A 63521-nucleotide genomic window follows, 5' to 3' on the forward strand; every position below is an offset into this window, starting at 1 on the left:
AAGCTGCGCTGCTCCCATCATGTGACATGCATCATTTGCTCATCACTCCCATCATATCTATGTAATCATATCGGGGGGAGTGATTAAGTAGGAGCCTAGACGCCAAACACTAGCCTGTTCTACTGTTGCAATAAACGTTTGAACGTGAGTTGTCTGACTGAAATCCAATTGTCGACCACAACCTGTGTGTGTGTGTATCTTTCCTCTTTTATGCTATGTCTCTGTCTCTGTTGCAACTATCATGTCGGAGCTGCTCAGGCTTGTTCTGTACAGTAACTCATGAAAGGGTTTTGCTCACATTCCTGGCAGAGGTTATCTCAGGACTGTAAATTTATGCTGCAAGATAACATGGTTTCCATAAGAAATGCACCCAAATGGCCCTCCACTCTGGATGATTTGTGGAGGTGGGTGAAGTGGTTTGTCTATTAGTTTGTCCTTTCTGGGACATGCAAGCCAAAAGCATTCCTCCTCAAAATTTGAGTATGTTCTGAGATTCTGAGAAAAATTGTCCTTGGCAGGTTTGGCATACAAATAGTTGAACTGAAATTTCTCCATGTATGTTTGAGAGTTGCTTTTTCTTTATGGGTGAGAAATTACAAGAACAAAAATATATTTCTGAGTGAACTTGAGCCTCCAGAAGACCTTTATTGCTCCTTGGAATTGATTCTCTAACTCTCTGGAGCTCAACTGGAGGACATAGATACTTTTCTACTAAAATATTTCCGTTGATGTCAAGTTTTAAAGACGTTGATGACAAGTAAAAATCTCCCAGATGGTCACCCACCTTGAAACCTGGCAACTGTTTGACATAGCATATGATTCACATTGTCCACCGACTCACCAAACCATTCATTGACCCCTCTTGCCCGGGATCAAACCATATTTATGTTTTCCCACTCATTTATTTAGGTTTCTCTATTCAAAGATTAAATTAAACAAATACAAAATTAAAAGAAGAGAAAGGTGTGAAGATAAAAGATGAAAGACCTAGCAAACATAGAGAGAGTGAACAAGTTAGAGTTCTAAAATGATTGGCCCTTCAGAGAGACCTGGTGGCTCAGGACATTATTCTGCACAGTCGCTGGAGAAACCAAACCTGACCTCAGCTTCACATCTTTAGCTTCGTAAGAGGCTGTGGAAAAGACAAGTGTGTGTGTATGTGGAGAAGATGACGGGGTGCAGATATTTGAAAGTCAAATTAGAAGTATGAAGTATGCATGGCTGCATCACAGACACACGCAAAAGTGTACCAATCTGTGTGAGCAACCGAGTCGCTCAATTGTCAACTGCATAACCAGGCGCAGGTACAGAGGAGCAAAGAAAAGATGTTTGACTCGAGTTCTGGGTTTACTCCAACAGGAAGTGTGCAGCATGTAAACAGGAAACTGGTAATATGTACACCATTGTGGTTGGCAGAGCAGGAGGCGTTGGTTTACTTTGAACCGTGTTTTGTTCCCTCACATCAACAAGGTGTTCTCTTATAGGTTGGTGGTGTGCAGGGACTGTGGATGACGTGGTCATTCTTTCATCACTTACTGTTAGCTTGTGCTTTATGACATTTGTTCAAATGGAAGCAGTTAAAATAAGTGTGTGTGTGTGTGTGTGTGTGTGTGTGTGTGTGTGTGTGTGTGTGTGTGTGTGTGTGTGTGAGTGTCAACCAGCCCAGGGTTTCATACATTATTCAGTCTCAGACATAAAAGATGTAGATGTGGTCAGAGACATATGCAGGAGAGACACAGTGTACTCACACACACACAAACACACACACACACACACACACACACACACACACACACACACACACACACACACACACACACACACACACACACACACACACACACACACACACACACAGACATTTGTTGTTGCTTAATGAAACTCTGCATAGATTTTTCATTCCACACTAGTTCAATCTTGTTTTTTTTCCTCCTCTAAGTGAATTCATGAACATCACGATGTTAACTCAAAGGCTACACAGGCCGAGAGAAAAGGTTTACAATGGAGGGATAGGAAAGAAAGGGGTGGAAGAAAATAGGACAAAAACAACATAATGTGTGGGTGCGCCTGTATATAAATGTATGTGTGTATTTCCGACGAAAGAGGCATGAAACGTGTCTCAAGGACTGGAGATTTCACAGTCCACTGACTCTGTCACTGTGCACCTGCTCACTGAGACAGTGGGAGGGAGGGAAATGGAGGACAGAAGGAGGTGAGGTGAGGGTGTTTGGGGTAAAAGCAAGTAGAAAATCCACCAAGAGAGAATTTAGGAAGGTGAGTCTAATCTACCGAAGGAATTTATTCAGTGGAATTACTACAAAATGTCTAAGAGGGTCCTTACAGTATGTGGCCCTAGGATTTTTAAGAATGCCACTGTTTACTGTGGCCAAATGTATGTTGACATCCAAACATGACATCCTCATGTGTGATAGCTGAACATCCCACTCCAAACAAGAACAAGAAGGGTGCATGCTCAGAGCACATATCTCCACCAAGGACTAATGCCATATATCGCTATGTGAAAGAAAGTGAGAAAAAAAGACTAGACTTTAATGGGTTCTTCCATTAAAGGTCATGCCCCACCCCTCTACAAAATGTAATGGAAACTCGGTTCAGTAGTTTTTGAGTATCCTGCAGACAGATAGACAGCAATGAAAACATAACCTCCTGGGTGGGGGTAGGAATGTGCTTCTATAACAGCCTCCATTTTTCAGAGATGGTTTTTCACAAGATTCTAGAACATGATGGCAGAGATTTCCTCTGATTCAGCGAGAGACCATTAGCGAGGAAATGCATTGATGTTGCCCTTACAGCTGGTGCCCCAGGTCATTCCACAAGTGAGTGGAGTTAAGCTCAGTTAACTTCCTTACACCACACTGAGAAAACCTTATTGCATCACACATTTTGAACGTGTAGTTCTCTGGAAGCAATAGAAATAAGTGTTTAGCAAAATAAATAACTTTCACCAAGGTCCATGAAACAGATAGTCGAAAACTTCAAGAGCTGTCAGACTTACTGAAAGAAATGGATGTTGCCTATAAAGATAGGTACTTGCAAGGGCTAGCTCACCTTGACTCTGCAAGGGGAGTGCAGGCCACTGTTGAGAAGTTGCCGCTCTATCTCCAAGACGAGTGGTTTTCACAAGCAGGAACACAGTGACGTCTTTCCACTTTAAAAGATCATCTACAGGAAAGCTGAAGAGAGAAAAGACCCCAGCTTTAACCTGCCCACTTTCAACGTCTTAAAGGAGAAGTTGGATCAAATTCATTTCTTTATGTAAAAGAAGCATATTACAATCAGTGTCCGAAAGACTGTAGCGTCACAAACCCAACTCACCGAAGAAATGTAGGGTTCAGGTAAATGAGATCTGATTGTTTAAATTCTTAAAAGACATTTGTTGCTGAACTTCCACTATGGAACAAAATCCTGTGAAACTCAAATGTGCTTCTCTGCACCTTAGTGCACCTTAGGTTTTTCCCTCCATCAGAGAACGGCAGGGGGAGAAAGGAGACAGAGCAGTGGGACGTCACATTCAGGTGTACCAAGATATGTAGGGAAGACTTCATGGGAAAATCACGTTCAAAGATCTGCCTTTTGAATGGGTACTCAAATAAGCTACAGAGAAAAATGTATGCTATTTTAGATGGTCAGAGCAATGTCTAAAAAAGCAGTGGCTAAATTTGAGTTTAAAGATATGTTCAGCATCAAGGGAGCAGCAGAAACTCACAGTCAAAACCTGAGCAGGGATTGTGGATACAGTTGACAGAAGATCCCAATGATTCACATTAGAATCTATAGATGGAAAATTGAAGATCCCACTACCTACACCCATACAACAGCTCTGAGATCCTGACACAGGAAGCTGCATACCACCACTATCCCCTAAGGTTCAATAGAATATAAAACACCACGTCCAGATCCAGCTGCTAACGTCCTGGCACTATTAGGGAGGAGATGTTGTTTGGGCCCATAAGGTTTGTAAACAACACAATGGCTGTCGCAACGCACCACATGTGCAAAGGTTAGTCATTGGGTGGGTCATCATGTTGCATAGGGTTTGGTCACAAGGCAAACATTGTGAGTGTCTTGAAGACTTACATTCTTGACAATGGAAGACCTACTGCTCAATAGCAAGATCAGGTAAATCTACAGTAATCAGTAGTGTCAAACGAAGATAATCTGCACAACCTACAGCAGAATGACAACCTGCTTGCTCACTCCAGTGAGGATCTAAATTTCCTTGAGATCATTGCACAGGAGTTCCTCAAGGATGACACAAACAGCTGGGTTGCTTCTCTCCTTTTCCGCCACCCACTGAGACATCTCCCCAACGACGGAGACGTTGCTCAAGGCCGTCTGGTGTCTAAAGAAGAAGCCTGGAATGGGAGTGCTGTTCATGGAGTTAATGCAAAAAATGCTGGACAGTGGACATGCAGAGCTCACGCCAGCACTCCCTAAGTTTATCACTGCCAAAACTAGACCAGATTTTTGTGGTGTTTGATTCCAGTGCTCAGTACGATGGAAACTCACTGAATGAGCTTTCTGCAACAAATACTAACAACAGCCTCATGGGAGTAGTCCCCAGATTCAGAAGAGTGCCTGTTGAGTGGCTGTACATTAGACATTTTACTGCTTTGTGGTGATACAGTTTTTGTGATACTGAGATAATGCCCACAGAAAAGATGTGGTGGATTACCGCAAGCAAATTCATGTTTTTGGGCACAGCAGTAGCAATCATTGGCCTGAGGAGGGCAGCGAAACAGCAAGAGGATGAATATAGAGACGTGAGGCACTTTGATGCAAGGGAGTTTTACGTTGATGATGATATTTGATTATTCGCTAAACGAAACTGAGGCCAATGATGTTATGTGTTCTGTGCTGCACTAGAAATCAAACAGAAGTGAGGAATTCATTTCCTACAGGGGAAAGTGCAAATATTGGGATCAGCTGGAACATTGTTTCTGACACGTTCACTTTCCATGTCAAGTAGAATCAAAAACCATTCACATGCCATGTCCGGTCAACAGTGAATCGTCTGTTTGATCCTCAGCAAAAAGAGAAAAGCACTCACTCACCGAAGCAAATGTCATCATAAAGTGTGAACAATATGAAAGCAATTCAGAGAATGGGAAATTCCCAGAATCAGCCCTCCTCATTAACTTGGACCAGTCATTAAAGAGTGAAGGACTGCGGAGGATAGGTGGATGATCAACCAGGCGTGTAAAGGTGTGAAGCCAATTCTACCATTATCCCAAGCTGTCACCATATAGCTGATCTGCTCATTCACCAGTTTATTCACCATCAGGAAAGACACTTCTTCGAAGGGGAAATCCTGAGGGCGGTGGATAGTTCGAGTAAAACGTCTAAGGTGTGCAAAAAGCTGCGAGGAAGACTGGAGCAAATGTCTGATCTGCCTCCTGAATGCCTGCAAGTAGACCCCTCCATTTTCTTATATGGGAGTCAACGTTTTTTAGACCACACTGTACCCGGGGTCAGAGGTCAGGGGACAGGAGTGATTCAGTTTTATTGATATCTATGTATGGCATATGTGACCTCCTCAAGCATGTGACCATTGTTCGCCATCAGAGGCTTCGTCAAACAGCCTCAGTCAAACTGTGGGACCCATTCAATTTGACCATTTAAGGAGCTGATAAATTGATTCACAAAGTCCCTCCACACCCCTTTCACTGGGTGGGGCATGATTAAATGTGCATGATAAATTCTAGATTCTATACTTCCCAGGCTGGACCTTTGAAATTCACACATAAGGTCTTAATCACATTTATGGCAGAGGTTAGTACTATTGTGAATACCAGGCCGTTAATCCCTGTATCCAGCGACCCAGATGCTCCCCTCATACTAACCCTTTCCATGTTCTGTTCTCCAAAGTGGATTTGCTTAATAACCAGTGGAAGCGAGTACAAGCCTTTGTATTGTTGGCTAGGTGGCGGCAAAGATATTTGAGCATGCTACAGACTTGGCAGAAATGGCAGACACAGAAACCCAATCTTCAAAAAGGAAACATGTTGAGGTTCAGATAAAGGACTGTCGGTCAAAAATAAATCAGTGGCCAGTTTGAGTTATTGTGACAGCCATTCCTGGTTAAGATGGACTGGTGAGAAAGGTGGAGTTCATGGTGACACGAAATCAGATAATCTAGATATTCTCCAGACCCATATCTGAGTCGGTCCTGCTTTTCTCCCAAGAGGACAAGAAAACCAGACCAAGTTCTTCTCTAACTCCAAGCCAGACATGGGAAGGTCAACTCACTGCACTCCAGCGAAGAAGCAGCTATTCTCCTCTAAAATGATCTGAAGAAGCTGTACTGTAGAGGAAGTGAGCCAATAAAGGAGACATAAAGTTCATTTTCAGGGAACTTCCTTTTTCCCATAGGCTCATAGAGCGAGCGTCACAGTGAAACCATCCTCTTAATCCTTCGCCTCAAAATCCGCAACACAACACCACCCGTAAGTCATCTACTTTTCAGATAATATGAATGATGAAGTAACTAGTTGCTGGGTTTGAGAACATGATCCTTGAAGATAATTTAGTACCAACTGTAAATCCATGTATTAGTGTTTGATGGTTAAAGCATTGGTGCTTGTGTAAATAATACTTTAACATAGTATTTTCACCATTCATCATACACATTGGCATACTTTGGAGTACTTGTTCACAATGGTTAATGTTAGCAAGCTTTTCTCTATGGATGCAAGTATTTACAAAGGCACTCACTGATATTTAGAAACAAGTATTCCCATCTGTTAAATCCTGTCATATACAACAACCTGTGTGTTTGTTGGAGGATGTAGTACTTGGACATACAATTCATATTAGTCTTGACACTGGTGCCTTCGGCTTTGTGACAGGTCAATATGTAATCTTTAAAAAAGGCTTGAAATATTTTGCAGCATTTTGATTTTTCTTGATCGGTCCGAGTCCATGAAAAACACTTTTATAAATTCCCTCTGTCTCTTTTCGTCTTTCTCTCATTCAATGAAGCTCCCACTATAAATACAGTGTGCTCTAAAAAGAGGAAACAATCTTGTCATTGTCGGAAATAGCGGAACATTATGATGATTGTATTCACTCTCTTATTTCCTCTCTTGTCTCCTCTCTAACTTTAATTCTTAAATTGGATGTCATGTAATCATTCGGGTGCTTTGTTTTGCAACATCTCTAAACCTTTTAGGCAATTTGTGCAAAATGAAGCAGGAATGTTGTGCGTGTTTTTATTAAATTAGGCTTGTATTAGCATTTGTATGTGTTTTTTTTATGTTTGTATATGTCCAGGAGGTAGGTGTGTGAACATGTAGGATTTATCTGAGTACATTTTTTTGAACATGGCTTTGCGTGTGTGTGTGTGTGAGGGAGCGAGATGGAGAGCGAGACAGGGAGTGGGGTGGTGGTGAATGTGTTATCTCGCAAAGCAGACATTTCGAGCATAGCTGTGGCTATAAGGTCAGTGTGAGTCTTGTGTTTTAGCCCCAGGATGAAAAGCTAATAGCACAATAATGACAGAGAAGGAAACTGCAAACAGAAGATAAGGCCGACAGAAACAAAATGGCCAACACTGAGGGGGCGATAACAGAGCCAGTGAGGGAGCGTGAGGGAGGAGAAGGGAGAGGGAGAGAGAGAGAGAGAGAGAGAGGGGAGGAAAACTCCATCGACAATGAATGGATGGATGTTTTGACTTCTCGACTCATGTGAGTTAAAGTCAAATAATTAGCCTCAACTTTTTAGAAAGTGACCCCATCATAACTATGACCCCGTGAAGAAATTATACTATACAAATAAATTGTAATGCTATTTATGACATTAAAGTGTTTTCCAAAAGCAGAACAAACTATAGACGGCTTTCCGGATTGGTCTATGATGACCAAATATAATTGTCCCGGTCTATGTGGAGTCTTTTGTTTCTCATGCCATGTCCACTTTCTCATGATCAGAAATGTATTTGTGGTCGAGTCAGGGGACGTGACAGGAACTCTTTGATCAGTAGCAGAAAGAGCCAGGGTCACATGAAACATGTTAAAGTTGGCTCAAAGACAGAGCTTCTTTGTATGTGGTTCTGTAAATAAACATACGAATGAGAAACTGGAAAATAATAGATGGAGACGTGAACCATGCAGTATTCAGATTTTTCATGTTGTCACCAGAATATAAAAATAACTGAACTGATGGGACTATCCTGCAGCTTTTTTGGTTGGTGTTTGGCCTCCCCCTTGTGGTGATTATTGCACATTACAATGAGCACAAAACGTTTGACAACCGCAACATGATTTCCAAGTGCAGACACATCTCAGCCATAAAATTCTTTACAAAGACAATCACAGTTTGGATTGCCATATGATTCATTTTACTATAATGTAATAAATGTAGAATTTGCAGATGTGTTTTACCACGGGGTGTAAAGTAGGGCTTCGAATCAACAGATTTCTCCACATTCTCGGACACTCAAGTGATTACTATATTTGATTATAATTGAAAAGATTATTTTTTCCTTGATGTAACCTTGCACACACTTTTTTATTTTTATTTATTTAGCTTAAAAACATTTATCTATGATTGTTTCCCAGTTAAGAGGTGTTCTTATTGAGCTATGTCAACCTATGTTTTAATCATCTTTTAACATCTTGGAACAATATTTGAAAAACCTATTTCAATCCTGGGATTTAATGTATTTTATGCATTTATATGTATCACACATAAAGGAACAAAAAGGAACACAGCTCTGTCATTACCTGGGTATTTATGAGCCTCCAATAGTACAACATTAATGACGATTAAAATTGATCCAGTGAAGATTCTCGATGCGAGTCAAGACATCTGTTTGTGTGACAAGACCCACAATGCAACACCAACTTGATCCTGCATGTTGACACTTTTTATCCAAGGGATCAGACGCATCTTTATGAGGGATTTTTTACAAACTGCTGCCATTTTCTGTCTGGGTTACTGTAACACCCCCATTACCGGGCTCCTGAAGCAAGTCATCCAGTTGCTCCATTGTGAATGGTGCAAACTCCACTTGTGAAACCTGCCCAATTCTCCCGTGTCAACTCCTTTTACTAAAGAACCGTCAGCCGTGCATGCTACCCTGAAATGTACATGGCTGTGAGAGAATCTGGCCCCAGAAACCTCCTGGCTTTGCTCCAGCAGCTGCACATCAGTCCATTTATTCATATTGGGCTGCTACCAGATGCTCGGCTGTCCTTTGCGTGTTCCGACCCAGGTCATCACTTCACACAGTCGTGACTACAGCCTCCTGGATTCCCAACTGAGAAATAACCTTCCCAGCCCGGGCAGAGCGGAAAATTCACCCCTCACACAGAGAGAAAACTCGTCTGCCGTGACTTATCACAAGAAGCTCTTCTGCTCAACTTTTTCTCGTCACTACATCCCTCCATAAAAATCCCCTCCCTCACCTTGCCTCTTTTAGAGAGGTGTTGATTTGATTGAATGGTTATTGTGGATGTTTGCGTTGCTGTTGAAGTATGTGGCATCCCACTGAGAAGTGGTTCTAATATCATGTCCAGCCCGTTAATCATTGGGGACAGAGTGAATAATAGAAACACCTCTGCACCAGTCAACATTAAAACCAGTGACCAGTGTAGGATTTATTGCAGGACTGTTGCATTCTGCTTTACTGGGGCAGCTGCGGCTCATGGAAGTAGAGCGGGTCGTCCACTAACCAGAAAGTCATTGGTTTGATCCCCTGCTCCTCCGTACAGTGTGTGAATGGTGTGTGAGAGAAAGAGCTCTGCACAAAGAAGGACTGTACGGATGAATGTGCCTTGTACTGTAAAGCGCTTTGAATGGTTTTAGAAAACTGAACTCTAGAAAAGTGCTGTATACAGTTCATTCACAATTACATTGGCATCAGTAGACTATAAGCCAGAGACATGCTTATGATACTGGACATAATATGAACATTTAAAACCAATTACTTTCTTCAAGACTTATATATTTCACACATTACCACATATAAATGTATAAACATGCACACACATAATCATATATATGTATATATAGCACAATAGCACTTTCTTTTGACTCAACTCATCAATGTGATCAGCACATCAATGTTTCTTTTTTGAATACAACAAGCCAGTGGTGCTCTGTAAACAATGACACATTTAGCAGGTGGAGTATTTAAGTCAAGTCAGCTTTATTTATATAGCTTGATATCACAAGTCACAAGTTTGCATCAATAGACTTTACAATCTGTAACATATGACACCTCCTATCCTCTTCTATCCCCCCCCTAGTCTCTTCACACATCCACAGTCCTGCAGTGAAGATGTAAATGTGGGATTCATTCTCTATAAAGTTGGGTATGATAATGACGGATTACCTGTTTATCGACGGCTGCAGGTCATCACCACAAAAAATTATATTAAAACATATTCATATTTTGTGTGGAACAGATGTTTTTTCTTGTATCTTAGCTGTGATACACTGGCTTGTGATGCAATACTACAACTTGGCCACTAGGAAGCAGGAGAGAGCATTTGTGGAAGCAGAGTCTTACCACATTTTCTTCAGGTCACAGAAAAAGAAAAAAGAAAAATAATGAGTCGCTCTGTTCTCCGAGTGCAGTCCATCTATTTGTCTGTGGAGCCATGCAGCTTCAAGCACTTCACATTCCCTGTTCAATTCAGTTGTATTCTTTAGCTACAACTGTGAGTATTTATTCATTTTTGATCCATTATGATTAATTATCAGTCCCCATCGAAGGCATCCATCAAATCATTGTGCTGTGTCACTTTTATTGCATTTCTCTGCAAAATCTAAACTTCCACTGCTTCCTCATCGTTGTCCACTTTTTTCCTGGTCTCTCTTTGTTTGCAGTCTTCCTGCCAGTTCTCCCTCCCGGCTCTCTCAGCAGTTTTTAAACTTCTCTCAGAATATTCAAGTCTTAGCACCCCCACACACACACTCACACACTCTGTGGCCGCCGCAATTCTCCATGGGAGAGTTCTGTCACGCTCTGTAGATTGGGTGTCCCAGGGTGATTAACTATTGATATGGAGCTCAGGTAACACACCTGATATCTGGGGGTTGGGACAAGGAGAAAGGAAGGGAGGGGGGAGGGAGGAGGAGAACAGTAAAGGAAGAGCCAGGTGGTGGGTGGGGGCATGGAACAGAGAGAAATAGAGGCTGGGGGCAAATTAGGAAAGAGACACGATGAGCGAGAGTGAAGGCAGGAGCCAAAATGGCTGCATGTACTGCTTGGTCTGTCCACACCCTTCTTGGATTGGACAGCTCCGTGGATGCTGAGGCCCAGTGGCCAGTAGCCGTGTGGCATATAACTGTTAATGTGATGACTCAGAGCATAGCTGAGAAAATGGGATTGTGAGGACAGTGAATGTATCGAGAGAGCTAACCAGTGTGTGAGTGTGTGTGTGTGTGGGGATGCATAAACAAATGGATCGCTGTTAGAGAAGAAGCATCCATTTGTCTTAAACCACACACAGTATGGGGCTCGGCTCTCCAACCCCCACCTACCCCCAAATTGGTGTGCATTCCCTTAACTCTGTGTGTTTGTGTGTGTGTGTGTGTGTGTGTGTGTGTGTGTGTGTGTGTGTGTGTGTGTGTGTGGTGCGTGTTTGTGTGTGTGTTTTACCATGTAAACACACCCACTTCTTGGTTTGAGAGTCAAATCCCAGTATCAGCATAATCACAATTAACCCCCTCTTTACATTCTTTATGTCCATCACTGGCAGTGTTTTGATGCCTGATAAGCATCAGTGCTCTCTCAACTTTTACGTCAGTTGGGAGTTGACCCATCCCCCATTCCCAGGCTGCCTCCCGGAGGTGATTTCAAACTGATAACACAACAGCTTTCTTTGCTTCACAGTGTGTGTGTGTGTGTGTGTGTGTGTGTGTGTGTGTGTGTTAATGGAAGTGTGATGCATTTCGGTTAATAAATGAGTTGTTGGATGAATAAAGACTAAACTATCAATTAAACCATCTTCACATTCATTATCGGGTACTGAAAACGGGCATTTCTGTTGATCTGGAAAATGCAGTACATACACACTTGCACGCACACACAAGGCCTGAAGTGCAGATGGTGGAATAATGTGGCTCAGCACAACACTTTGCTGAGGATAGCTAATTATCTCGCTGATTATTAAGATATATTACAAAGCAGTTTTTGCCAAAGTGGTTTAGTAGAAAAGAGAGGTGGATTCCAGAAGGAACGTTTTTCCAACACTATAGAAATTAGACGGACAGACAGAGAGACGGCGGAAAGACAGACAGACAGACAGACAGATAGATAGATAGATAGATAGATAGATAGATAGATAGATAGATAGATAGATAGATAGATGGATAGATGGATAGATAGTTGGATGGATAGATGGATAGATGGATAGATAGATAGATAGATAGATAGATAGATAGATAGATAGATAGATAGATAGATAGATGGACAGAAAGGGTGGTAGGTAGGAAGGCAGGCAGGAAGGCAGGTAGGTGGGTGGGTAGGTAGGAAGGTATTTGTTAATCAACCTTTATGACTGGCACCACGGCAACTCAAAAGTTTGTCCTATCATACACATGCTCTACCACAACATGCTGCTTCTATCATACACATAGGGTGGGTGTGGCTGAGGGGGTAGAGCGGTCGTTCCCTAACCAGAAAATTTGATCCCAGTCTTCCCACTCTGCTTGCCGAGGTGTCCTTGGGCAAGATACTGAACCCAAAATTGCCCGTCATAGAAAAAATGTGCTGGCCATCCTTCTTGTATTAGATAGCAGATTGATTTTTTTTTTTTTACAGGAAAATGTATATGATGATGACGTCTGGCTTTTAAATCATTTAAAACTGATTATCTTTGAGTTCCGGTCTCTTCCTTTGGAACTAATCGATGAATCACTTCATAGGTAATCAGAACATTTTAAGAATACAGATTATCAGACAAGCATTTAATCTTTCAAAATCTATACATTTAACCACAAAAAAATCATGAAGATCCGATTTTTATATATTTACTTTACAGACAGACAGACAGACAGACAGAGACAGACAGACAGACAGACAGAGACAGACAGACAGACAGACAGACAGATAGATAGATAGATAGATAGATAGATAAACATTTGTGACTGCCTTACTATGAAGTACAGAGGGATCATATACATCCTAAATCAGATATAACTAAAACATTAGTAAATGCCAATAATACACAATCGATTACACGAGGCATCACCATTGGAAATGGGAGACATGCATTTTGGACATGAGACCTTTTAATAACTAAAAGACTCATCACACTTTGGAGAATTTGAATGATCAGATAATTCAAATCGCTCAATTTAATGCCTGAGAATCTGAATTTGGATCCAGTAGGTAAAGTTCCTCCCTCGTCCACCCGGCTGCTGACAGTGTCAATGGATGAAGAACACAGGTGGAGCAGAGGTGAAGTGAGGGCCCGTATGAGCCGATACTCCCTCACCCTTTATTGTGGCTTCACTCCTCTCTCTCTCTCTCTCCCCGCCACTCCCCTTCTTTCCATCTCGTAACTGCAGCATGTCCCGCCTCCTCTCCCCAGCAGTGACGCGCACACATACACAAACACACACACACAAACACACACACCACACGCGCAAACTCTGCCCTGTCCTCTACACTCGGCCCCCGAGGATAACTTCTTTCTTTTCCCCCTGCACGGCCCTCGTCACTTCACCTGGAAGGAAAAGGAGCAGGCCCACTACTTCACTTCAACCTCCATCTTCAACTTCTCCGCAGAGGTAAGAAGACGAGCCTCCACCTGCTCCGGATCCGGGACACACACCACACCGCGCGGCAGGTGTGACAACAGGTGCAGCGCGAACACCGCCGGGTTCCTACTCGAGTCAAACGCACCTTTCTGCAGCCTCCACCCTCGCTGCTGTAGTTTCATACGAACGCGGGGGGAATCGCAGAAGTTGACGCAAGAAGTGTTGAGTTAATACTTCTGCGTTCTTTTTCAGTGAGAGCTCAGGTGCGACCGTCGAAAACCCTCCCGAGACAAGTGAAAGCTAAGGTGGCTGATGTGGCATTCACGTCCTCTGCGAAAGTGTCACCATTGATTCTGGCATTGGAAGACTTCAGTTTATTGTTGTCACCCTAAACATTTTATTTTAAATACCTACTAAGTCCTCTAGATACTCAGAATGACCTTATTATATATATATATATATATAACAGAGGTTTTTTTACCATGTGACATGCCCTAGCCTAGATAATTTATGTGCTGCTCTAAAAACACTGTTGTAAAACCACCTCTTCTGAGTTATGCTTGCACCACATTTTATTATTCTTATGATCAGGCAAATTTGAGATGTGAACATTAAAACACACACTTTATGGTTCTGGTAAACTCCCTGACAGGTTACTAATGTCAAAGTCCACGCGTGCAATGGGATTTTATTGTATGACCTGAGAGCTGATGTGAACTACACACCCAAAGCCTATTTGACTTGAATGCAGTAGTCGTGCCAATGCAAAAAAAACAATCACCTGATGTTTCAAAATGTTTTGTATCTGCAGGTGACAGGTGTAATGAGGTATTCCTCCTCTCGGGTTTTTACTAAATATGCCAGCGTCACTCTGACTTGCATTTGAATTGAGACATACATTCATTCATTCCCTCAGAAATTCTTTGTGTTATCGCTCAACCACTCGAAAAGTGTCTTATTTGTCATGAGGTGTGCCTTTGCCCAACCTAATGATAAGGACTGAAAGGATAAATCCACCTGCCTAGAGGCGACCTGTCCTACTTGAAAGAAACGTGTACTCAGGTATTACAGTTGTTTGCTAATGTTAATATCCTAACAGTTCTTTTCATCAGGTGAATAAATTGTGCATTAATCGCTTTTTTAGATTTCCACCACATTGTGTTCATGAGAACCGTTGAGTGGTTACAGTCCCCAATGTGTTTTCATTTTAATAACATTACATTTTTTAACAATGTCTTTATTGGTTTGTCATTATGAACAAGACACACGTAAAGTTTTACAAAAACTAAAATATACTTTGTAACATAGTTGCCACAAACCTTTCTCCAGTTTAAAGTTGTTTTTTCCTTCAATATACAGTAAGTGTAGCAATTCCTTGATCCTCATTACATTTTAACCTTGTTTCAGGTATATTACTGTTATATTTATTCAATTTGACGGGGGGTTACACAATGCTGCATCGACACCTATAATGAAGTGTCTTTACATTAGTGTTGGCTTCTTGTTTCTGAGGTTCCTCACAGTGCATTTTTCAGTTATTTGAAATGTCTTATATTAAATCTGCTATAATGTTTCTGAAACCATGATACAAATGTGTCCAATCCCATATGACACCACATGGTCTGCTTGGTCCACCGCCCCAGGTGCAGCCTGTTGAGCTCACAATACTTAAGGGACATTTGTATATTTTGTAAATAGCTCACCTATTTTATTGTTTTCCAACAGCATGTGTGAAGTGACTGATTTAGCAATCCCCTCTGGGGTAAAAGTTAGCTAAGCTTGATTAGCCCAAGATGGATAATAACACTTACAGACCCACCAGCCCGTGGAAATCAGCAGTGTGGGGACATTTAGTCAATTCCTCGCCCCTCAAACAAAAGGAAACACAAAAAAGAAGCAGGCCTATTAATCAAACTGTTTCTCAAGTGTCAAGGACTGTGGAACAGGGCCATAGGTACACACCCCTCCTGCTCTTCATGCATCAAGCTTGGACAATGAGAATTCATTAGAATCAAAATCTGAATCAGACCAACTGTACATGAATGACATCAAACCATTAACACTGAAATTCTCACAGCTTGAGTCTTCCAGTGTAGAAAGTGCATGCCATATCAATGAAAAGGTACAGAGCCAGACCAACCCTAAGGCAATTTGTATTTCATATAAAGTTTCATAAAGTGTCATTCAGTGATTTGAAAAAGATATGTGGCTTTAGATAATATTTTCATGTTTAATACTTTAATTCTCCTTTATTAGGATGCTATCATTTCCAGCTGAGGTATAGTTGTGTCTAATTTTAGCAAAAAAATGACATCTACAAAGAGATTTACTTTGTGATCTCTGTTGTCATTTTTAACTCCCATATGTCTGTTAGCTACAAAGGCTATTGCCAATAGTTATATGGCTAGAAGAAAGGTATGACAATTATGTCAGCTGTTTACTCTTGGAGAGACAGAGCCTGTCCGACCTGTTCTTGTGGTTTTATGGTTGTGGTGTGGAAGAGGTAGTTTTGGAGGAAGTACCATCAAAGGCAAGAGGAGAAAGAAAAGGTGTAATGAATGGAGTTGAATTGTACATGGAATTTGGTTTTGTCTGTAAACGGCCTTGGTGGATTAATGTTGGTGGACGGTGTCCTTCATGCTGAATACCTATAAACTGATGTCCAATCCCATATAACCCAGTATGTGTCTTGGTTGCGTGGGATTATAACAGTCCTGGGTAGGAAATATTTACTTTACAAGAAAACACATTTGAACAGAAACGTGTGAGTGGACGAGTGAGTAGTGTTTTCTCACCATGTTATATGGAGATACAAGACTCAAGCTGTCACCTGTGTATACACTTTGTGTCAAATGCTGACAAAGCTTTAAGAGATAAGGGCTTGGCAGAGAGACCATGTTGCTATTATAAACAGCTCCTCATGTGCCACGGCATAAAGAAGCCAAGTGCTTTTTCCACTTTCATCTTGTTTTCACCACAATTGAAGATCTAAAGGCTCTTGAACTTCGCTTTACCTTTGTATAGTAAAGTAAAGTACAACGCAGGGTTAGAGTTAACCTCTGTAGAATAATTGTACATTTTCACACTGAAACACTGAGATATGTTATTTGTAGAAATCTATCTACCAGTAATGTGTTGTAATATTATGTAACTCTTGGAGTTTGACTTCTGATGAGTTCCATAGTACAGTTAATGACGTTACAGGTGTTGGTAGTTTATCTGTCTCCGAGCTGTACCGTATGATCTGAAAGGCCTTTTGGTTTATGTCTTTCTTTGTTTGTTTTTTTTACCTTGCTTGGCTAGTTCTACCATGTTGGAACCTTTTGCAACAAATAACAAAGATGAATCTATCTCTGCATATATATCTGCATTTGCAACATAAGAGGCAAAAATAAACGGCTTGGACCATCTTGTGTTTGACCTCGTATCAGCTTCTTGGAAGCCACATCTCCCCTCTCATCAGGGTGCACTGAGCTAATGAACCCCTACTGTGGAAGCAGCACGCCGGCTCCTCCTGCTGCGCTAAATCAAGAGAATGTTGGTCTAGATGATGGTATAAGAGAGCGATAATCACTTTATCACTACTGTCGTGTGTCACTCTAAATGGACTCACATTTCTTTCTGTGGAAACAATAATTGGTTTGATCTTCAATTATACACAACACAAAGCTGCAACAAAAGCCAATTAATTTGAGATGATAACGGAGATATGATCAGAGTTTATAATTAGATTTTTTTGTGTCGAAAGTGATAGTTGGTTACACAGAAAATGCAAATAGCTTCAGTCATGCTGTGCCGATCCTAATCTCATCAAAATACCAACTCCACTCGTCTGTCAGGTAGAATTTACAAAATGATTCGGAGTCTTTGCCGCAATTTGTAATGTGGCCTTTATATATTTAAATGCAATTGTTGGAGTTTGATCTGTCGATATAAAACAGGCACATCACAACAGGGCATAAAAATCAGTATCACAATATTAACAACACATGACCTAAATCTCAGAATGGTTTCCATAATCAAATAAAAATCAAATGAATAGAAAGTCAAATTGATGTACAATGCAGTTAAGTGCATTTTGTGGTTGTACAAATGTATCATGTTACTACTCTCTGGATATTTATTTTTGCATTTATTAGCATTGATAAATGATTCTGAGAAACTGAAACTGTGTAACAGTGAAATTAGTGGATTCAGTGTTGAATAAAACAAAAGAAGAAACAGTACTTGTTGCTTTTGTGTGTAGTATGAAAATATTGTGGAGGAGACTTATACACAATGTCTATTCATTGGTGTTATTATACTCAATAGTTGCGTAAATCATTTAATTGTAATAAGGATAGTAGAATGTTTCATATCCTATAACCTTATTGACTTGTTTATATGTATTAGCTGCCACTTGTTGAACGTTAGATGTTACGCCTTGGATACGTTTTTCCTTAAAATGTCCCTAAAACAGTTTTTTTCTCATGTTGTAAACATTTGAGTGATTTTATTTGTCACCCACTCTTTATCTTCACCCATTGTCTCGTGTCCTTTAATTCTCTTAATTCAGATAATTTCCCCAGCACTCCCTGTGCGCACGGTAACCAGACCCCATTGTTAGTAACTTAAGTCATGACACATCCCAGTCCTCAGTAGACAGTGGTTGGTTTCTATAGTTACCGTCAACAGTCTGGGCTGAGAAGTGTTTGTAACGATATCCTCGGGACAATGCTAAACTAAATGGTGGCCACATTGAGTCCTCTTTCTATTATGCCACAGCTGTGTGCAAACAGAAACTCCATATTGTGGAAAAACAGGTGGTTGATAGACAATATAATCCTGTGTAGATGCTATCAGGGGAGACAATATGGGCAGCGCCATGCGATATAGATTCAAAAGTAATGCTAACGACACAAAGAGACAATACTCATCGGATCATAAAAAACAGGAAGCCAGAGATATTGTGTGGGGCTGACAGGAAAAACAACCTCTGATTCAGGTGAGGGTGAAAGGTTGCTGTCGCAGTGAGCAGTGGACGAGAGGCAGGATACATAGGAAACGTAGATATGTCACACACACACCTGTAGGTATATTACAGAATTGTGCTGCTCAAGAAGAAGGAGCTGCCCTTGTTTTGGCCGTATTTTATACATTGCTTCCTGAGTTCTGTTAAGTCCCAATCCAACTCCAAGGTGACATCTTCGCTCTTGGAGTGAAATTTATATTTTATATTTTCATCCAAAGGTCAGAACACCCTGTGCAGCCGAAAGTACAAATTAGTCATTGTAGATATAAATAGCATGGATATTTCATAAAGCGGTTTGCAGTGTTGATTATTAATCCAAGTGAGAGGGAGAGTGAGTGTAGGCATATAGGACACAGGCTATGACTCGATTCTAGGATACCGAGATAATGGTGCTTTGTGTTTGTGTTTGTGAAAAGAGCGGCTGGAGGTTTAGAATGACGTTGGTGCTACCCACTCCATATCAGTGACGGCTGTGCACAGTTAGGGTGGTGGCATGAAAGGTTAATTTAGAGTAAAACATGTAGGGCTGTAGACAATCAAAGAAAATATTGGGCAAATGCAATCGTACGAATCGATTGGTTGCAGGGAAATGGAGGTGAACTAAATTGTTGTACTCTGCATGGTACTTTTATTAACCTAAATGCATTTTGAATAACCATTAAATGCTTGTATTTGCAGTATTTTAAGTAATTTAACCTAAATACATTGAAATATGATAATTGTGATATGTTACTCAAATCAAAGCCTCAAGCATTTAAAACTAAGCTGATGGGGAATGTTAACAAAGATAATAATTTGGGGTGTTGCAGCAACACTGACTCATATCTGCATTATGAAACCTTTGTCCTCTGCTTTTATTTTCATCCTAACATTTGTCATTTCTGTATCATTTCAGCCATGTTACTACCTTCGTCTCTACTCCTCCTCCTGCTTGGCCTCCTCTCATGGAGTCCCTGTGCATCGTGCGCTAAAGTGATCGTGGTCCCGCCCATCATGTTTGAATCTCACCTCTACATCTTCAAGACTCTGGCCACGGCTCTGGAGCAGGAAGGCCATGAGAGCCATTTCCTAGTTTCCGAAGGTCGTGAGGTTCCCTCGTCTCCTCACTACCACTTACAGCGCTATCCAGGGATCTTTAACAGCAGCACGGCTGACAGTTTCCTCCAGTCCAAGGTCACCAACATCTTCTCGGGCCGTCTGACATTTCTGGAACTGTTTGACATTCTTGACCACTACTCTCAGAACTGTGATGCTGTTGTTGGCAATGCTGAGGTGATGAAGCGGCTCAAGGAGGCCAAGTTTGACCTGCTGCTGGTGGACCCTAATGAGATGTGTGGCTTTGTGATTGCTCATATCCTGGGCGTGCAGTATGCTGTGTTCAGCACAGGTCTGTGGTACCCCGCTGAGGTCGGTGCCCCGGCCCCTCTATCGTACGTACCTGAATTCAACTCGCTGCTGACTGACCGCATGTCTCTGCTGCAGAGGATCACAAACACAGCCGTGTACCTGGTGCAGCGCTTTGGAGTCCATTATATTGCATTACCCAAGTATGACCGGATAATGAAGAAACATGGGGTGACGCCTCAAGTAGCCATGGCTGACTTGGTGCAGGGCAGCCAGCTGTGGATGCTATGCACTGACATGGCGCTGGAATTCCCCCGGCCCACCCTGCCACATGTGGTGTACATAGGAGGCATCCTCACCCAGCCCCCCAACCCACTGCCACAGGTCAGTACTGAGACACACAGACAGCTGATAAGCACATGATGAGACGGATAAAGACAAACAGAAAGAGTTGTTTGTGTGTAGCAGTTGTTTCTTGTCATGTACAAAAGGGCATATTGAGTTTAACTTCTGAGAACCTGTGTGTCCTAGACAGAAGAAGTAGGAGTGGGCGATACAGATAAAATCCTTCACACTGTATATACTTTTATATCATGTTATCATTGCACATTATGTGAAGTTGGTACATTTTCTGGAAGGTAAATTGACAGCAGTGTCTGCCATCGGGCACATCCATCAAATGAAATGCCATCAGGATTCACAAAGTCATATAAAATCCCAATGTGGTCATAAATCAGTCCTGTTCACTGATATGAAACATTTCTCACAGTGGTTTAATACACCAGCAGATGTAAAGGGACTGTTACTGCAGTATAAAGCATATGGCAACATGTCTGATGGGCAACAGATTTATATCATCTTGTCATCTTTAGTAAATCGTCATATCATTCAACTCTCTTACAGAGTCAGTGCACTTGTGTCTGATCAGTTAACACTCGTGTTAACTCGTACGTGAATAAAGGGTCTGTGTGCCACTAGTGTTGCACAAGTACTGCAACACAATGGCTAATTAATGCAACAGAGTTTGACTATGAGATTATGCAAATGTGTGGACCCATGGGAATGTAAAGCCATATTGTCCCGCTTCACACTGGTTTGGGAGAAGTTGTAGGACATATAAGTATAGTACACATGTTTTCTGATATCTCATTCAAGAGGAAATGGTTGTTACCTCCGCTAACCAGGTTATGTTCTGACCCTGTCTTTGTTTTTTGGTTTGACGGATTACCACAAAACTTGGTGTAAGAATGTGGCCTCCTTATACACATTGAGAAATTTGGGTCTTTCCCCATTTTCATGGCTCACTGGTTTTTCTTCTTTTCTTGTAACACCGCTAGGGTGGTTAAGTTTTCACCTCTGAAAGCGAAACCTCAAGAAAAAGTTCTTTCGGAGGTCATGTGTGAAATTTGGTTCAGTTTGATTGGATGTAAGGGGACTGATGGGTCTTGGTGGAGGTGTGAGCTCTACTGAACTGCCATTGTAGTTGCATATTGTTGAGAGTTTCAGTATTTTTCTGGATTTACACCATTGTGTCTCCTATCACTTGGTATCTCTTATTATCACATCCTGCCACAAAGGGAGCCTTCATAGATGATGCTGGGGTGAGGATGGCTTTGGGTTGAATGGACACGGTCGACTTTTTTTTGAGTAGAGAGGGAGGGCAGGGGGAGGGGGGTCATGGAGAGCAGAGGCGGGTGGTGACGGGGCTCGGTCCAGCATTCAAATGCCCGAGGGCGCGGGCCGGCGGCATCTACTGCGGAGGATTTTGGAATGCCACTCCAGCCAATAGGGAGCATTGTGCAGCCTTGTGCGGAGGGAGTTATAATGGAAGTGGAGGGAGAACGAGGCCATTGTTCTTGGCAGAGCGCTGGGGACACTGAGACTCTTTTATTGGGTCACTGAGGCTGCGTTGTAGGGACAGTAGGGTTGTGCTGCTGGCACACAGAGCCCAGTGTGCCCCTTAGGCTGCTCCGTGCCAGGGCCGGCCTTAGCTGCCGCAGCTGGACCATTGGGCCCCCCCCCCCGCCTCTTTATTTGTTTCTGTCTCTCCAACATGGCCGCTCCCTGATCAGTCCCACCCTCTGTCAGTCCTTGCATCCTAACTTAAATACCATACAAAGAAGTGCTGCCATGCAAAATGCACATGTGCGCAGACACAAAAAGTCCTTCTTGGAGCTGTGAAACTCCTCTGCATGCTTTGACTTCTCCGTAACATCAGTGACCTGACAATCAGCTAATGTCAGGCTGTCATACCCCCCTATACGCACACTCTTCACCCTGTCCTAAGAAGCAGGTTTACTAGGCAAGAACCACACACTGGAGGAGGAGGACAGTATTGTCTTATGTTTTGCAATGTCGCTAGTTTTCACAGCCCCACTGGAGCTTTCGGTTTGTAGAAACCAACAAGAACCAAAAGCTTCCTGTTTTTCCTTATACAGTGCTTATAGAGTCTATTTTTTGACACCAGTGGAAAGCAGGAGGACCCAAATGCAGGAGCCAGGTTTAGGTGAAACAACAAAAAGGTCCTGTAATGAAGGCTGAATAAGGCAAGCTACAAAACAGAGTTAAATAATATTCATGCCAACAACATGGTCATAGGGGGGACTGGGAAAGAAAACTGGTAAAGTCAGGGAAGTGTGCTGATTAAAAGTGGCTTTGTTTCCAGAGGAACATGCTCTTTTCTCAGAGTATCACAAAAGACATTCATTTTACCTTCATTTTATTGAAGTGGCTGTTTACTTGGCTGGATTCTGCCCCAACAAGGGTAGGAGAGGAAATGATGTTAAGGATGTGGTTGATGCAAACAAGAAATAATGGTGAACTTGTAAATGTCAGTGTTCTGGATTCAGTGGCTCTGTGACTCTTTGTCTGGCTCTTGAGCAGTTTTATGATGTTATGACATGAATTATAAAACCAAATGCAGCAGGCGTATAACTTAAACACAAGACATTAACATTGACGTCAGGTTAACTGAAGGGTAAATTTAGTCAAACATTAATGTAAACGACTTAAATGTGGAAACCCTACTGACCTGCATACTCACATTGGAGAAATAAGGTCAAAGCTGGGTTTACACCACCGTGACTTTCTCCAGGTACTAGTGTCCTTTGCAGGAACACTGTGTTTCCACCGCAGGGACCTGGATTTAAATGAAGTTCTGGGGAAATCTTTTTACAGTGGAACAATGGTCTGCATTTGGCCTAAACGTGGCTTAAGAAATATCTGGACTATCAATCTTGTTCATTAATGTTATGAACCTGGCTCGAAGTTGTGACATTTGACAGTTGCATCCGACACTAGAGTGGTTCCAGCTGGAGATTGCATGTGTAGGTTGTATAGTCTCAGTTAATCTGCCTGTTACTTTTAATTTACAGCATGATTAAACAATCTTGGTGTCCTGTATGCTCATTGGTTAATTTATTCCGCAGAGGTCAATGAGGTTTACGACGTCATCCCATATTTATCTGTAAACCTGTAAATAATTTAGAATATAAGTGTGAGACAAAGATTAAGACACCAAAGCAATAAAGTTCATGTGATTGGCCTGTTTTAATTTTTTGATGTCTCAGTGCTTCGATTGTTTTTTTTTCTTCATCATTGCAGATTGAATTACAATCAGCAGTTATCTACAATTTGTATTTTAGCAATCCTACAAAATGAGTCTGTCTTCTTCCTTCTCATATTTCAGGATTTCGAGGCGTGGGTCAATGACACAGCGGAGCATGGCTTTGTGGTCGTGTCGTTTGGAGCTGGAGTCAAGTACCTATCCCATGACATTGCTCACAAACTGGCAGGAGCCCTCGCCAGGCTGCCGCAGCGTGTCGTCTGGAGGTACAGTATTTATTCTCTCACTTTCACTCACACGGTACATATCTATCACCTTGACAAATGGGATCCTCCGAAGGTACCGAGGTTCTAGTTTCAGATTTTTCCTCCACTCAGCAATAAGGGGACTCTGGATGTCAGAGCACTCACTGTGTATACATCACGTGTTATATGGACCCCCCCTAAATCAGCTCTTTAGGCCAAAGTCCATATTCCCACCTCACATTTGCTTCAGGGTATTATCTCAGGTTATCAGCCTGATCAAACATCTGAGTAATGGATCCTGACCTTTGAGAGACTTGTTTACTCCTCTAAAGAAGACCGATAATCTCCAGATGGAAACAGATTGTGATGGCGTCACATTTTTAACGAATGTAGACATTTTTGCATGATTACCAAGGTCACATAAAAGAAGTGATTTATGCAGCACATTAGCTCAGTTGAACACACTGTCAGTTCTAAGGTGCGCGGTTTGTTTCAGCCATGGGAAAGGAAAACACAAATGTGAACAGGGAAACAGTGTAAACATAGGTGGATGAGCAAATATAAATAGCTGCAGGGAAGTTATTTAAAACCATGACAATTTAACTTTATGTCTTTGTACTGTTGACAGACAGGCGTTGTGTTCAGTTAGACTGGAACCTGGACTTGGAAGAATGAACTAGTTGTTTGCATTGTGAACACACTATCTCAAGAACGCCTTGAGGAAATTTCTTCAAATTTGCTAAATATAGTCACTTGGACTCATGGAGGAACTGATTAGAATTTGGTGGTCAAAGGTCAAGGTCACGCTGACCTTATGTTCTTGTGATGATATGATATTAGGTACACCCATAGGGAATTTCATTACATGTGGTACAAATGTTCACTTGGACACAAAGATGAACTGAATGGATTTTGGAGGTCAAAGGTAAATTTCACAAAACTCTTTATTTTAAGCCTTGAGATAATTATTTCAAATTTGGCACAAATGTTCACGGATTAACTGATGAGATTTGGGCCCAAAGTTCAAATGTCAAGGTCACGGTGATCTCACAAAACGTGTTTCTGGCCTCATGAACATGATATCTCAAGCCTGACTTAAGGGAATTTCTTCACATTTTAACCAATTTTCACTTGGACTCAAAGATGAACTGATTGATTGTCAGTGGTCAAAGGTAACAGTGGTCGGCGGCGGGCACACAACCACAGGATTGTAATTCTAGTTCGACTGTAATGCTCTATTTGATATGTATCTTAGCCACAATAAGCTGAAGCTGTAATATCAGTGTGTGTTGGTGTTTGTCATCACTGAATAAATGCAGATGTGTTCAGGATGAGTTGATAACAAGGTGTTTATCACACTGTGTTCCTTCCCAGTGAGGGAGATAGGTGTTCTGGAAATCTAATCTACTAGTAATCATTGACACAGAGTCCCACAGCCATCCTCCATTGTCTGTGGCCTTAGCAGGGCAAATGCTACAAGACTGAAAATAAATGTGATGTTTTTTATATTTGCTCCATGAACCTGTTAATCTTTAACTCTTATTTCAGCATATTTGAGTTTGTGTTTCATTGACCACACTCACACACACATAATTTTACAAGTAATTTTTATCTCATAGATGTTTTAAGGAAAAGATGATTCTTCATCCAAACTATCACAGGTTGCATTATAAATCTTACTGGCCACTATAATCTTCATACACGTAGGTTGAACTGTCCTGGTATGTCTCGAGTCGTGTATAACTGATGTTGACTGCAGGGACAAAGCCTTTGGTGTTGAACATATATGCACATTGTCTCCAAGCCTGACTTTTCTATAGGCCATTATGTAGATCAATGTTAATAGTTAACATGCTTCTGTGTGCAGAGGTTAGTGGCTGGTGCATAATGTCACATTCCACAACTGACCGAAAGGTGCAGAAACCTTTCACAAGCGGTCTTTGTGTTTGAGAACGGTTCAGAATAGTTAACGTTTTTGTGGCTTTAGTTGATTGAATATTACCCCCTTTTTGTATTTTATTTTACTGTTTATTTTTTACTTTTTTAATTTATCTTTGCTTTAGTAAACGTCCACATGATGCAGTTTCAGATTTAGATATCCCCATTTATTTTAATATTAATTTTAGTTTTCACCTTTTTAATAAAAATATTTGTTTATATTGTCCAAATGAAAACCTGATGCTGAACATTCAAAATTGTTCACAAGGGTTTACATTTTGCCTTTAACTTCAGTTGACTAGTGGTCATTCAAGACGTATTTATTATCTCATTATTGTTCATTAAATCATCTAATCATCATTATCTAATTTCCACATTACTGCTGTGGTGTGATATTATAATAGCAGACTGTATTTGACAGTTACATATGCAGGCCAGCAGTAACTCCTCCCTTAATGAGGATTGTAACGATTAGTTTTTATTGAATGTGTTTAAGACGATAGTGATTTCATTTAATGGTCATTATGGAGGCTGCGTTTCTAGGAGCTGTTGTTGAACTGTGCTGGGTTATACTCAGAAGTGTATTTGTGATTTTATTGCATGGAAGAGGTTATGAAACACGTGGGGTTGTATAAAGGTGGCGATTGAAGATGCGTGGGGTGTAACTTCCACAGGGGCTTAGCATGCGAGAAGCAGCAAGTTACAGACTTTGAGAGGTTGGAAAACTCTGTGAAATTTAGTGGCTGGCACTCAGACAGAGAACTGGGCGGAATCAGTGGAGGGACTTAAGAGGATCAGACTGTGGTTGTAGTGTCTGCTTGGAAGTAGGCGGCTGTCAAAACGCTCGCCATGGTTGCAGCAATCTGGGTGAAAAGGACTATGTGTGGTAACGAGGATATTTCCTTTGGCCTTCAACGTGTGTTTAATAATTTCTGAAAATTAACATTTTAAGCATATTACATTTCAAAGGCAAATGAAACGCACACTGTGTTCTCAAGCGCTGACCTTTCATGGTGAGCGGTCGGATAATGATGCTTCACATGTACGTACCTGACCCGCTCTGCAGGTGAGGTGAGACAACCATCTGAGACTTGTAGCCATAAGCAGGACACTTCTGTGAGTCCCAAAAGTGTGACATTAAATGCTAATGTGGCTTCCACTGAGAGGATGGAAAAGGAAGAGGGCTGATGAAGGATGGAGAGCAGGCCAAATGAATCTTGTCATTGATAATTGGCTGCATGAATGTGGGCTTTGATTGGCAGGACAGTGAATTGGTGCTTTGTTGGACAGAGAAAGAGAGATGAAAGAGTCCGGATGAGAGAGGGAGGGAGGGAGGGAGACAGAGACGGACAAATGGGGGTCGTAATGTAGCATGCGTATGGATTGTATGCTGCGTTTGTCGGAGAATGCTTCCGCACGCACACAACCACAAACAACACTTTTTTAAAAAAAATTCTTGGAAGATATCCCGTTTGAATTCCCCCTTTGTTCACTTTCTCTACCATGGCAATGTTTGACTCAAATGCTTCATTTAACTATATGAGTATACATTATAAATGTATGAAAACGTAAAGTAGCTGTCACTCTGTCTTATCACATTTCTTACATTGTACTTCATGCTAAGATGAGTCCACAAGTATAAAAGTAAAATGATTATGTATAATAATAAGTATTTTTTTTTTGGGCCAATCCCTGGCTGGAGCTCGGAAATGTCCCTGTTTGTAACTGTGAATAAAAACAGACCAGAGAGAAATAACGGGCCGATGTTCCCCAACTAAGTGAAACGAGAGAAAAAGACAGCAAAGAATTAAGTGGGAAGGTAAAGAGAGGAAAAGGAGGAAGGAAGCCAAATGAAGAAGAGGATAAAATGGAGCCAAGTGAAGTCTCTTTAGTCAAGTATTGGTTTTTCCAATGTTCTTTCTTTACTGAATGATCCATAGTGTGTCAGAGCTTCACACTGACAAAATGACATGAAACCTTTTTTAATCCTATAGTTAAAAACATTGGACAGTTGAATATCTTAATTATGACGTTGGTATTATTATAACGTTGTATTGTTGTTATGTTAGTCACTGAACTGTTTTCAGAAATCTGGTCACCTTATTTCTAATGTTGTATCAGTATTAGCCTCAGAGAGAGTATTATCACTGAACCTGGCAAGAAAGCGAAAAAACACATTATTATGACATGTTATTTAATGTTGAATACGCTGGCAACCTGTCCAGGATGTACCCCGCTGCTTGTCCAATGTCAGCTGGGATTGGCTCTGGCGCCCCCTGCGACCTTCCGGAGGATGAGCGGTGGAGATAATGGATGGATGGGTGGATTTAATGTTGAAGTTAAGCTGGGTTTTTATATGGTGTAATAGAGAATAGGTTTCAAAATCAAAGTGGCATCTTTGCACTGTTCTCCTTTAATCACTGGCATTGACACATTAGAAATAAATAGGAAATACTATGCAACTCACAAAGTGTATTAGTTTCACACTGTGATGAAAACAGGATCAGTTAAAGAGTCATATAAACAGTCACTGCTTTCTGTTTCGCTTTCCTTCATGATTTTCTTTTGTTCCTCAGATTCTCTGGAGTTCCACCCAGTAACCTTGGCAACAACACCAAGCTTGTGGACTGGATGCCTCAGAACGACTTATTGGGTGAGCACATTAAGAAAACAACACGTGACGGGAAGTTCTCCTATCGTCCGTCAAACTCACTCATTTTACAATTCACTGTACCGGAGCATTTACAGTGAAATGTATTTTTCAGCACTTGCGAAACCTTTGGTATGAGCCCAGGATGCTTTTCTTGAACACAGCCCATTTCCTCATACGTCTGGCTACGTTTTGACACATTACTGATCTATGGGGTTTTTTCTCATGCAAGATGCTCCTCTGGGGTGTGGCAGTGGAGGTGCACCTAGTTAATAACCACAGAAGCGAGTAGAATGTGGCTGTGTGAGCCACTGTGTGCCGGTCAGGAATGTACAACCTGCAGATATCAGATAAGAAGTCCTTCATTAGTCCTGCAATGGGGAAATTTGAAATGTTACAGCAGCAGAAGACAACGCATAAGTAGCATGCAGTACTTGGGTGAAGGAATATAAAGAAATTGAAATATACAACAATATATAGAAAAAATATAGAAATGTGATTAAACCGGTATATACAGTGTAAAGAAATATATTATGTGTCAGAATATGTACAGTAAATGGATTGCGCATAACGGTTTATATTGCACAGACATTTTTACAAATGAGTATAGTATAGTGAATATCGACAGCTAGCATTGTATTCTGCAGCAGTGTAACAGCAAGTGGTTCGCCAAGACAGCAAATACTGAAAACGTCTGTCTGACTTTCTGTTGTATCACTAATAGACATTTCAAAGCTCCGGGTCACCACAAAACATTCAAATTGATCTTTTCACGTATGTCTGCTGTGGCTCCTCCTACCACAGTGGGTGTATTGGAGTTAAATGGACCATGGACTTGTTACCTAACATATCCACAGAACTTGTGAGCTATTTTAGTCCAAAGTAGTCCTTAAACTCTTTTACTTACAGAGATGAAATAAGAGACGTCTCGATTGAAATATGTGGATTTCTGTGCTTCAGTAAATCATACTGAAACTATATAAATGGATTGATAGCATAACAATTCATTCTGTGTTTGTTATGGACAAACCCTTTCAATTTTGGTAGGGATCTGGAATTTCCTTTCTGTTTCTTTAACATTGTGAGATTTTTCAACATTCTCGTTGATTTCTCAGAGAATAGTTTATTTAAATAATCTGACATGGTTAAGGAACAGATTTTTATGAGCGTGTGCAATTTGCATAAACTTCCAGATCTATTTTATTTGAATGTGGTTTCATATGGGAACTGTTGGGCCCTTGTGTGCCATTCTGGTTTGAACATTACATTTTATTGGGTTTTGGGTGAATTTCATTTAAAAATATATATATATATAAATAGATATAGAGGAAGTAAATTATTTTAATTTTAATTTGTTCTCTCACAGACACACTTACTGAGGCTTCACCTTCATGAAGTGCGGAGAAACAAACATAATAATCTAAAAACAAATGTCAAAATGAAACTGGTGAACATAACCAAACACACAAAATAAACTCCCTCATGCTTCCTGTCAATCTAGGCCACGCCAACACAAGGGCCTTCCTGAGCCACGGCGGCCTGAACAGCATCTACGAGGCCATGTACCACGGGGTGCCGGTGGTGGGTGTGCCCCTGTTCGGAGACCACTATGACACCATGACTCGTGTGGCAGCCAAAGGTATGGGTGTCATGCTACACTGGAAGTACATGACCGAGGAAGACCTCTATACAGCCTTGACCAGCGTCATCAAAGACACCAGGTGAGAAGTGAATGTCATAAACTTCAAAAACCTTATCAAAGCATGGACACGTAAAAAAAACATTCAACACTGATTAATGTTTGAACTGATCACGCAACTCATTGATGAGGGTTTCATGTGTTATCTCTTAAGTGCAAGTCCTTTTAGTTCATGTGCTGTAAAAACATAGTTACTAAGGAAATCCACTTTTAGGCGATAATTTAAGTGAAGTCTTTGATGTGCTCATGAGAGATGGAAAGTTAAGCATCTACATTTCCATGGCAACTGCTGATGATGAAGATCAAATATGATGGAAAGCTCCATACTAAATCTGATATCCTGTATAACGTCATTTTGAGAACTTGTTGCACTCAAAATACCAATCTCTGAGATTTTAGCTTAAATGTTGATCATTCCTGGATTCCAAAAATATATGATGGGCAATTTTTATTGAAACATCTCTTACTCCTGCCTGGAGCCGCATTCACGTTCGTGAATGTGTCATTGTTTTTCACTGCCATCTGGTGACTATCTCTGGAATCACAACTCTTTAATATCGTAATGTTAACCTTTTCTGTCCCTTTTTCGATATTTGGTTATTTCCTGATGTGCCCTCTAGAGTGTTTAGATATAGTCCAATGAGACTCCTTATAATGTCGTCTTACCCTTGTTTCCCCTCTCTGTGCCGACGCAGGTACCGCCAGCAAGCGCGTCTTCTCTCCAACATTCATAAAGACCAGCCAGGCCACCCCGTGACCAGAGCAACCTACTGGATTAGCTACCTCATCCGTCACAACGGTGCCAGCCACCTGCGTTCCGCCGTGTACGAGGTGTCCCCCTACCAGTACTTCCTGCTGGACGTGATCGTCACCGTAGCAGCTGCCTTGGCTCTGACCATCTTCGCCCTCAACAAGTTGGCACGGTTGTTGAGAGGGAAAGTGGAGGACCAGGGCAGAGGAGTAGGTAACACCAGGGATGATGCTAACATGGCCAACGGACATTGCCATAATGAGAGCATGGCCAACGGGAAACACAAACGCAATGGCTCCTTGAAAACCGAGAAGAAGATGAATTAACGTTTGGAGTGGCCAAGAGGGACGAGGAAGAAGTTGCCCTAAGGACTCAGCTCTAGGTTTGGTTTAGTGATTTTGTACAAGCTTGAAAAGAAAGCTGTTCTTAGGTCTGCGTCAAGAGGCAACTGCTACTCCGAGCGAGAGGGTGTTGGAGAATGCACAATGCAATGTGTGTGGGGACAGAACAAGGCATTGGGTGCTCAGAATCTGTGTGTGTGTGTGAGTGTGTGTGTTTGTGTGTGTGTGTGTGTGTGTGTGTGTAGGTGTATTTGTACGTGTGCACTGAGGCGAACTTAACAAGAACTCATAACAACAGCAGCTAGCGCAACTCAAAACCAAATTGGAAAGTCAATGAGGATGAAGCACAGGAAAGACACATCGGAGGACGTTGTTTCTACATGTGTGTGTCTTCTCTCCTGCGTGTTCTCTGTCGTCTTCCTGCCTGAAGAGGGGGGAAATCCTGAGCGCCAACCCCTCAACCTCAGAACAAAAGCACGAAATATTTAGGATTGAATGTTTTTAACTGGACAAACTCTGCTTCAAAGTGTGTAAATACAGGATAAATCTATTTATTACTGTAAAGAAATGCCTTTTAAATGTGGACCTTTCTTCTTTTAAGTTATTACATGTGTTAGTGGTGTGATAGCATGGTTGTAGACACTCCCTCTGCTAAGCCAATATACACACAACACTGTGTCCTTCATATTAGAGAAACATCAGTAAAAAGCAGCAGTTATTGTAACGCCTGGGCCACACTGGGTGTGTGTGCAGCACATGGCGGCTGTGTCGCTGACCTGCTGCGTCTCGCCTGCATCTGTTGTTCACACAGGGAGTATGACTGCTGCATGCCTTCTGCGGAGCTGCTACGTGTTTATGTACCTTTCTGATTCTTTTACTTTGAAACGGGTACAGGAAGTGTTGCAAATATTTATATATTTGTGACATATTCGTCAGATAGACATCGAAAATGTGGTGAAAGATTGTTTTTATGTCTATTTTGCTGTGAACCGTGGGTGGTACGCAGAGAAAATAGGCCCCAACTCTTGAGAAGAGCGGCTCACACTCAGGAGATCTGTGTCTGAGACGCGCCGCTCTCGTATCCAGTGTGGCCCGGGTGTTAGGATGCATCATTCACCTGCGCTGTCGGCAGCTGCAACCATCCACAGTATCACGGTGGCCTTGTTTTTCTTTTTAAAACCAATCAGTTGAATATATTTGTCAGCGTTTCCCTTTTCACATGATAGTGCCAACATGGGACTGTTTGTTCTGGTAGAGAATAGCTCCACTGATCGCTGTTTGGCTTATCAGTGTGAAAAGGGCGATCATGTTATTATCAAAAAGATATAATAATAATAATAATGACTATAACTACTGCTGATACTGTGGATAGGCAGGGCTCAGGTGATCAGGGATGAGTCAGAGCATCATTGATTTACGATCACTTGCCTCATCAGTTCTATGCCTTAATTCTTCCCCCCTTATCTATTTATTGATTAGTAAGCATTCATCACTTGATTGCCATTTTTAGTGCGACACTTGACTTTGTACATCAAACCTCTGTGATTGATTTGTTGGATCATTTGTCTTGAATGCTAGTTTTAAAACGACACTGTTCACTCAGCTCTTCTCTCCTGTAAGGTAAAGTCCGATTTATCTCATTCAGGTTCATGTGCAAACTAGGTGGAGCTTATAAATAATTATATTAACTTTGAGTGAGAATGATTCACATTCTGTATGTGGCCTTTTATAATGCAGATGTTTGTGTATGCAGTATGCTTGAATACCAATGTGTGTGTGTTGTCTCAGTGCTACAGCTTAAGCCAGAGTTTGGGTGAAAGCAGATGAAGTATGTTTTATCCCACCGAGAGTCATGTTAAAACGATTACTGACATTTTACTCTTTCTCTGAATTCAATTCATCATGCAACAGATCCACATGTATGTCCATGATAAGGATTCTTTGTTATTTTCTTTCAATAAGACTGAACTGGAACACATCTTTACGTGTATGCTCACTACACATTTGTTTTACTCTTGTTTCTTGGCCAGCGTGAAGCAGCCATGTCTATTCATTCCAAGTGCAGATGGCGGAAGTGTGTAAGAGAAAAGATCATCCATGCTGCGAAATTCTCTTGAACCAGGGAGATCAACTTACAGGGGAAATTAGAAGGGTATCTGGAGTGTGTGGAGATTCAGGTATCGTGGTTATAATTACATTTCAAAAAGAGCAGCGGCTCATGTACATTCATGCATCAATCCATCTTCTTATACTTAAAGGGTTGAAGAGGGGGGTGGAACAAATCTCAGCTGACACTGGGCGATTGACAGGTACATCTTGGACTGGGAATGGGACGTAAAAATCTCATGAACGTTACACTTCCAGTTGGACAGTTTGTGAAACTCCCAGGCCAGACGTACTGTTCCAGACACGTACCTTTCACATTTGCAAATTGCAACCTCATTTCCTGCAAAAACCCTATTTACCAACTTAATAACACCTCACGTGTAAACAAAGAGAGCGATGTAAATTTAGAGGTATCAGAGGAGATCAACTTAACCTGTCGAGGTTGATGAACATAACAACATTCAACATCCAACGTTTTCACAAATCCTGTACGATATTTGAGAAAAGCTTCATTATCCTCCTTTTTCTGTGAGCTACTCTAACACCTGCACAGCCCAACCCCCCAACTTGCTTAAAACAGAGACTTTTATACTTGAATCATCATCTTCGTCATCGTCGTCAATTTATAAGCTGTTGGGTATTTGGGGTTAGTGCCGGGGTTTCACAAGCTATGACCAGGGTTAGGAGAGGGGGGGGAAAAAGAGTTGTGAATATATATATTTTTTAATTGTTTCAGTATTAATGTTGTTATAGCCCTCGTAGTGAAATGCTTTCCATCCTTTAATTCTCTCTTACGTCTCTGTAGTCACTCTGCAGTCTGACATGTCTGTGTCTCAGCTTGAACACGTTCTTTGTTGTCCGTCTTCAAATGTCCACTCGTCTGTTCAATTTGTCCACCTCTGTTTTCTTACCCTCAACTTCCTGGTGTGTCGTCTTTCTCTTCTTGTCTTTTTCTTCTTCCACCCCCTATTCAATATCTCTGCTAGTTATGTTTTTAGTTCATTTAACTTTTATTTTAAAAATACATTAAGTCCTCCATTTTTCTTTCATGTGTGTCTATGTTGTACATAGAACAATGTAAACAAAATACTAATGCTGAATAAAAATGACATATTTTGTTTGCAGCGATGAATTGAAACTTTCTTTTCTTGAAAAAATGTGCTATCAAGCTTTTGAAACATAAAATCTAATTCAGTTGGTAAAACGATGAATGAAAAGTATAGAGGAAAAAGTTAGAATCACAGAGGTATGTTCACTCAACATATCTTTACTTGTGTTGATAAATGCTTGTTGCATGTTATCAGTACCACTGTACGACGGAGGAGCACATACGCTCCTCACAGGTTTGGAGACCCGATAAGACCTGATGTTGATTACAGCACCCGATGCTGCCAGTCTCCGTTTGATAGGGCATGTATAGGTTTTCTGCCGGGAATTGTTACCAAGCAGCAAGAGGTTTTTTTTCTAGGTATCAGATGGTGGACTCATCTAAAGTAGCCAGCTGCACGCACACATGCACACAAGCTGTGCGGACAGATAGGGTTATCTAATGCTGTATGTTCTCACTGAGTGAGGCTGGGGTAACAAAACACCCAGCCTGGTACCCTGCCTCGCTTACTGGCCCTCTTAATTATTCACACCGCCTGCAGGGGCCTGCAGACCTCTCTCTCTCACACACACACAGTCAAAAGCATCTGCAGGTATGTTTAATTCACGCTCTTGAAGTTGTTATCTGTTGTTGTCGCTGGTGGCCAAACTGGGCACTGTTCTGTTCACCGGGACAGGAAGTGCACGGGGGAGAAGAACTGGGAGGGCAGGCCTCTGCTAATGTGGAATGTGATATCACAGAGAGCACAGTGGACATCATTCATGACATCCTGCATTCATTCTCCGCCATGCACCACTCCCTCTCCTCAGACCTTGTAAGTGCCTATTATTTACCTCTCCTCTCCACCTCAAAGGACAATCATCAGCAGCAATTATCCACTTTTTGCTGAACTAAGTGGGCTCGCTGCATTAAGTAAGTAGGAGTCCTCCCACTCCAGATCCAAGTGATGGATTTGCCTGGAGTTTGACAACAGGGTGTGCTCCGAACGTCTGCACAGCCTTTATGTGAAAGTCTGGATGAAAGGATACAGTGCGGGGGGTTGCATGTGTGCTTTTCGATGAGGATGTCGTTCTAGCTTGTGTGTGGTTTGGTGTGTGTGTGTGAAGCCTCGGGGTGTGTGCCACTTTTGAAATTGTTGACTTAGCTTCTTTTAAGCTTGAATGAGCGATGGTCAACCCTCGGTGTTTATTCATCTCTGTCACAGAACATTTATTCCAAGCAGCTCTGCCCATGGATCTGCCCAGATATAAACATATCATATTCCTATGCAATTTAGGATTAACAAACTCTCCCACTGCTGAATCAACCCACAGCTAAACTGACTTCGACAACACACATAATGGTCAATCTGGGAAATCTACCGACTAATTCCAGAAACGTCTGTTTGTGCGTGGAATGCACAAAACGTTATCGGCTTCATTCTTGCCATGTGTATTCTGAAGGTCCAAGGGAAGTGCAGGGTTGAGTTGGCGCAATTTAAACATGTGGTACGTCCAATATGAAAAAAATAACAAATATTGATATAAATCAAATCTTCCCTGCGGATGAACCAGGTGGGATGAACACAAAGTTTTCTAATTTCACGCTGTACCATAGACTGATTATAAAAAAAGCTCTGCACACAACGTCCAACACAGAAACAATAAAAAAGTGACAGTATATTGCAGAACTGTTTGAGCAGGACTCACTAATGACGAAGACTAATTCTGAAGCCGACAACCCATTCCAAACAGGGACGTTTAGATCAGGCACTGTACAAATATAATTAAGATTAATTAAGGGTCAGAGATCATTGTGTTTTCTAACTAACCCAATGTGTTTGATCGTCCTCACACTCCAACAATCACACCTTTACATTTGTACCATGTTGCTGCAAAACCCTGTGAAAAATAACAACCTCCTTCCCTTGAGCACAAATAGCCCCAGTCCTCACACATATTTCGGGATATGGTTCGTCTTATTACGGCGGCAGCGAGGTGCTACCATGTGCGCGGTGTGTACTTTGCTCTTAAAGCTAAAAATATTTGTTCTTTCTTCAGAGAGCGCTCACGCTGCGTGTTGCCTTGTCACACTCAAGAGTAGGAGACAAGGAACAAGTGTAGCCTTGGCGCACGTAATGAGAGGACTCCTCTGTGGAAGACTCGGCTAAGGGCTTTCCTTTGGTCCTCCTTTGCTTTACTCTTTTTTCCCCTTTTCTTTTTCACAGTCCAGCCAGAGGTAGAGAGCAGGATCCGCCGTGTGTTTCAAGTTCTGAAAGGTTAGGATCAATACGACCGAGGGCAGCATCTGTGTAACAACTATCACAAGATGTGTGTCTGTATAGTGGGAGAAGGATATTACCCTGCAGGTTACTCTCACGTCCAGTAGAGGGTAGTAGTATTCCATAATCAAGTGCTCTGGTTGCTCTGTCTCTGCCTGAGCTTGTCTCCATAAACCAACAGCTGATGAACCTGTTGGCTGAAGTTGGAAATGCAAAGTCCTTGCAACAGCCTATAATTGTGTGTGTGTGTGAGCGCGGCCTCCTGTACATTCATATGTGGAGCTGGACTGCTGTCTTCATTTTGGTTCCAGTATATCTCTGGCTGTAACTCCCCTCCCCGTATCAAGATGTCTGGTCCCTCTGTGACAGATGTGGCCCGGTCCAGAAGTGGATGAGGAGAAACCTTGGTGGAATTCAGGCCAAACACCAGAGGCCCACCCAAGTGCTGTATGTGTGTGTGCAGAGTGTGTGTGTATGTGAACGATTTCAGATGAAAGTTAAATGATCCGTGTGGAAAAACAGGGAGCACTCAGCAGCCTCAGAGTCAAGATGAAGCCAAAAAAAGACGAGTGCAGGTAATAAATAACTGCAACAAGCAAAACATAATCTGGTATGTGCTATATTTGTCCGTACAGGCCCTACGTGTGCGCATAGGTATTTATATATATATATATATATATATATGTGTGTGTGTGTGTGTGTGTCAGTGAGCTTAGGATAGATGGAGTCCTGTCACTGTGTCACCATGGAGATAAGAGAAGCCTGACAGCGAGGGAGAGAGACTGACAGCTTTTATATCAATCATACTGACTTATAACGTTATGGGGGTTAGGAGAGGATATTAAGTCGGACCCAAATATAAATCAGTGTCATGTGGTTTGTATGTGGACAGCTGTTGTCAGTTTGGCCTCACCTCTTGCTGTAATCTCTGAACTCCAATGACCACACGTAAACTTGCACACATACTCACACACACACACATACATACACACACGCACACACACACTCGATGCACTGACACACAAGCAGACAGATGCCAGTGTGTGTCACCCATCTCTAAGTGCCTGGACAACGCCCAAAGGAGAGCGTTGGCCAAATGTTGTCCTGGCACAAAAATCAAGATCTTAAAGCTTCTCTCTGATCTACTGTAATTCTCTCTTTCATCCATTTTACTTTTGCTGTATCTTCCTTCTGTTCCCCCTCTTCCTTTTCCATCCTCTCCCTCTGTATATCCACTCTTCGTTCCACGCCTCCAAACACCGACCAAAACCCCGGAGTCTCAGCGAGCCTGTAAGCCGATGCAGCGTATCTGTGAGGAATTGGGAATTCAATTGGAGAAAATCAGGCTTTTGAGTTTTCAGCCAGATATTTAATTATGGGTGTGAATTATGGCGGTGTCGCTGCGGGGACACAGCGGAGAGGTAATGTGACTAAGTAAACAATAAATAAGCCCCCAAATAAACATAAAGTCAATGCCCTGCTTGATTAGAAAGGTAGCACCCACCACTGCCCCCGCTAAACCTCCCATTCGGACTTTAGCCAGCAAAATCCAAATACTCTACACTGTGTGTGTGTGGAGAGGAAGAGTTGGGGGGTGTAGTGGCATGATCGAAATCTAACCTCCACTGTGATTAGGAACTGACCTCACAGGCCTGCTGCCTTTGCTGATAAAGAATCAGAAAGAGGCACCGACGCGCCTCCACCCATCACTTATGTTTTGAAGTCAGTAAATCATTTGATCCTTATCAGATTTAGATTCATTTCGTATCTCTCTTTTCTCTTTTGCTTTGGGTTTTCCTCGCTTCTGCGTTTTTCAATATTTCTGTCCGTTCCATCCCCGAAAGCTAAAGAGAGAGAGATAATCTCGCTGTGATCTATTGCTCCCGCAATCTCTCTCTCTTTCTTTCTTCTTTCTTTGCTCCACAAATGTTTTCTCCGAGTTAAGAAATAAAGTTCAAACGAGGTAAAGTCTGCCATCGCCGAGTGTTCCAGCGATGGTTTTGTAAAAGTTGTGTTTGGTTTTAAAAAAAAAGAAGAAGAAGAAAGAAACAACAACACAGTGTTGATGTTGTTTGCTGATTCATTTACAAAGACACAGAATGAAGAAATCAATGACGGTTGGCATTCTGAGAGCGATTTGCATCTGAGAGGAGGGACGCCCGTCGGTAATGAGCAGAGGTGGCAAAAGTACACACATTCTTAGATATACAATAGGCCTACTCACATATACCACTGTTAGTGACAATACCTGTATCATTTCAATTGTCATTGCTGCTCCCTTCATCTCTGTCAGACATTTTGTTTTGTATAAATACTTTGACATATCTCTCCATTTATGTCAGACACTGTCTTTTCTCATGAATCTTATAAATATTGTAATGTTGTTGCTCTGCTACACGCAGCCTCCATTTCACTTCTGTCCGTCCTGGGAGAAGGATTCCTCACATGCACCTCATTCTGAGGTTTCTACATTTTTTTCCCCAGTTAAAAGGTTGTCTATCGGTTTCCTCACTCTTGTCGAGGCTTTAAGGACAGAGGTTGTTGCACCTTATTAAGCCCTTTGACAAATTGTGATTTTTTAATATGGGCTATACAAAGACAATTTTATATTATTGTTTGATTCTTTACTGAAGTAGAATTGCAGATAAAAATGTGATAAAAACAACGGAAGTAAAAGTGTTAGAACTATGATGTTAGGAAGGTGGTGCTCGCTGCTGCAAAATTAAAAAAAATAAAAGATAATTCCCCTCAAATGCATTAAAACAAAAGTTATAAGCCTGTTTTGAAATGTTATTAGTGGAAAGTAAAAATATTTGTGTTCAAATATAGAGACTAAATACTCACGTAAAGTACAGATACCTGAAAAATAATAATAAAAGTACTTGCACATTTGATGTATTTGTACTTTGTCACTTCCCACCTCTGGTATGAAGTGATGACTGATCACGTACAGTCATGGAGAAGACACTCAGTGAAACTGACACTAATTTCATGAGCCACGCTCTCTGCTGCTGTCGTTCTCCTGAAGGCCTCATCTCATGTCAACTAACTGGGTTAGCAGACTCGTCAGGTATCAGATACCTGCACTGTCAAGCGCTCATTTTGAAGACTGCAGGTTAAAGCTGGGGGTAACATGGTCAACATCTCTTACACTTTGTATCTGTTGCATCTGTGTATCCGTGCACAGGCGCGCATGTGCAGACTGACACTCAAGCACACCTCCATTGAGTCAGTCAGCGAGTTCTCCATCACTGCCAGCGTGAGCCCGCTGCTCTTTGGTTGGTTGCAGGTTGATAGATGAGTCTCCCCTGAGCATCTCTGTTAAAGCGCCTCTCTATCAGGCTGCAGCCGCATGGGCCCTCACATTTGATTAGATCCCAATGGAAGCCAGTTGCTCCCTGTCATCACTCATAGAGCACGGGCCCGGGATGCAACGGAGACAACCGTTGGAGCGCAGACGCGCAGAGGAAGCCGTTCCGGCGCAAAGGGAAGGATATTACGTGACTCGTGTACAACTGTGTCTCACATGGGTGGCGCTACACTCGGCTGGAGAGGAGAGACAGTGGCGTAGAGGGAGAGGGATAGTTATAAAGAGCAGACTGATATTTCCATTCTTTATGGGTTATATTCAGAACCAACGCCTCATCCCAGATTCTATCAATCAAATTGCCCACCCATTCATTTAAATTGCACCTGGATGAGTACGAGGGCCATTACAGCTCTTCACAACTCCAAAGCCTTCTGTCACTTCCACTCCGTCTGTCTGTCTGTCTCTCTCTCTCTCTGTTCTTTCTACCTCTCTCTCCCTCTTTCATCCCTCATCTCAAACCGTTGGTATTTACATGTCAATGACTTCTGTGTAAGTGCCTTTTTCTCTTTTTTTCCCCAGTCTCCTATTTACATGTCAGTGGCTCTCGTTGCTTGATGGCGCTGCGTTGAAATGAAAGTAATTTGCTATTTGACAGTCGGGCCATTTTACCAGCTATTACTCTCATCCATTCTGGTCAGTGAATACTGATGACAATGAAACCACGGAGCTGTGAAGACATTTTTGCAAGCTCTTGCGTTAGTGATGCTGGTGCGGCTTCATGTGGCGGCGGTTCCGGGTCCATTCAGTTCATTTTTTAATGACAGGGCAACATCTTTGTCTGTTTTACGTTGGTCCTGTTAAACTAATGCAGTCATTTTAATCTTTGTGCAAGTTAATTGCCGGGGTGCAATGTGTCTGGTGAACGCTCCTTCATTCTGACTTCTCATCTCGGAAGCAGTGGGAACAGCCGTGTTGTTTTATCACTCCAAAGCTGCCCGGTCACGACAGGCCACCGAGTCAGGTCTGCCATTCTTTATGAACCGAACAACAATGTGAAAGCCATTACACTTCTAGTAAATTGCTTTGAAATCTATATAGTTGCAGACAAAAAAAAAAAAGGCAATTTCAGCATCAAATCATGGTGGTTCCCTGCGAGGGCCTGGAGATAAGACTCAACTGATGATGCAGTTTAAAAATAAAAGACTAATTTCTCTTTGATCAGAAGCGTGGCCCGGGCCGACCAGCAGTTTAAATCACTGTAGCAGAAGTGATTTGAGGAAAATTGTGGAGGATGGGGAAGAAGACACGGTGACGAGAGGACGCAGCTGACGTTCCCTGGGTCAGAAGCTCATGTGTCTGGATGGACACACACACACACACACACACACACACACACACACACACACACACACACACACACACACACACACACGTGAGCAGCAACTCTATGCTGTGTTGTTTTTAAGAGTTCCGTTGGCCATTAATGATTTATTCTTACAGGCAGGACAGAAACACGACTGCTTATGACTGAAATATTGATGGAGTTGTATTAAATATTTATCGGGATGATTTCTGGAATAAAGCAGTTGACCTACTGTAGTCGGAGGTGAGGTACAGTGGTCCTACTGTTTTGTGCGATGGATGGTGCGGCCATGCATGCTCACCTCTTCAGGTTTCACGGGGGGGGGATGGATATTGTGTGCGGCACCGGGCTTTGTTTGCGTGTGTGTTCTTCTGCAGGACTGTGTGTCTCAGTGGCGTTGTGAGTCAGTGACAAACACTCATCTGTTCCTTATGAATGTATGAATGAGAGCGATGTGTTTATTCTTTAAACATTGCCCTCAGATTGTCAGATAGTCAGCTGACAAACTAGCCGCCTAGCCGCCATGCACAAGCACTCCTTAGTGCAAACAACCTGCAGCCGCTTTTAACTCGGTTTGTGTTTGTGCTGCCTCCAGATGAATCTAATTTGGCACAGAGGAGTGGAAGTAGTTAGTGCAAATCTTCGTGCGCTCTTGGATCGGCTAAACAAAGTGTTGGAGCAGAGACGTGGCGCACAAACACTCAACAAAATGCTTGTTTTGATGCAGGTAAAGAGTCGATTCACTGTATTTTGTTTGCGCTGGATAAATTCATTAGCTCTGTCTGTATAATACAGTTCATTCCCTCTTTTAACCTCTTTGTCTCCTTCCCTCGCACCTTTAAAGATTCATAAGCCTTCCGGTTGTCCTACATCACTTTAAATATTCACCGTCTCTTCTCATCCCCGTGTTTCCTTGCAGTTAGTAAACCATCACAATGGGTTTCACCGCACACACTCCCGACTGTCCTCTCCCGACTCCTCACCTCGTCCTCACGCCTCATGCCCAAATTAGTGAGGCATCGGATTGAATTTTCACCCTCTCGTTTTTATCTTAACACGACCCTCTGCAGAGCGTTTGACGATCCCCGGGTTTTTATGGAGCTGTGATTGATAGATATGGAGTTCGGCGGATGAGTTTGACTTGATGCTGGAGGCAAAGGAGACAGTAATACATGCTAATGACTCGCAAAAATTAGGCCCTAGAGGTGCACAAAGAAGTTTGGGCGACAGGAAAAAATGTCCAGCTACTGCATGTTTCAAAGAAGGACAAAGAACAAAGGGTTTTTCTTTTTTTCTCTCAAGCGTTAAGGCCTCAGCTAAGTTTGCTGGCTTGGACGGCTTTGTCCTTCACGTGGGTCAAGAGGACAGGGAGGCAAGGAGGGGCGGGGTGAATTGATAGTATCTCCCTCCTCAAGGGATGGAGGGAGGCTGAGGGGATAGAGACCTAAGCGCTGCGAGGAAATGGAAAGATGGAGGGATGGAGATAGGAGTGAGAGGAGGAGAGAGGCTATAGAGTGGGGGATATATTGGCGAGGGGCAGAGATAGAAATGAGAGGAGGGGAGAATGAGAGAGGTGTGTTTCTATTTGACAGATAGGATGGTGAAGACTTATTTATCCAGCAGCTCTGATTAGATTTGTTTACATTCGCATTTCACCCGAACAGACGAAGGGCGTATACCACACAGGACGGATCCATGTTTTTTTTTTCTGCTCCAAACAATCTTTTCCTAAGCTTCGTGTCATAGTGATTCAGTTGCATTGTGGGCCACAGGGTGAATACCTGAGTTTAGATGGCAGATGAACAGAGTTAGGGCTATAAAGAGATTAGCCATAATCTATGAAAGCAGGGGGGCTTTGAGTAACATAAAGCACCGTGGAAGACTGCAGAATTTGGATTGTGTGTGTGTGTGTGTGTGAGAGAGAAAGATAGTGTGTCTGTGTTGTCAGATATTACCTACTTTGTGGAGACAGTCACATTAATGAGGGCTTGTGAAGGCATGTTTAAATGTACAGGCTCAGGTTGGTGTTAGGCTTGAGTTAAGGTTAGGATAAAGGTTAAGGTTATTCAGGTTAGTAAACTGTAAATGTTCTGTATTTATATCCCATTATTTTAGTCTTGATAACCTTTTTTAGTTTTTTAGTCCTTAGCCACAGTCAACCCTTAGTTCAGCTTCAGGTTTGGCAAGTATAGCTATGGCTGAGGTGGTTAAGGTTAGAGGATGTATTCAAAATAATGACACTGTGTGTGTGTGTGTTATTTGTCGAAGTATTACATTATTGGAACAGTCAAATTATGGGGACCTGTCATCCTTATAGGGATAAATAGTCCCCATAATGTCGCTTATTATAAATTTTTAAAGGTTAGTAAATTAGGACCCGGTGTCTGTGGCCCTAGCAGGACTGTAATAACCACTACCATCATTTCATTTGGACCAAATGATGGAAAAGTCGTCTTCTAGCTGTTGCCAGCCAGTGCATGTTCCTGTGTTTAGTGGGTTAAGCTTTGAGGAGAGGAACGATGGGAGGAGGCGGGATGTATCGGTTGCATATTTTCCGAGTGTAGCCTGCTCTTGCTTTTCCAGGATTACCAACCCTAGCTTTAAGGTGAGGACATGTTTTAAGGTTTGGGGTTTAGGTTAGTGTTAGGCTAGGTTTAAATAATATCCCCTGAAGTCATGGAGACGTGACTGTGTGGATGTGTGTGTGTGTGTGTGTGTGTGTGTGTGTGTGTGTGTGTGTGTGTGTGTGTGTGTGTGTGTGTGTGTGTGTGTGTGTGTGTGTGTGTGTGTGTGTGTGTGTGTGTGTCACTAAATGATGAGGTTGATTCCCAAGCCGCCAGCTAATGGCTTCCATAGATTTATTGACAGCACCAGGGGTACTTTGTTTTAGACTCACGAGACAAGTTGCAATATGTCAGCTACTCAACCAGCCCGCAGACATCAGACTCTCCACCAGATCCGTCTGCACGGCTGTCAGGATACACATGGGCATGTGTGCAGGAGAGGAATGAAAATGACAAACACAGGGGGAGAGAGGAAACCTAAAAAGATGTCGGCTAATGTGAGAGACAGAAAGGCATTATCGGTTAAGTGCAACCACAACTGGTGTTTAGTGGTCAGTTCCACCCTGGGATATTGGATATGCCTCTCTATGACCACCTGTGAAATCACAGCGGCGGACATTCGAAGCCTTTAGGCAGAGTACTCTCTCCAACAATAGTGTTTTCATAACCAGCCAACTGGGAGGGGATCTAAAGAAAGAGGCAGCTCCACTAATCAATAGCAGAGGGCGGACCAGTGTCAAACGGCAAATAAACAAACAAGCCATTATACTGACATAGAAACACACACCGGGGTGCATGCAAGAAGCAGCGATGCACAAAGGGACCATATTGGTACATGTATAGTAAAAGAAAAACGAATGTGCATGATTGTATTCAAGCGGTGGAACAGAAACCAACTCATTCCTATTCACAACGAATCTCTCCACTGTAACTGTGTGTGAATGTGTGTGTGAACCGCTCATATGCAAACAGGCTAATGACATGAGTGTGTCAGCATGCTACATTTATCATATAGGTGTGTGTGTGTGTGCGTGTGTGTGTGTTTGTTCCTGTGCAGGCAAAGGTGGTGGAAAACAAAAGTAAAAGAAGGGAACAGAGGAGAGAGCGAGGCTGTCGTCAACACTGATATTACTGTATTGATCAAACTCTCATATCTGGTGGCAGCTAAATGGCCCACGGGCGTGACTCTGTCTGTGACTGTGTTAAAGTGATCTGTGCATCATCTGTTGTGTATGCATGCGTGCATTTATCCGTGCGTGTCTATTTCTCTCTCTCTCTCTCTCTGTCAACAAATTGTGTTTTGTATGTGTGTGCGTGCATGCGTGTGTGTGTTGAAGTTTGTTCTGGGCAGGGCCAGTGACAGAGCGAGAGAGAAGGAGAGGTGCTATTGATTTTTTTCACCCAGCCATGCCAGAGAAAGATCTGTTTGGGTGGAACTGTGATTACCTCCCTTTCTCACCCCTCTCTCCCCCGACTCTCGCTCCCTCTCTCTCACCCCCCTTTACTCTTTCACTTAGCATACATGCAGTATCTGTCTATCTGTCCGAGGCCCAAACAAAGCGCGTGATGTGCTCTCACTGTCGTCTATTTCTGGATGCCTGCACGTCTGGGGAAGAGTATTCTCAAACTTTTTTTGTAGCTTAGAAATGGTGTGTTTATATTCTAAGTATACCACCACACTTGCCACATAGGGATTTTGTGTGTTTGTGTGCGCCCGCAATTGTATGCACATTTTGGGTCTGTGTGTGTGCACTTTCGAAAACAATGACAATAGCATCTGAGGTTTTAAAAGATTTAGGAGTGAATCAGTTGCCTGGTTACCAGGGTCTGTTTGTTGGATACCAGTTTGCATCCACACACACACACACACACACACACACACACACACACACACACACACATGCATGTATGCGCAACACTTTCTTCCATGTGAAAATATTTTCCATTTTCAGCAGGCATGGACATGATGTAGAACTTGCTCCATTTCCTTTGCCAAACTTAATCCTGACGGCTAAGTACGAGTGGACTCTGTGGCGCGTTCTGAACCCATCAGCGAGTGCGCTTCTGCCTGCCTGTCTGTCTGTCTGTCTGTCTGTCTGTCTGTCTGTCTGTCTGTCTGTCTGTCTGTCTGTCTGTCTGTCTGTCTGTCTGTCTGCACATCTGTCTCCATGCTCACCAGCCTGTCAGTCGTCCTCTTGGCCTGTTAGGATGGAGCAGACGGCTGCACAAAGGCAATGTGTTTCTCAGCGTGCGCAGTGAGATAAACAGATAACTGATTAGTTGCAATAGAGGAAAGGGAGTCTTAGCGTCATCATTACGAGGGAGAGAGGGACCAGGATTAAGAGAGTGGCATTGTGTCTAATAGATTATTCTGTGTGTGTGTGTACATGTGTGCACTTGTATGTGTGCATGTGTTGGCTCTTTTTCTCATTACAGGATTAAAGAGCATCTGGTTCAATGTTCCTACTCAACCATGCCATTCAGTCACAGGGGAAATAATACACTGCTGTCTCATGTGTGCGACATGCTTTGCTGTGTGTGTGTGTCCATCTGCATCTATGTACAGTACATCTGTGTGTGTGTGTTTGTGTGTGTGTGTGTGTGTGTGTGTGTGTGTGTGTGCGCACATGGCCCATACATGACAGTGTGTGCTTGCCGACTGGGAGAACAGATATGGAGTTGGACACAGGCAAGAAAATGAAATTGGGGTGTCTAGAGGCTGTGTCACAGAGAGTGGAGAAGCTTGTATTGTGGGATCTGTGTGTGAAAAACTCTTGACTCAAATCTATTTCTGGTTATATAATGAAAGGTGGACTGCAAGGGGCTTAGCTGGATCTGGTGGTGCGAACACGTCCAAGAAAGTGACGGGAGAGTTAGAGAGAAACGGAGAGAGAGAGAGAGAACAGGGAATTAAGACTAGATAGGGCATGTAGATAGGTATAGGTAGGTCGGTAGGTAGGTAGGTAGGTTGGTAGGTTGGTAGGTAGGTAAGGAGGTAGATAGGTAGGTAGGTAGGTAGGTGGGTAGGTGGGTAGGTAGCTAGATAGGTGGGCAGGTAGGAAGGTAGGTTGGCAGGTAGGTAGGTGGGCACATAGGTAGGTAGATAGATGGGCAGGTAGGAAGGTAGGTTGGCAGGTAGGTAGGAGGTCGGTAGGTAAGAGGTAGGTAAGTAGGTACGGTGGTTGGATAGATAGATAGATAGATAGATAGATAGATAGATAGATAGATAGATAGATAGATAGATAGATAGATAGATAGATAGATAGATAGATAGATAGATAGACTAACAGATAGATAGATAGATAGATGCTCACACTGGAACTCTGCAGTTATTCTTCTGCATGGACAATTAAAGTACTAATGGCTTTACAGATTTTCTGTCTAATTGACCAATAGTGGGATGTGGCAACACAGTGTTGAAGCGATTGACACTGTGAGCTAATTTATCCATCTCTGAGGTAATGGCCTTAATCTCTGGTCTCCTTTTTTCTTCCTATGGTCACTGTCCGTCTAAAACACAGATAAGCTGCATTTGTTTTGAACTAAAAGCTTTTCAGCTCAATGAGAAGGTGTTTGAACGCTGCTCTCCTATCTCAAAAGGTGGAATTCAGAAAGAGCTCTAAGCATATTGAGGAGTCGGTGCAGTTGTATGTAAAGTGAAGGTGCAGTTGTAATTGGACACAGACAAATGCAAATTGCTCTACAGGTGCAAACTGAGGGAAAAATAATTGCAACAAGTTCACACTTTCAACCTGAGTAAAAGAAGTCATGCTAGCCCACAACATTTTGTCTTTTATATCCTGCCCATGCACATCCTCAGTGAGCCGCTGGTGGTCCACTGCACCATACGCCCCGTGACATAGAAAAGTGTCTGTGCATTACATTCATGATGAAACTCCCACACGGCAATGCTTTGGCTTTAATAGACGTGTTAATAAGTGTTATGCGACACAAGACCTGGCAGTAATGACACACAATAGTGGTGATTTCTTTAGGTGTCACATATTTCAATTTACTGCTCGCTGTAAAGCAAATGTGTCAACACCCCCCAGGGAGCAGAGGATGAGTAAATGAAGGAGTCACCACAGCCTTCACGTCATCTAATCTGCAGCTTCAGACTTTTATTTCTATTGTGACATTGCACCAAGAGGCAGTTCTGAACACTTTGTTCCATTGAGGAGCAAATTTATGATTTAACACCACTGTTAACATTTAGATTTTGAATAGTTTAAACATTTATTCTCCCCCATTTTAATTTATAATAAAGGACAAGATGATCTTGTGTATAGTAGTATCAAATCAAATAATACATTGTTTATAGCACACAATAATGCTATTTTAAGGGTTTGATCATATTGTAGAATATTTGTAACATATGTAACCCCAGTTGAAACATTCATAACCTGTTTATGAACAGTAAGTGAATAACATAAGTCATCATTTTGCACAATATATGTTCATACGTTTTAAACATGGGTGCAAACAGTGTTAAAATCACAGGTGGAGGAATGTACATGTATATAATAAATAATGAAATAAAAACAACAGATAAGATAAGACAGGATAAGATACTTATCTAATTGAGTAATGTGCAGTGGCACAGGTTGATTGTACGAAGATGTATAATGTATTTGTACATTAACTACAAGGAGATGTATTTGTAAACTGTTCATGTTTGCAGTAGGTGGCGGCTGTGGGGGTACAGCGGTCGTCCTCTTCCCAGAAGGTCGGCGGTTTGATCCTTGGGCATCATTTAGTTTATTGCTGTCCACATAATTTCCAAAATGATATTTTTTACAAAATAGTGAAACAGAAAACAAAAGGAAAATAAATAAATAGAGACCCAAAAGGTGTGGGCTGAAGCAATAGCTTATTACGCCTACCCTTTATATACAGAATTTATTTAACTGGCAGAAAAGCTTAGGTGAGAATAACATTTTTTTTTCAAACATAATAATACAAATACACCTCAATATTGTATTTGTTTATCACCATATTTCCAAAAAATTGAACTTGCACAGTGAGCTATATATTCTATGTTTTGTGTGGTCAACCATTCATCAACTGATCTATAACAGTTATTATAATATTATAGTTATAATAAATGTAATAGTAAACACTAACACAGTGTATGTAACAAAATTAGTTCACAACTCTTATAAACTGTTCACTAATGTTATCAATTTGTAATAATTAGATGAATAAAATAAAAAAAAGAAGCCCTGGGATGCAATAAAAAGATGTTTATATTTAATTCACTTTGGTTTTCATTCAACCGAAACATTACTCAGGCAAAAAGAGTGCCTGTCTTGATCATATAAATTGTGTTTTCATTTGTGACTGACTGACCAATTAATTGTAATTGTGTTTTTGATGATGGTGCTCGGCTAATGTGCGTTTATGTATTTCTGTGTGTTTATGTATGTGTGTTTATTGCCTTTGCCCCTAATAATCAGAGCCTATCAGTTGTACCTAATGGAGATAGATTATCAAGCAGAGACGTGATTGTCCCCAGAGAACGCCTGCTCTTTGTGTGTGTGTGTGTGTGTGTGTGTGTTGTGTGTGTGTGTGTGTGTGTGTGTGTGTGTGTGTGTGTGTGTGTGTGTGTGTGTCTGTGTGTGTCTGTGTGTGTGTGTGATAGAATAAATACCCCAATAACATTCTGCTCGACAACTAGAGCCACCATCGTTTGTGTCACCTGCCCCCCCGATAAGGAGGGTGTGTTTCAGGAGACACAGAGGTTAAGCACACTCATTTATTGTCTTTTTCTCTGTGTGTACGTGTTTGTGTGTGTATATTGTGACTATAATTAGCCACAACTGTGCTTTCTGGCACTGACTCCGCATTTATTCCCCAAACCAACTTGACTTTAACAGCATCTGTACGGGCTTCTTCTTCTGCGCGCCCGGAGGTAGAGTAAAGAGTTTGCCAGCAGCTGCAGGAGAAGGTTTTAATCCCTCAGAGACACCTATATTATCCTCGCCGCTCAGGGTAAAATATCAGCTACATACTAATATTCCTCCTCTGCCTTCCTTCCTTCAAATGTGTCCTTGCAATCCTCCCCAGGATACCTCTTGGCCTTTTTGTATCTTGGAAATGTTTCAGGTGTATTCAGCCGAACGAAATTACCACATCAAAAGGTGACAAAACTGCAGATCACATTAATTCAACAGGAGCAATATGATGTGTATGGTTTAGCGGCAGTGATAGGCCTAAACAAACTCCTTGCACATGCTATAATCCCTATACCGCCAAGGAGACTCACACACGTGTAAACCAATTTTACTTTCATTAAGTATCACTCAAAATGGATGAGAGCTGTCGCCCTATGGAGCGCTGTCGCAGACTTTAACATGAGATACACACGTGCATAAACACTGGAAACCCTTGAATATCTATTCCACGCTCCGACAGTGGTACGAGTAGAGAGAGACATATTCATGAGGCTACAGACTTAAAATAGATTAAAACACTTCTATTACATGCTCGTCAGACGACAGGACAGCTGCATAAGTTGGTATTAGTTGCAAATGCATTTTAAGGAGATTCTACCTTCTCTAGCAAAAAAGTCAAAGAAGGTTCATACAATGTCTGCCGACTATTTAAGATTTTTGCACATAAAAACCGAGCCCTTGCATATAAAACAAATGCGTAGAACAATATCCGCAGGAGCAAAATCATACTCAGGAGCAAACATGCTCTACGTACACAAGTGGGCAGAGACGAGCACAAACTCGCCCTTTCCCACTTTGAACACTCCCACAGTCCGCAGCCTATCTCTGATCATCTAACCCCCTTCGTGGCAGCAGAAGGATCAAGAATGTGGCGGGAAAATATCGGAGTTGGAGAAAAAAGACGTACATTGAGCCAACCACTTCGATAATACCTGTACTACAAGTATTATCGTGTCGACAGCAGTTGTATATATGATCCGCAAAGTGTACAGTTGTTACAGAAAAATGATGGGGATGACCTATCAGAGGAGAGGAGCATCAGCCATCGTCTCCGCCTCCAAAGTCTCAAAATTCCACTTGATGAGCCTGCAGCTGTCGGGTGGTGTAGTTCGTGGATATTGTTATGTGTGCTTGCAGTGTAGAAAAGCTCCCTCGCGAGTGTGTTGCACTCTCGGACACTGCACGCTCATATATGCGCGGCTGTGGTTTTGAGACTAAGAATAAATGCCATAAAATGTCAATACCAGAGCAGGAGATGCTCATTCTTGTTCTTTTTGTTTCTATATTTTAATCTAATTTTTACATTAGTTTTGAAGGCTGTGTGTAGAAAAATGTAATGAAAATGCCCTCCATTGTAATTTGGAGCGCTCGTGCCATTTGAAGGTCAACTGAAACAACAACAAGCACGTTTTCTTCTCTCAAAGGGAACAAAATACTTGAAATACTCAAATAGCAGCCGTCCTGCTTCTTGTTCCATCTTCTCCTTTCTTCTATTGATTGCCAGCTGTCTTCTGGGTAGTCAGACTTGCTGATGACCTTTTAAATATTGTGTGTGTGTGTGTGTTGTGTATGTGCCATTGTGTGTGTGTGTGTGTGTGTCATTACCTCTGTGTCCAGCTGCAGCATGTGCTCTCTTTGTGTTCTGTCATGTTATCATATTTTCTCCCGCTCTCCTCATCGATTACCTGTCGTCAGGCTGAGAGGTGGACTTTTGTTTCGCCAAGTTAACAAATAGTCTGCGCTCTCTCGCTCTCGCTCTCCGTCCCTGTCTCTTGTCTTTCATTTTCCATCTCTATTTCGTTTGTCTCTCTTATTTCCAAAGCACAAGATGTCAATCTTACCTGCTTATCTTCATCTGTCTGGACTTTCACACATTCAGATATTGTTGTGTTCCATTTTTTTTTGCCTCTCTTCAGCTTCAAGGTTGTCACATGAGTTTACTAAATACATCTGAATACCGTCTTCTTTTCAGGGCCATATACTCATGTCCTACCTAGAAAGTGAAATCAAATAAGACCTGTCATAACATATCTGTTATGCATGACTTCGTTCGTTTACGTCTGTGTGTGTGTGTGTGTGTGTGTGTGTGTGTGTGTGTGTGTGTGTGTGTGTGTGTGTGTGTGTGTGTGTGTGTGTGTGTGTCTCTGTGCATGAGTGTGCACTTCCATGTGTGTTTGCCATGTTGGCGCTACGCACGGCTGAGCATGGGCCGGTTCCCTCGCTGGGATGCTAAACAGCAGAACAAGAGAAGGTTAGGTAGGAAGGTCAACAGAGTAGAGTGAGGGAGATATCCATCACAGACACCAGTACGTTCCCGTGGACACTGTGGCTATTTGTTTTTATTTCTATGGAGAAGAAGACAGTTCCTGCAGGTATAAGCTGGCAGCCTGCCTGGGGCCAACTTGACACATCCTCTGCAGACATTTTGAGGAGAGCATAGAGACCCGTGGTAAACAAACTGACTGGGCGAATCAGCTCCAAAAGTTGTTTGCTTCGTTGCAAAGGCAAGCTTATTTATTCCTTTAGCTACAATATATGTGTATCTATTTTATATAATTTTCAACCCGTTAAGGTCAAAACGTAACAGTGAGATTATCAGTGGATTTTGCTCCCTTTTGATTTTACTCCCATTATCTCACCAATTAGCAACGAGACGATAAATATTCGCCCTCACTCGACAACAACCTGAGTGCCAGTTATTCATGACACCATCTGTCTGCTTTGGAGATAAATGCTAGCTCATATTCCATTTATATATATATATATATATATATACTCAATCTTTTAACATATCTATCCAAGTTATCCTTGAATTTAATGATATGATTTTGACACGTTATGGCATCAAAGTTTCCTGGACCTGTGTGTGTCCCTGTCGGTTCCAGCTCAGTCATTCTATAATAGACAGAACAGGGCGTTAGCTGGTGAATAACTTGTCAGAGCACAGTCGGATAAAGACTGGTCTGTGTTCACCAACAGCGAAAGTGAAAGTGAGATGAGCTTCTTGAACAAATGGTAAAAAAAATCTAATCATCACAGTTTTCCAGAGCCCAAGCTGACATTTTTAACAGTCTAACAGTTTGAAATCCACCAATATTTTTAATAGTATCTCAAAACTACCAAAATTTCACATTTGGGAAGGTGGAACCACTTGAGTGTTTCACATTTAGGGGGTTCTCACTCTTACCTTGTTTGGTAAGAGTAAGAACCTTACCAAACAAGGTGACCCGACCTTCTGACTTTTCATTTAAGTGCAAACCATTGCAAGTGCATTCGTTTGCAGGAAATTGAGACAGCGATAAATTACAGAAGAGAAAGAAGCGGCTCGCAGGGTTGCTTGCTGTCGTCGCCTCCGATATATAATGTCAACAAGGACGTTCATTTTACCCATTTGAACTAGTGTCGACTACTGCGCCTGAAGTCGGTGATGTTGGCAGTAAGTCCATGATGGTGTTACAGTGGCAGCAGAAGTAACCAAATGAACCGGTTGAGTCACTCTACAAACAAACAGAAAGAAAACCACCCACTGAATTGAACAACATGGTGATGTCAGACACACACCATCTACAAATCAATCAAGATCAAGTATACTTACATGTATGTACAAGTATAAGTATAAGTATAAGTATATAGAAGCAGCCAACATAGGTGATGACAATAGGGCAGATTTATGTCATACACAGGTCTTTAGTCTTTAATGTGAAACTTGATGTTTGCAATGGTTCGAACCACGGTCCAGAGTTTCAGTTGTGAAGAGTTACTAGTTGATAAACCATTCATCTAATGTCTAATATGTCCTTTGTACATTTTCAGAATCAATTTTTTCCATCCAGGTTTATTTTAAAGGCTAAAATTATCTTCCTCATTCCACCTTCTCCTCTATTAATTTTCTCTCTCCCGCAGTCAAGCGACTCGCTCTATCCCCCATCTCTTGGCATTGTCTCTCTCCACCTCCCTCCCTGATGCTCTGTCACTACCCCTCTTCTGGGTTTTTATACCCGTCTCTGCTGCTATTCTCCTCTCGACTTCACCTCCTGTCTCCTCTGCCTCTAACACCTCTTGTCATTATGGCTAACTCCTGCTATGACAAGCCACAGTTTGATCTATTTCTATCTCCTCTCCGACAAGTGTTACATATACTAACCAACTGCTCATACGCGCGTGTGTGTGTGTATGAAATTGTTGGTTGAAATTTGATCGTCAGCATTATTATTCACATGTGCAGCACATTGACAAGGGTGTTGATGAGGTGGAAATGTTGAGTTGACAGCAGACTGGTCCTTGAAAGTGGTGAGACTGTTATCAGCTAAAAGGAGACAACCAACATCACCAAATTAAAATAAAACTCTCGTACCTTATTAAATTTGGGCTGATTGTGAAGGTCATATCAACACTGTTATCTTCCTTCAGATAAGTTCTGACTTTTCTCCCTGAAATGGCTGTGATTACATAAGCTATTAATAGTGAGACGTGATTAATTCCAGTGTTTAGCTCCAGAACACCTCAAGACATGTTTACCCATATCTGTCTTCACTGAGGGTGGGCGCAGGTCAGAGGGGCCAGCTCTCCTCCCATATTCATGAATCCTTCCTCAGGTATTATACATGGTGCCCTGTAGTTAATGATTATGTGGACGTTTTTGAGTTGGAGTGAGAATGACCTATTGCTTTTACAAGTATCCATCCAAGCTGGTGGGAGCGCTTTGTGCCTACATGTGTTCTCTAAGTCTCCAACAAGAATCCAACACTAATCACTTTTTCTTCAGAAGCCTGTTGTACTTCTGTCTCAACAATGAAGTTGTCCATCAATATGTAGCTTTTTGGCTTTAGGGCCTGGAACATTACCTTTTTGGATCAGTCTCACTATTGGAATCAGCATCTTTTCCAGATGTAACAGCCGCTGTTTACAGGAAGAAAAACGTCTACAATTGACAATTTGTTACCTGCCCTGCATCAAAGAACAGACCGAAAAATGTCAGTGACTGTAGCTAATGAACATAGTGAGGCATTTAAGTCAATTTTATTTATAGTGCCAAGTCAGAGTTACCTCAGGGCTGCTGCACACTAGAGGATAATCAGCCAATTTTAGACCCGATTTGCCCCTTCGGACAACTGCGGGGGGCGTTCCCGACTGGAGGTCGTGCTCGTACTTCAAGTATGATTTATTTTTTATTTTATGATTAATGCTTAATTCAGTGGGAGCCTCCCCGATCATAAATATCAAACATGTTTGATATTTACGATCAATCGTACGTTCAATTACACAATTTTTGCACACTCCAGTCCAGAAGGTGGCGGTAATGCACCCAAAGGTTGTTTGCCAACGCCCATAAACGAAACGAGGAATATGAATCTGGTCCGTTTCTGTGACATTCTAAGTTTCTGGAATTGCCACTGACAAACTGTTTCCTGAAAACGACCAGCGTGTGTCAAATACATCTGTCCTTATGTCTTTGGTCCCCCACATTTAAATAATCGGTCAAGAGTTGAAAATCCTCCAGTGTGCACCAGCCTTCAGGGCTTTTTCAGCACGTCTCAAGAAACATAGCACAATGTTGCTACAGTGATTGTAGCAGTGGGTCCTGAGCAGGATCATGGGGACAGTAGGAGGTTTGCAATCACAGATCCAGACTCGACAGTTCCAGAGGCAGACATACCTGCAGAAAGCGACAGGAGAGAGACGAGACAGCACAAAACTACAGGAGAGAGAGAGAGAGAGAGAGAGAGAGAGAGAGAGAGAGAGAGAGAGAGAGAGAGAGAGAGAGAAGGGAAGATGGTGATAAACAGCCCACACGTCCCTGAGGAGCCAAAAGTTTAGTGAATATTGGACTTGTTAGAATCAAGACTCTAAATGAATGGTTGTGTCCTCTTGCCGTGTGCATGTTTGTTAACATATTTACTATCAAATCTTGAAGGTGATAATTTATCAGTGGTGCCGAAATGACAGCAGGTTTGTTGAACGATACATGTGTGAACGGTGTACTTGAATAGTTTTGGTCACTGATAAACTGTGATATCCAAACATTTTTGTATCATTTTTGTAGGTTTTTATGCCTCAGTGCCGACGAAAGCCAACGGTCAGGGTTAAAATGATTTGATGCAAACCTTCACTTTGACTCATGGATGAAATTATTAGAATTTCACGGAAAAATGTCTTCAAACCTTGACCAGTTTCTTGTCTCTTAGACTCAAAGATTAACTCCTTTGACAGATGCAGTGTTTAAAAACTTGCTGGCACGTTTATGGTTCTCACCACTGTGATGCTCTGGAATATTAGAAAACATCGAAAGGTGGAAAGTTAGACAGTAAAAAGTAAAATGTTGGAACAAAGCCTATATCCTCCTCTGGTGTTCCCAGCGAAACCCACTGCTGATTGATCTCCATAAATCTGGCAGCTTTTTGAGGTCAACAACTTTGGTGTATGTTTGTGTTGGTGGAGGCTATAACACATTTATGTCTTTGCTGTTCTCTCTGTGGGGTCATCAAACACTTCACCGTAATCTCCCTGGAGACCTTGATGTATTTAGTGTCTATATGTGTGTGTGTGTGTGTGTGTGTGTGTGTGTGTGTGTGTGTGTGTGTGTGTGTGTGTGTGTGTGTGTGTGTGTGTCTGTGTGTGTCTGTGTGTGTCTGTGTGTGTCTGTGTGTGTGTGTGCAAGTGAGTGTTAATTCAGGACCCCTGTCTGTGCCAGCCAAAGGATAGCGTGGTTTTCTTTTTTGACCTCCCTTGTACCCTTCCCTCAGGGGCAAACGATCCAATCAGAGGATAAGCCTATTTCCAGACCCTCCCCCTGGGAGCAGGAAAGATCCAATCGGATAAGGGTTCATCTCAGATCAGAATCAACAGGGGAGGTGGATAAGGGCCACACAGACACACAACCATTAAAAGAAAGAGGGAAAAGAAAAAGACAAACATAGAAATGTGTACACAATTCATGGACGGGGAACATTTTACTTGTCATATAATGAGTAAATAATCCACAGTGCGTTCTCTAAACACACGGGGAGATTTTGTGTTAAAGGGCATGAGTGGGCTCCGGGTTCTGACTGCAGCAGAGCCCCTCGCTGATAATTCAAGGCAAGTGTTTCAGCAAGTCGGATATAAAGCCATTAAAATGAGAGAAATAAGAAAACACTCAGTCTGATTAAAACAAGCTAAAAATGAAATGCAGCAGTCTTGGCTGGAACATACCAACGGGGGAAGAGGGTAAATATTGTGGAGCTGATACTTTGATACCTTGATGCCTTTTCTTAAATAGTCTTTATGCCTTTTTGATTTGCATTTCCTCCTTCCCCATAAATGTCTCTCATTAAGTTCCTCTTGCATGCAGCCGGTTGCACGTACATCATCTGTGTGTGTGTGTGTGTGTGTGTGTGTGTGTGTGTGTGTGTGTGTGTGTGTGTGTGTGTGTGTGTGTGTGTGTGTGTGTGTGTGTGTGGGCTGTGGACTGGTGTCTTTGTGTGCCTCGTGGTGCAATTGTCACCAATGTCACTTTCATCTGGGCGTGCTACTCCTCACTCTGTCTAATGCTTTGAAGATGCAGGGAGACTTTAATTCCCTTTTTGCTCAAAGTGACACCCAAATATGTCGGAGAACGCACATACACCCGAACGCTCGGCGCTGACGCTGACATGCTTCATTTGCATCCGGCGTCGGGCCCTACAGGAACAGTTGTGATCTATGAAGCGGCTCCTTCAGTTTAATTGTTTGGTTGCCCAGAGGAGGGGATGATTGTGCATGCTACAACATGCCTAAGTGATTGTCTTTTTGCACATCAATATTTGTGTGGGTGAAAATATGTGTACGGAATGGGCTTAGGTGTGTGGGTATGTGTGTGTGTGGATGTGTGTGTGTGTGAGAGAGAGAGAGAGAGAGAGATGTTGCTGTTGGAGGCTTTTACTTCTTTATCCATACTGTAGCTGCCTCCTGTCAAAGAACTGCTCATCCCCCTGAAGTACAATGTGGGCGAAGTAGAGAATTTTATTTGTTACTATACAGATGTTGTTGGATATGTCTGCTCATTATGTAAAAAAAAAAATGTGACTGCTGTATATTGAGTTTTAATGTGTATTTGCATGCCTGTGTGTGTGTGTGTGTGTGTGTGTGTGTGTGCGTGCGTGTGTGCGTGTGCGTGTGTGTGTTTTACATTGCTAAGGGCAACAAATGTCCTTTATCACTGTCAAAATGCCAAATAAGTTATCAACACCACCCGGCCTACTGCTGTGACATCTATGCCCACACTCACACGCACACACAAAACAAGTCAGCAGCAGCAACACCATTACTCAGACCAGGGACGTGCAGAGGATGTTAGAGGGGCAGGAACCCAAAGTCATGCAGGCAATTTTAAAAATTAAAAAATTAAAGAAACACCTGCAGTTATTACTTTTGAAACAATTTAAATGGATATTAAATTGTAACAATAATAATGAATAACGGCACGTAAAGGACTTCAGGCTCATACTAACTCTTGATATTTGGAGCAGATTGCACAATGTACATGTGAGTTACAACAACTTCCTTTTTCATGGTGGAACAGGGAAATTTGCTGTTGTTTGAACCCCCATTTTTACAGTAAGTAATCATCAACATCTTGTGGATATTAAAAGGTAATGATCATTATAATCATTATTTACATATTATTATTATCACTCAATTCAGTCTTATTTGTAAAGCGCCAAATCACAGCATTTATAATCTCTAGACATTTTAAGGATAAGACCTTAAAATAGGATAGAGGAACCCAATTTATTAGCTCAACCCACTTATTATTATATATTTTACAATGAATAAAAATACAGTAAGTCAGTTCAACAGTCTCAGGCATTTGTTTGTTTTCAGTAAAGGCATTTTAATATCACTGTAACAGTGTCACAATGCAGTCATTCTCTCTGCTGCTACGGCAGGAAACAGGAGGTATATAGCGTTGGGAGCATCGCCCAGGGGCAACAATCTCCACAACTGATATTTTTATTTTTATTTTCCTTTATATTTACTGGCAGCCAGGGCAGGCAGTGTGCAAACCATAGGGTGCAAATAAGAATTTATTTATTTAAAAACAAACATATACACACATATTTTGCAGAAAAAAGCAGGTTCTCTCTAGGAGGCAAAATGACAGGTGCTCAAAATCCCCCTTGAGATCTCTCTCTCTCTCTCTCTCTCTCTCTCTCTCTCTCTCTCTCTCTCTCTCTCTCTCTCTCTCTTCTACGTGCCAGACTCAGATACACAAAACCAGCTGAAATAACACTGTAAATTGTATTAGTGCAAACAAGAAAAATTTGGCATTTGAACAAAATGCACCATTTGTTGTAGAAGCATGTTTCGGTGTATGTGTGTGTGTGTGTGTTTGTACACTTGCCTCTCTGTTTACATGTGTGTACTGTAAGCATTAATGCTCCTGGCAATTCTTCATCATCAGTTAAATATTGTTCTCCAGTATAAATGTAGATTTTCACCTCTGTGACACACAAACACTCACTCAGCTGTATTGACTGGTGTCTTACTCAGAAAGCCTGGGGCAGTTGAGTGGGTTGGATTCCCCCCTCCAAAAAAAGAAGAAAATTCTCTCCGGTAATTTGTAATGGCTATACTTTGACAGTGATACAATGAATTAATTAGCAGTAGCAAATGAAAGGGAATTGTCCTGAGATTAGACAGATTTAAAACAAAAAAGGAAAAAAGACGGCGTTCTCAAAGACGTGAAAAATCCCTCACAGGCATAAAAAACAGTATAAGCATGAATCTCTGCTGCAGTTCTTGTGTTAAGAAAAACGTCTTTGTCTAGTACACAAACCAGAGAAACAACTTCTGATAAACAACTATCATGGTTTTCTTTTGGCATAGTGACCATGCAAGCAATAGGCAGCGCAGAGAGGACAAAAAAACCTATGACTCTACAGCACAGCGGTGGTGCTGTGGTTTAATTAGTTTCTGACTACAGTCGTAATGATGGAGCCTCCGAAGGACGACCTGAGGACATTCAGGGAAACTGGAGGACAGGAGAGTTCGTCTTTGTGTCTGTTTTTATCCTCATCATCTATCAAATAGTATCATCCTAGACTCGCTCTGTTGTTCATCTTTTTCACATTTTGGCCTTTTTAGCTGTTTTATATTTTAAAGGAAAATGTAACTTGAACCCCTACCCTAACCCTCGTAGGACTCATTCACACTGCTGCTGTTTTTAACCCCACCCTAACCCTAATTTACACACTTATCCTTGTATGGACTTTGCATTGACTTTCATTCTTTGTGGACAGCCGAGCCAAAACCTTAACATTAACCATAACCACAATTCACATCTTCTCACAAACCTCGACATAAATAACAAAATGTTGCCTCATTAGGACCAGGCTTTGGTCCCGGTGAGGTCTACTGATCCTGACAAGATCAGTGTTTATGCCTGAAATGGTCCTAAAGAGGTAACAAAAACGAGTACACACACACACACACACACACACACACACACACACACACACACACACACACACACACACACACACACACACACAAACAAGACAACCACTTCTCTGTCTCACTGTAACAAGCAGTGAAGCTATTAGGGACTATTTTGTTCATAAACACCACCGGTCCCAGTTGTATGGTCATTAAAGTGAAGTAAATATAATAATGTAAGTAAGGTAATAATGGATTTTAAATAATGTAACAAGCATTAAACTGTACTTGAGGTGTCTCCTAAGGGAGTTAACTATAGAGTTGTTAGCCATATACCCACAAAACACACAACCATAGTTTATTTTCCACAACCACAATGTTTCTCTACGACTTCGTATCATATTTAACGTGCACAAAAATTGCAGGGGGAAAAAATGGGGTCATTGAACAGTGCATATCATTGTCATTAAACCTATACCGCAGTTTGGCAGAAGTGCTAATAGGCCGGCTGCTTGAGATGTGTGTGCATTTGTTGGTTTATTCATCAGAAACCACTGCAGTGTAATTCATCTCTAATTAACACAGACCAGATTCTCCATCTGTAGCTCCATGCTCATCACTGCGAAACCACAGAATTACATGGAATTAGAAAGCAGCACCCAACACAAAGCAATAAAGGTCATTTTCACTTTTGTTTTTCTTGCTCCCCTACTTGCAGTATCTTACCCTCTATGCCATCAAAACCACATTAATTGACACTAATAAAGAAAAGCATGTTCACCAAAGCACAGCAGCATCTAACCTGTGTTCAGCCCGTTCCAGGAGGAGGTTCATTAAACCTGCATACCCCGCAGATTAAAGGTTAAAGAAATCTAAATCAAATCAATATTTAGTGTGACCAGCCCTTGCCCCGTTCTCTCAGGTACTCCTGCACGCAGTTTCTCAAGGAACTTGACAGGTCGGTGGATCCAAGCATCTTAAATTTTCAGTCTGTCTCAGTGTCTTCTGTCTCTTCGTGTGATCCTAGACTGACACTGAGAGCGTTTTCACCTGAAAGTCTGAGCCAAGGTTAACGTCTTTGTGACATACACGTGCTTGGTTTCACATTGTGAAGTAAGGGGCGGACTAATGGATTTTGTATGGCATATGTACTTGGCACTGGTAGGTTTGTAGACAGACGTGCCTCTGATGGCAGCGTGTCGAAATTTACAAACTTTTAGAATAAAGTGCTGTAAAAAAGTCGTTCCATTTGAGAGGAGAAAATGAATGAAGCAGTTCATTTTGTTGCCACTGTAATATCATTATGGTTTTACAACTTCAGGCACAGGACTTGACACTAGCTTGAATGAGCCAAATGAGCGTCCTCAGAATTTATTTATTCAAACAGTATAATCAGAGGTGATAATCCTGTGAGTCTGTGAACCTCTGTGGAGAAACCAAGAAAACTTCCACTATTTTTTCTTCTAACATTGTTTAATGTTGTCTCAACTTCCTGCAGAACGAAAGTCCAAAGGTTCGAACTATCCCAAAAAAGTGTTTTCAAACCTCAAACGCACCAAACCGTGGTTGAGTCTCATCCCGACTGTGACGACCCAGTCGGACTGAACTCTCACTTTGTGTTTTTTATTTTTGTTAATCACTCCCTCTCTTCATGAGCTCCACTTCCTCCCAATGTTCAGTTTCTCACCACACCAGCTTCTCCTCACCCATCAGTCACCCAGTATCCTGCTCCCACACACACACACGTCCCTGCCACATTGTCTCTGTACTTCCCTTCCACGTTATCACATGTCACACCTGTTCACACCGGTTTGGACTAATCTGAAAAGTCTGAAGGTGTGACAGCCACAGAAGATGATGCGATCGGAGCTCTGCAGGGATCAGAACATCTGTTTCCAGACTCGTTGTTCATCTCTAAGAGTCGTCATTAGCCGCAGAATGAATTTAGGACTGATCAGATGTCTCCTTGATGGTGTCGTGTGATGGACACAAATCTAAACATCAGTAGAGGTAAAAATCTCTGCACAATAATGCACCTTACACCTCAATGAATCAGAATCGGTTCATTGCAAAGTTTCACACACATGGAATTTGCTGTGGTGGGTTTTGTGAACGCACAAATATAAAAATAGGAGAAAATGTAAAAAAATTAAATATTAATGAAACGTGTGCTGCAGTATGACAGTTATTGGAAGGTGCAACTGTCACAGCTACAGGTGGAGACATTTAAGACCAGTGGGAATAAGGTTAAAATTGCTTTGATGTTCAACCCTCATTGTGAATTTACACAGGTTCAAATCCAGGAAGCTTTACTAGCTTTTCATCTCATGGCTCCCTGTTGACTTCACTTAACTGTACTTGGCCCCATTATGTCTCCTTTTAGGTCCCTCCTTCATATGATGCTCTTTAAGAATACAAGACAAATTACCAGATTGATTTGTTTGTCTTTAAGACACAGGAATGAACTTAGCACAGCTACGGGTTGATAATTTAAGATCTTGGTGGAAAACCCTTCTGGCTTTGAGAGTGATTTCCTCAGTACACCACGGTATCACAGAAGGTTTTTAATATCTTCCTTCGTCATGAATGTATGTGTTTGATGTGAGTACATTAATGAATTAGAAAGCACTTCATTATTGCAGTGATGCAAAATCAATGTAATACGAGCCTGAATATTTAGCAGGCGAATGAGCTGTGAAGATTTGGACACACACACACACCTTTTCCCTCTCCTCCCCCTCCCTGCACGGGCAGCGGATCTCTGCGTTCCACACATGTATAATTATCAAGCACTGTGGATCGTGCTCTCTGTGATCATGGTGGGGATTAATTTATATACCTCACCATTTTGTGTGTGTGTGTGTGTCTTTGGTGCACACATTTGAATTCAGAATTTAACTACAAGTCTGGCTCGGTGAGGGTTATGTTCCATTTCCATGATGGGAAAGTGGTCCCTCTGAGTTGTAAAACAAATGGAAAGAAATTACTAATTAGTCCCACGTTGTGGTGTAATAGCAAATGAGGCAGATTCACGATAATGGTCCAAACAGCTGATAGCGGAGGAACATCTATGATTTAAATATATAGGTCAGATCAGGGCTCATTAGCAGTTCATACCAAGTGCCCAACTCTGTGGGGAATAGTAATAATAGAGCGTATGTTTATGGATGAGGTTTGCCGCAT

The 63521-nt window shown here is 41.9% G+C and overlaps 1 protein-coding gene across 2 annotated transcripts; it reads left to right on the plus strand.

The window, feature by feature from the left end:
- Window positions 1-13530: 13530 nt before the first annotated feature.
- Window positions 13531-34512, plus strand: ugt8 (UDP glycosyltransferase 8). 2 transcript variants are annotated; one of them, XM_035176465.2, is made up of 6 exons: window positions 13531-13835; window positions 19641-20473; window positions 23778-23920; window positions 28414-28490; window positions 29989-30208; window positions 30882-34512. In XM_035176465.2, the coding sequence occupies exons 2-6, from the start codon at window positions 19643-19645 to the stop codon at window positions 31261-31263; spliced, it is 1653 nt and encodes a 550-aa protein (XP_035032356.1). In that variant the 5' UTR covers window positions 13531-13835; window positions 19641-19642; the 3' UTR covers window positions 31264-34512. The 2 variants fall into 2 exon arrangements, with proteins under 2 accessions (XP_035032356.1, XP_035032347.1); XM_035176456.2 differs by having other exon boundaries at window positions 13535-13764.
- The last annotated feature ends 29009 nt before the right edge of the window (window positions 34513-63521 follow it).

Source organism: Hippoglossus stenolepis, chromosome 2 (genome assembly GCF_022539355.2).
Source record: "Hippoglossus stenolepis isolate QCI-W04-F060 chromosome 2, HSTE1.2, whole genome shotgun sequence".
NCBI lineage: Eukaryota > Metazoa > Chordata > Actinopteri > Pleuronectiformes > Pleuronectidae > Hippoglossus > Hippoglossus stenolepis.

Bases quoted from the DNA above. Each gene is read 5' to 3' on its own strand.
- ugt8 (XM_035176465.2), top strand. From the start codon at position 19,643: ATGTTACTACCTTCGTCTCTACTCCTCCTCCTGCTTGGCCTCCTCTCA. The intron at 20,474-23,777 runs GTCAGTACTGAG...CTCATATTTCAG, and splicing joins CCCCCAACCCACTGCCACAG to GATTTCGAGGCGTGGGTCAA. The intron at 28,491-29,988 runs GTGAGCACATTA...CTGTCAATCTAG, and splicing joins GCCTCAGAACGACTTATTGG to GCCACGCCAACACAAGGGCC.